The sequence below is a fragment of the Patagioenas fasciata genome, chromosome W, assembly GCF_037038585.1.
Source record: "Patagioenas fasciata isolate bPatFas1 chromosome W, bPatFas1.hap1, whole genome shotgun sequence".
In the NCBI taxonomy this organism is placed as follows: Eukaryota; Metazoa; Chordata; class Aves; order Columbiformes; family Columbidae; genus Patagioenas; species Patagioenas fasciata.
The window spans coordinates 38210697-38282785 of NC_092559.1; positions in this window are offsets into that span (position 1 = coordinate 38210697).

The window sequence follows — 72089 nt, forward strand, 5'->3', positions numbered from 1 at the left end:
ACGAGTACGTGAGATAAAAGGAAAAACTCCTAGGAAGGTGGCTGCTCCAGTTTACAAAAGGGGCAGAAGAGATTCTGATACTCTTGAAGGAACCTCTAATTCACACCCAGAGACTGTGCAAAACAGGAATTAGAGGTGCCCTGCCTCCAACCAGGTGGAGGAAAGGGATAACAGAGTTTATTGGACTGTACAAATACTATGGCCTGGTACAACACAACCCCAGGAGTACAAAGCTTTAGTGGACACTGGTGCTCAGTGCACAATAATTCCTTCTAATTTTAAAGGAACGCAATCCATCAATATTGTTGGAGTGACTGGGGGATCCCAGGAGCTGACTGTTGTAGAGGCTGAAATGAGCCTAACTGGAAAAAACTGGCAAAAGCATCCCATTGTGACTGGTCCAGATGCTCCGTGCATCCTTGGCATAGACTACCTCAGGAGAGGGTATTTTAAGGACCCAAAAGGGTATAGGTGGGCATTTGGTATAGCAGCTGTGGACACTGAGAAAATTGAACAGCTGTCTGATTTGCCTGGTCTTTCAGATGACCCTTCTGTTGTAGGACTGCTGATGGTTGACGATCAGCAGGTGCCAATTGCTACCACGACGGTGCATCGCTGGCAATACCGCACCGATCGAGACTCTTTGATTCCTATCCAGAAGCTGATCCGTCAATTGGAAAGCCAGGGTGTGATCAGTAAGACTCGCTCACCTTTTAACAGCCCAATCTGGCCAGTGCGAAAGTCTAGTGATGAGTGGAGACTAACTGAAGACTATCGTGGCCTGAATGAAGTTACACCACCACTGAGTGCTGCTGTGCCTGACATACTAGAACTGCAATTTGAACTGGTGTCAAAGGCAGCCAAGTGGTATGCTACAATTGACATTGCTAATGCATTTTTCTCTATTCCTGTAGCAGCAGAGTGCAGGGCGCAGTTTGCTTTCACCTGGAGGGGCATCCAGTATACATGGAATCGCTTGCCCCAGGGGTGGAAACACAGTCCTACCATCTGCCATGGACTGATCCAGACCACGCTGGAGCAAGGTGAAGCTCCAGAACACTTGCAATATATTGATGACATCATCGTATGGGGCGACACAGCGAAAGAAGTCTTCGAGAAAGGTGAGAGAATAATTCATATTCTTTTGGATGCTGGTTTTGCCATAAAACGAAGCAAGGTCAAGGGACCTGCACAAGAGATCCAGTTTTTAGGAATAAAATGGCAAGATGGCCGTCGTCAGATCCCAATGGATGTGATCAACAAAATTGCAGCAATGTCTCCACCTACTCATAAAAAGGAGACACAGACTTTCTTGGGCGTTGTAGGTTTTTGGAGAATGCATATTCCTGACTACAGCCACATTGTGAGCCCTCTCTATCGAGTGACTCGTAAAAAGAACCAATTTGAGTGGGGCCCTGAACAACAACAAGCCTTTGAACAAATTAAGCGTGAGATAACTCATGCGGTGGCCCTTGGACCAGTCCGAACTGGACTAGATGTTAAAAATGTGCTCTACACCGCAGCCGGAGATACTGGACTTACCTGGAGCCTCTGGCAGAAAGCACCAGGAGAAACCCGAGGTCGACCCTTAGGTTTTTGGAGTCGAGGATACAAAGGATCTGAGGCCAACTATACTCCAACTGAAAAGGAGATACTAGCCGCATATGAAGGAGTTCGAGCTGCTTCAGAAGTGATCGGCACTGAAGCACAGCTCCTCCTGGCACCTCGACTGCCGGTGCTGAGCTGGATGTTGAAGGGGACGGTTCCCTCTCCACATCATGCAACCGAAGTTACATGGAGTAAATGGATTGCACTGATCACACAACGAGCTCGAATTGGAAGTCTGAACCGTCCAGGGATATTAGAAGTGATTACAGAATGGCCAGAAAGCAAAGACTTTGGGATGTCTCCAGATGAGGAGGAAGTAAAACGTGCTGAAGAAGCACCACCATATAATACGCTTTCAGAGACTGATAAGCAGTATGCACTGTTCACAGATGGATCCTGTCGTCTTGTAGGAAAACATCGAAGGTGGAAAGTTGCTGTGTGGAATCCCACACGACAAGTTACAGAAGCCACTGAAGGACAAGGTGAATCCAGTCAGTTTGCAGAAGTGAAAGCCATCCAGCTGGCTTTGGACATTGCTGAATGAGAGAAGTGGCCAATACTTTATCTCTATACTGACTCATGGATGGCAGCAAATGCCTTATGGGGGTGGCTACAGCAATGGAAGAAAAGCAACTGGCAGCGCAGAGGTAAACCCATTTGGGCTGCCACACTGTGGCAAGACATTGCTGCTCAGCTAGAGAGCCTGCCTGTGAAAGTTCGTCATGTAGATGCTCATGTGCCTAAAAGTCGAGCCACTGCGGAACATCTAAACAACCACCAAGCAGATCAAGCTGCTAAGATTAAAGTATCTGAGGTGGACTTGGACTGGCAACATAAAGATGAACTTTTCCTAGCTCGGTGGGCCCATGATGCTTCAGGGTATCAAGGTAGAAATGCAACATACAAATGGGCTCGTGATCGAGGGGTGGATTTAACTATGGACACTATTTCACAGGTTATTCATGAATGTGAAACTTGCGCCGAAATCAAACAAGCAAAACGGTTAAAACCTGTATGGTATGGGGGGCGATGGTTAAAGTATAAGTATGGAGAAGCTTGGCAGATTGATTATATTACACTTCCACAAACACGTCAAGGTAAGCGTTATGTACTTACAATGGTGGAAGCAACCACTGGATGGTTGGAAACATATGCCGTACCTCATGCTACAGCCCAAAATACTATCTTGGGCCTTGAGAAGCAAGTCCTTTGGCGGCACGGTACGCCAGAAAGAATTGAATCAGACAATGGTACTCATTTCAAAAACAGTATTATAGACAATTGGGCCAAAGAACATGGTATTGAGTGGGTATATCATATTCCATATCATGCACCAGCCTCTGGGAAAATTGAAAGGTACAATGGTTTGTTAAAAACTGCACTAAAGGCACTTGGTGGTGGAACCTTTAAAAACTGGGATTCACATTAAGCAAAAGCCACTTGGTTGGTCAACACTAGGGGATCAACCAACCGAGCCGGGCCTGCCCAATCAGAAATTCTACGTACTGTAGAAGGAGATAAAGTCCCTGTAGTACACATGAAAAATATCTTAGGAAAGGCAGTCTGGGTTACTCCTGCCTCAGGCAAAGGCAAACCTATTCGTGGGATTGTTTTTGCCCAGGGACCTGGCAGCACCTGGTGGGTGATGCTTAAGGATGGAGAAGTTCAGTGTGTACCTCAAGGGGATATCATTTTAGGTGAAAATATGCAATGTTGAACTGTATGATGTGAATTGCCGCACTAACAATGTTTAATAAGTGTCTTTCAGATCAAGACAATGGTGATGAAACTAGAGCTAGCTTCTTCAAGTGGCGCCCGACACCTTCTTCGAAGTTGGTGTCCTTAACCCACAAACAGTGGTCATGAGATGCACTTGTACCATTTTTCCTGCCCTGGGAGACTGTTGTGACAAAATGAACTTAATGAATTTTTCAAAGGATGGTCCACTGATGTAGTGGCAGAGCCCCCCCCGCCCCAGGGGGATGGGGTTGTCGCCAGCCTGGCTGAGAGGTGAAGCCAGAGACAAAAGAGACTAAAGGAGCACCATTAGAAGGTAACAATGAGTGAGCAATCGCCGGACACATGCGTGCAGAGCGCGTGGACAGTACATGCAGCCTATCATGTTATTGTATAACACGAGTTACAACCAATCACGTTGTTGTAAGGCGCGTGGACAGGGCAGCTTTGCTATAAAGCTAGCCCGGTCCGACAATAAAGCGAACTCTGTGAACATCATATTGGTGTGTCAGGTTCCGTGGCTCGCATGGATAAAGCAACACTTTGGTGACCCCGACGTGATACTTCGTATCGAAGCAAGATCGCCGGAAGTGAAGACGCGAGGACGCCACCTGGGGGCGACACCAGCCCAGCGCTCAATCATAGCGGAAAGTAGGCCTACGAAGAAGCAGGTGGCATGGGAAACACGGCATCCGTGGAAGAAAAAATAATAGTGAGAAGTATTCTGCAGCTGGCTGCAAGAACAGGAAGAATTTTGGAAAAAGACGCGGTGGAGCGCCTTTTACTATTCGCCCAGCGTAAGGGCTGTGTTCGTTCGACGGACGAATTTTTTTCTCCCAGTACATGGGAGGACATAGGGACCGAACTATGGGAAGCGGTTACAAGGGGGAGCCGCGAGGCTTGCGATCTCGCCGGACCCTGGCGGGAGGTCAGGCAGCTAATGCAGGAAGTCTCAGAGGAGCCGGAGCTGTGTGCCGTCCCCTCGGAGCCGCCCGCCGCGAGCTGCCCACCCTCCGAGAACTCCGAAGAATCAACACCGCTGGTATGTCCCGTATCAGATCTGGAGTTCTGGGGCGGAGAGCAAATTATACCCTCTGCGCCCGTTGAGCCATTGCCTGGCTCCGACAACGAATGGCAGCAACCGGCAAGTTTCAACAAGCCAGGACAAGTTAATCCAGCCGACGTGCCTTTGCCGGAGGACCCGATGGAACACCAGGACGGAGCACCGCAGAATCGCCCTGAGTTCCAGGAGGAGAGCCACGTGCAGAGCCTGAAGGACTTACTGAGACGGCAGGAGAGCCAGATACAAGAAGTTCTAGAAGCTATGAAACGACTAGATGGCGGTAACAGTAAAACTTCGCGGTTAATAGCATATAAAAAGGCGTCAGATGCAATTAAGGACGGGCTGGAGGCAATTGGCAGGGAATGTGAAAAACGGGGAAAACAGGAAAGGGAGGGGGTGGAATTAGACCTCACTCCGGAGGAGCTCCGTATCAAAAGGGAGCGAATACAAAAATGGGCTAGACAATGTGTTGAAGATGGGATGTGGTCTGTAAGAGAAGCAGATGAATATTTGAGAGCGCGATATGGAAAAGGGCTGGAGACTGGGTTAGCAGATCGGTTTGCAAATATGCGCCGACTTACTGATCCACAGGGAAACACAAGGGAATTGTATAGCAGTGATAATAATGATAATTTGGGTGCTGCCCCTGTGCATCAGGGTAGAGATATTCCTCGAGATCATTCTTATAATGCAGGGCAACGTTGGCAAGGAGTAATCAGAGATGCAACTATTGAAGGGATCATGTTACCTGGTAGTATTACAGCAGTGCCAGTGCACATAGATAATAGAGGACAAAGGCAGTGGTCGCCTTTTGATTGGAAAACGGTTAAGCAATTGCAAAGTGCAGTTATGCAATATGGTACGGATAATAAGCATGTGATGCAGCTAATCAATTCATTTTTCAAGGAGCAAGTACTAACTCAAACAGATATTAGGGCGTTGATGGAGTTATTGCTTCCTCCAACGGGGTATTTGCTGTTCTTGGACAAGTGGCAGGGGAAAGTGGAATTGGCAGTATTAGAAAATGTTCGTTTACCAGCTGATGATCCGTTGCGGTTAGCTAGCATGGACCAGTTACTGGGTCGTGGGCAATATGCGGATGGTGCTACTCAGGCAGCACTTCATCCAAGGATTTTGCAGCAAACGCAAGGGCTTGCCTTGGCGGCAGTGAAAGAATTGCCAAATAGAGGTAACCCTGTGCCACCCTATTCTACAATAGAGTGGGATCCTGGGGAACCATATATGACATTTGTGGATCGTTTAAAAGAAGTGATAGATGCCTCTCCTAACTTGACTCCAGAGGCAAAAGCTGCTGTGGGGAAAGATTTGGCTATGATGAATGCAAACACCCAATGCCAACAGATATTAGCCGGTTTGGGAAAAACTGCTTCTTTAGCAGAGATGGTGGAAGCTCGCACACAGGTACCGATTATGCAACAGGAGGTAGAAAAAGCAAAAATACATGCTCAAGCCCACGCTGCAGCCTTGGCTGCAGCACTTAAGCCTGCAATGAAAGGCCGAAGCCCTTCTTGTGGCCTAGCATGTTTTACTTGCGGACAGACAGGACATCTTAAAAGAAACTGCCCTCAATATGCTTAGCAGCATTGCAAAAATGGCATAACTCTCCAGTTAATCTGGTAACAGATTCTCTTTATGTTGTGGGAATTGTACAAAGAATACATAGAGCACTTTTGCAGCGAGTTTCCAATTCCTTGTTGTTTGAAGCATTGTTAGATTTGTGGAACGTATTAGATTATAGGACAGCACCAGTATTTATCATGCATATAAAAAGCCATACTAACATACCAGGTGGTCTAGTAGAAGGAAACAGCACCATAGACAAACTTGTGGCAGTAGCAGATATATCCCCTTTTGAACAAGCCAGACAAGCTCACGAATTCTTTCATCAATCCTCAGCAGCACTCCGAAAGCAGTTTACAATTACAAAGGAACAAGCTCGAGCCATTATTGCAGCTTGTCCTGATTGTGCCCGCATAGTCCCTCTCCAACAAAAGGGAGTAAATCCTCGGGGCTTGCAGCCAGGTCAGTTATGGCAAACTGATATTACTGAATTTGCACCATTTGGCAGACAAAAGTACATTCATGTCTCCATAGATACCTGTTCAGGACTGCTGTGGGCTACAGCCTTGACCTCAGCAAATGCAAAGGCAGTAAAACGTCATTTACTACAAGCTTTTGCTGTCATGGGTGTCCCTACACAAATCAAAACAGATAATGGTCCTGCATACCACTCTGACAGACTTGCAGCCTTCCTCACCCAGTGGAAGGTACAGCACCTGTTTGGAATCCCTTATAATTCTACTGGCCAAGCAATTATTGAGCGTGCACACCGTGCATTAAAAAATCTTTTGTCTGTTTTGAAAAAACAAGGGGGAATTGGTGTGAGCCCAGAAGAGGTATTGATGAAGGCATTGTATGTGCTGAACTGGCTTAATCCTAAAAGTGAAACTGAAATGGAACCAATTGTTATGCACCATATCAAAAATGTCAAAGATTTTTCCGAAAATGTGCCTAAGGTTAGTGTGTTTAATCCGACAACACAACAATGGGAAGGTCCTATGTCACTAATAACCTGGGGAAGGGGATATGCTTGTGTTTCTACAGGTAACCACAAAAATTCATGGATCCCAGCAAAGTGGGTGAGACCTTGGCTAGCTAACAGAGAAGAAACCGATTGCAGTGATGACAACCCTTAACCTCAGACATGTTATCGCTTTAAGCAACGAATGTAGCCAATGTTGAGAATACCACTTTGTAAAACAGAGCAGCAATTAATGTTTTGTTATTGGACATGTTCACAGTTATGAAGAGTTTGATTGTATGTGTTGTTTGAACTTAAAAGTTAAAAAGATAGAAGATTTGCAGAACAAGAAAATAACAGAAGATATTGGGTTTTTTGGGGTGAATGCCTTGTTTGGTTAAAAGGAATATTGAAAACAGGTTTGTTCTTGTTAATTGTAATTGTATTAGCCTTAATGTTCTTACCCTGTATTTCACACTGTATTTAAAGCATGATACGGCGTATTGTTAATATAAAATAAAAGAGGGGGAGATGTAGTGGCAGAGCCCCCCCCGCCCCAGGGGGATGGGGTTGTCGCCAGCCTGGCTGAGAGGTGAAGCCAGAGACAAAAGAGACTAAAGGAGCACCATTAGAAGGTAACAATGAGTGAGCAATCGCCGGACACATGCGTGCAGAGCGCGTGGACAGTACATGCAGCCTATCATGTTATTGTATAACACGAGTTACAACCAATCACGTTGTTGTAAGGCGCGTGGACAGGGCAGCTTTGCTATAAAGCTAGCCCGGTCCGACAATAAAGCGAACTCTGTGAACATCATATTGGTGTGTCAGGTTCCGTGGCTCGCATGGATAAAGCAACACTCTGATTAATTACTCCTGTGTATATATGTACATATGTGTATATATATATATATAGTAGTAGTGATTAATTAGATTGTATTGATAGATTGTATTAATAAGGTTTAAGTATTCAGTGAATGTCATATTATAAGGGGTGGAATGTCCTGGTTTTGTTAAAAACAAGTTTCTCTTTTAGTGAATTTACCTGTCAGCTAAAGCCTTCATGTTAGCTGCATTTTCCTGGAGAACCCAACACATGTTTTGGTTAAACCTAGCAATGGAATGCAAACTTATTGATAAGCACGGATGGACATCTCGCGAGAGGGGCAACGAGAAAACTGATGACCGAGAGACTGACCAATGGTGTATAACATTCCATTCACGTGAATACTTCATATAAAAGTGGGAGATCACGAGGATCTCATCCCTTTTTCCCCCTTTTCCCTTTTTCCTCATGGCTGACATTAGGAGAGGACCTTGCTGGTCGTCCCTGCGAACTGAGACCTAGTGACAGACTGAATCCAGCTCCGGTTGGCTACAGAGTCTAATCCAGGACTTTGGGTGCTGGCTCTGCAGTTGCTGAGACTTACAAGATTGGTTTTGTATATTTTGTATTATTTTCTCTATTCTTATTAGTAGCATTAGTAAAACATCTTTAACTTTTCCAACTCTCTTCTCTCTGTCCTTCTTTCCCTCCCGATCGCCTGTCCTGAGTGGGAAGGGAGGAGAGGGAGGGGCAAAAGGGGGACGTGGGGAGGAGAGGAGGTTAACAATACACCTGCCAGGGTTTTTGTTGTCACCCCACAATCTTAACCCTTGACAGATAATTGGCGCCCAACGTGGGGCAAGAGAAAAGGGTAAATTTGGAGATTTTTAGCTTTTCTACTGCTCTGATGTACCTTTCAATTTTCTTGGCACGATGCCAACTCATAGAGTTGTGATACTCGCGCGTCTGTTTGCTTCGGATATTATTTAGTGGTATTAAGGCAAAGCGAATTACATTGATTTAAAGATGTTATGGCATAAGTTGTATCAGTTATTTTCTACATTGTGCTCACTGATTCCTTATCTGTGTTGGTGTTTCTTTCTGAATCGAAGTATTCATTATATAACAACAAGAAACTGGACAGCGGTCATGATGATATTGTGTGTTTTGGCACTGGTTTATTTCATTACACTGCAGTCGCTAATGAATTTCTACTCGCTTCTGCTGTACCTTGAAAAGCCTCTGGGAGAGATTAAACAGCAGTACGGCTATGTGTTTGCTAACTGGTCAAGCGAATCTTTAGAAAGGGTGACTAACCATACTTTTGTCTTTTCACTGAGACAGTTTGCAAATGTTTTACACAACTTTGAATATCCTTGGAGCTTTGATAGAACTGTGATGGTGCTATCTGGTTTGCTGAATGTGTGTCAGTTTGTGCTTCTGTTAAAAGAAATGAGGTTCAATAGGAGGTTTGCATCTCTTTTTAGTCCTGGGATTTGCGATGCGTCTTCGGAAGCTTTAGCAAAAAGCACTCCGAGCCACTCGAGTAAAGGCAAAACAGTGAAAGCTGCTGCTGCAGCCACTGCCCCCCCAATCGCAGCTTCACAGGCTGAAGCTACAGCTTCTACACAGAGCTCCTCTGCCAAGGTTGCTGCAGATAACATTACCTCTCCAGCCTCAAAGGCTAACAAGGCAGCCCCCCCTTCTTCACACACTGCTCACTGTTGCTGCTGTAACCACAGCAATCACTGTGACAGACATTCAGACTCTGGAAATGAATCAAATGATGGTGAACCCATATCAGCATCAGTTGCCGGTTTTAAGAAAGTCACTAGAAAGACTACTCGTGCAGCAGGTGATGGCACAGGGCCAACATCAACCCAAGGGGCACCATCAGGACAGGGAGGAGATGAAGTGACCACCACTCGGTCCTTTTCTCCAGGTGAGCTGAGAGATCTGCGAAAAGACTTTAGTCGTCGTGAAGGTGAGAATATTTTAACCTGGCTGCTGCGATGCTGGGACAATGGGGCAGAAACAATTGAATTAGAAGGTGGTGAAATCAGGCACTGGGATCTCTGTCAAAAGATTCCACCACTGATAGGGCAATTTCAAGAGACTCTAATGCCACTACTCTCTGGACCCGACTCTTGGCAGCTATGAAAGTAAGATTTCCCTACAAGGAAGATTGTATATCCAAGTTAGGGAAATGGAATACTATGGAGAGAGGTATCCAGTTCCTGAGAGAATTAGCAGTGCGAGAGATCATCTATTTTGGACCAGACAACCAAGAGGGGACAGACCCAGACAGAATCAATTGTACACGACCTCTGTGGCGCAGATTTGTACAAAGTGCACCACCTGCATATGCTAAGTCATTGGCAGGAATGGTCTGGTCAGCTAGAGGTGTACAAGATATTACTGAAGTGATTGACCAGCTCCGGAACTTTGAGGACAGCCTTGCTGGTTCTCTGTGGGCTTGTGTCTCTGCTGTGGAGAAACTGTGTGAAAAATCTGATGACCGGTTTGAAAAGTTGTTGCAAGAAATCAAAGAACTCAGAGAAGACACGTACCATTCACGACCTGCACAAACCTATGTTTCAGCTATTAGGAAAAGACGTTTCCAATCTCGAGAGAGAGGGCAGAGACAGCCCACAAAAAGAGGTTCACTGTGGTTCTTCCTACATGAGCAGGGAGAAAACACGAATAAGTGGCACGGAAGACCTACCTCAGAACTTCAAGAACGAGTACGTGAGATAAAAGGAAAAACTCCTAAGAAGGTGGCTGCTCCAGTTTACAAAAGGGGCAGAAGACATTCTGATGCTCTTGAAGGAACCTCTAATTCACACCCAGAGACTGTGCAAAACAGGAATTAGAGGTGCCCTGCCTCCAACCAGGTGGAGGAAAGGGATAACAGAGTTTATTGGACTGTACTTGCACTGAAATCAAACAAGTGAAACGGTTAAAGCCTGTATGGTATGGGGGGTGATGGTTAAAGTATAAGTATGGAGAAGCTTGGCAGATTGATTATATTACACTTCCACTGTTGGGAAGTAAAATGTGGGAAAGCAAGATGTGCAGTTCCAGCCATCTGGATGATAAAGAAAGATCAATACTAACATGACCATCCGGATGGTCGAAGACATAATACTAACATAATAATATGTAAAGGGCCTTGGACAGATTACTTTGAAGTACATTTCTCGTAACTGTAAAAAGTTATAGCCCAAACTCGTGAGAATGGTATCTCGGGCCAGATAACCGCCCCCAAGTGCATGGGATGTGTGAATGTCCTTGGGCCTGGTCTGTGAATGAGTGGAAAAACAAGTGAGACAAATATCACATGAATTTAGTGTGTTCTTAATAACAATTAGTGGAAAAACACCTTTTTGTAAACATCTTAGCATCTTAGTCCAGACCTGTACCTGTAAATCCTATGGTCAATGGTGAATAAAGAAGGTAGCCTAAGCCTAGGCCTAGGTCAGCTCTCTGCCTGGCCAGGCTCTGCACTCCTTCCTGAACAAGATCTTTGCCTCTGCATGAATTTCTGTCTGCGTCCTGGTATGCGTTGTTCCTAATCGCCGCGTTCCACAAACACGTCAAGGTAAGCACTATGTACTTACAATGGTGGAAGCAACCACTGGATGGTTGGAAACATATGCCGTACCTCATGCTACAGCCCGAAATACTATCTTGGGCCTTGAGAAGCAAGTCCTTTGGTGACACGGTACGCCAGAAAGAATTGAATCAGACAATGGTACTCATTTCAAAAACAGTATTATAGACAATTGGGCCAAAGAACATGGTATTGAGTGGGTATATCCTATTCCATATCATGCACCAACCTCTGGCAAAATTGAAAGGTACAGTGGTTTGTTAAAAACTACATTAAAGGCACTTGGTGGTGGAACCTTTAAAAACTGGGATTCACATTAAGCAAAAGCTACTTGGTTGGTCAACACTAGGGGATCAACCAATTGAGCCGGGCCTGGTCAATCAGAAATTCTTCGTACTCTAAAAGGAGATAAAGTCCCCAGAGTGGTTTGTCCCATATTGAGTGCACACCCCTGGGCTGGCATTCTAAACAATCTAAACCGTCCTCGACACCCCCAAAAAGTGATGGATGTCCTACCCTGTCGGGCAGAGGGGGGAGACCCAAGACAGCCCCTGCCCTATCACTGTTGGGTAGAGGTAGGGGACCAAAAAGATGATGAGGGTTAGAAGCAAGTTCCAGTTTGGTGCCACGGGCAACCCCCCTCCCTAACTGCTTTGCTTCTCCAGATGCTCCTCCGTAATAAGTTCGAGGCCCTGGATCTTGAAGAAGAGGTAGGTGAGGATGTGGTGCAAGGCCCACCTACGAGGTCACATAGGAAGAGGTAGTTGACTCCACGCCTCAAGACTGCCTCTGATAAGAAAGAAAGAAGGGTAATTGCAGTAGGCGATTTCCTTCTGGGAGGAACAGAGGGCCCAACATACAGAGTTGACCCTCATCATAGGGAAGTTTGTAGTCTACCAGGAGCCCGTATCAGGGATATCACCAAGACACTTCCCTACCTGGTGCACCCAATAGACTACTAGCCACTGCTGATCTTCCAGACAGGTGGGGAGGAAGCTGCATCCCGTAGTCTGAGGGGAATGAAGAAAGATTTCAAGGTCTTGGGAGGGTTGGTGAAAGAGTCTGGGGCACAAGTGATTTTCTCTTCCCTCCTTCCATTTTTGGGTGACTATGTGGGATGGAATAGAAGAATTCAGTCCATAAATTATTCGCTACAAGACTGGTGCTACAGAGAGGACTTCGGATTGTTTGATAATAGCTGGTTTTATAAGACACCAGTCCAGACAGTGATACGTGGGAAAGGTTTATCTCACAGGGGCAAAAGGATACTGGGACAGGAATTAGCAGGGCTCATTTGGAGAGCTTTAAACTAGATTTGATGGGGGATGGGGTTGTAGCTGGGCTTGCACCAGTGGGGCAGCACTGTAGTATTGAGGCCTCCCTAGGGTGAAACTGGTGTACTCAACTCACTCCGTGAAATGCCTGTACACCAATGTGTGCAGCATGGGGAAAAAGCAGGAGGAGTTAGAAACCTGTGTTAGGGCAGGAGATTATGATCTGGTGGCGATTACAGAGACATGGTGGGACAGCTCACATGACTGGAATATGGTCATGGATGGCTATGTCCTTTTCAGGAAAGACAGACCAGCCAGGCGTGGTGGTGGAGTTGCTCTTTATGTGAGAGAGCAACTACAATGTATTGAGTACTGGGGCAGATGAGAAGAGAGTTGAGAGTCTGTGGGTGAAAATTAAGGGGCAGGCTGACAGGGGTGATACTGTTGCGGGTGTCTATTATAGGCCACCAGAGCAGGGTGAGGAAGTTGCCGAGGTCTTCTACAGGCAGCTGAGAGTGGCCTCACAGTCACAGGCCCTGGTTGTCGTGGGGGATTTTAACTTCCCTGATGTTTGCTGGAAGGACTACTCAGCCAGACATCCACAGTGCAGGAAGTTCTTCCAGTGCATTGACCATAACTTCCTGATGCAAATGGTGGATGAGCCAACTAGGAGAGGAGCACTGCTGGACCTCATTCTCATTAACAAGGAGGGTGTGTTTGAAGCAGTAAAGGTTGAGGGATGCCTTGGTTGCAGCTACCATGAAATGGTGGAGTTCAGGATCTCATGTGGCAGAAAGAGAATAGCAAGCAGAATTGCAACCCTGGACTTGAGTAAGGCAAACTTAGGCCTTTACAAGCAATTGCTAGGGGAAATCCCATGGGCAAGGCTGCTTGAAGGTAAAGGGGTCCAAGATAGTTGTTTAGCATTCAAGGACTGTTTTTTCCAAGCTCAAGATCAGAGCATCCCGACACGTAGGAAGTCAAGGAAGGGAGCCAGGAGATCCGTGTGTTTAAGCAGGGAACTGCTGCGCAAGCTCAAGTGGAAGAGGAGAGTTTACAGATCGTGGTAGAAGGGGCTGGCCACTTGGGGAGAATATAAGGCTGTTGTCAGAGGATGTAGGGAGGCAACTAGGAAAGATAAGGCCTCCTTAGAATTCCACCTGACGAGAGGGGTCAAGGACAACAGAAAGAGCTTTTTCAAATACATGGCAGATAAAACTAACACCAGAGGCAATGTAGACCCACTGATGAACGAGGTGGGTGCCCTGGTGGCAGAAGATACAGAGAAGGCAGAGTTACTGAATGCCGTCTTTGTCTCTGTCTACTCTGCCAGAGGCTGTCCTGAGGAACCCTGTACCACTGAGGGCCCAAAGGAAGTCAGGACAATGGTGGAGTCTGCCTTGATTGATGAGGATTGGGTTAGGGAACAATTAAGCAATCTGGACATCCATGAATCCATGAGTCCAGATGGTATGCATCAGTGGGTACTGAGGGAACTGGCTGAAGTTATTGCTAGGCCACTCTCCATCATCTTTGCTAAGTGTTGTGAAATGGGAGAGGTTCCTGAGGACTGGAGGAAAGCAAATGTCACTCCGGTCTTCAAAAAGGGTAAGGAGGACCCGGGTAACTATAGACCAGTCAGCCTCACCTCCATCCCTGGAAAGGTGATGGAACAGCTTATCCTTGGTGCCATCTCAAAGCATATCAAGGATCAGAGGGTCTTTAGGGACAGTCACCATGGCTTCAACCAGTCATGCTTGACCAATCTCATAGCCTCTTATGAGGACATAATGAGGTGGATAGATTGCGGCGATGAGGAACGACGCACACTGGGACACAGACCAAGATGCACACACAGGCAGAGATCTTGTGCAGGAAGGAGCGCAGAGCCGGGCAGAGCAGAGAGCTGAGCCAGGCTGAGGCCCTCTTTATTAGCCTTTGATAATTTATAGGATTTACAGATACGGATCTGGACTATGATGTTTTATCAATAATTGTTATTAAAAACACACCACACTCATATTACGTCTGTTTCAGTTACGTTCCCACTCATTCACAGGTCAGGCCCAATGACATTCAGACATCACATGTACTTGGGGACATTTATCTGGCCCGAGATAACATTCTCACTAGTCTGGGCTATCACTTTTTACAGTTATGAGAAACGTACTTCAGCACAACCTGCCCTTTATATTTTGACTAGTTCCTATGATCTAATTATGTCAGTACTACTTCTTCTTTGACCATCCGGATGGTCATGTTAGTATTCCTTTATCATCCAGGTGGCTAGAACTGCACATCTTGCTTTCCCATGTCTTTGCTTTCCCATATACATGGTGGCAAAGCAGTGGATGTGGTCTACCTTGACTTCTGTAAAGCATTTGGCACAGTCTCACACAGCATCTTGCTGCTAAAATAAGGCAGTGTGGTCTGGACGATCGGGCAGTGAGGTGGACTGTGAACTAGCTGAAGGAAAGAAGCCAGAGAGTCGTGGTCAATAGGGCAGAGTCTAGTTGGAGGCCTGTGTCTAGTGGAGTGCCTCAGGGGTCAATACTGGGGCCTGTATTATTCAATATATTCATCAATGATTTGGATGAGGGAATAGAGTGCACTGTCAGCAAGTTTGCTGATGACACCAAACTGGGAGGAGTGGCTGACACGCCAGAAGGCTGTGCTGCCATCCAGCGAGACATAGACTGGAGAGTTGGGCAGGGAAAAATGTAATTAAATATAGCAAGAGCAAGTGTAGAGTCTTGCATCTGGGTAGGAACAACCCCAGGTTTGGGTATAAGTTGGGCAATGACCTATTAGAGAGCAGCATAGGGGAAAGGGACCTGGGGATCCTGGTGGACAGCAGGATGACCATGAGCCAGCACTGTGCCCTTGTGGCCAAGAAGACCAATGGCATCCTGGGGTGTATTAGAAGGGGGGTGGTTAGTAGCTCGAGAGAGGTTCTCCTCTCCCTGGTGAGACTGCAACTGGAATACTGTGCCCAGTTATGGGCCCATCAGTTAAAGAAGGACAGGGAACTGCTGGAGAGAGTCCAGCGCAGAGCAACGAAGATGATAAAGGGAGTGGAGCATCTCCCTTATGAGGAAAGACTGAGGGATCTGTGTCTCTCTAACTTCGAGAAAAGAAGAAGATGAAGAAGATGACGAAGAAGACGACAATGACGACAATGGAGGGGTGACCTCATTAACATCTGGGAAAAAGGAGATTGAGCCCCTGTTTGTCATGTTTGTTTATTATATTTCTTAATGAGCTCATGAAATACAGTTTAGCTCACAGAGTACATTGTCCTGTAAATTTGAGAGATCCGAATGGACCTTGACACCCCTATCACTGAGTATCTGGAGCACCTCCTGTCCTGTGCCCCCCAGAACTGCTGGCTCAGACCACACAAACAATAAGGAGCAGGGGGACACAGACAGTCCCAGCATCCCCGCCACTACAGAGCATCCTCAGGCTGGGCATTTGGAGGGGGACCCCCATGTCCCGGGCATCCCAAGCCCCATGGGGGTGTGCAGTGAGGGAGTGGGAATATCCTTCAGCCCATCTGTTCACTACTGCTCCAAAATGTGGGGACAGTCCCACTGCTACCCCATCTGCCCCCCAGGGCAAAGCATGGTCCCAACCCTCCTCCATGGAGGGAGAGCCCTGGCATGGCCCATCCTCTCCTGGTGCCTGCAGCAACTGACATGCAGCCCCCATCCCTGTCCCCAGGCACAGGTGGGTTCCAGCAAAAGGTGGCAGTAGTGTGGCTAGAGTATGAGCTCAGAGGAATGCACCACAGCCTTCCTGCCAAAGCAAACCCTGCTGCTATGGCTCTACCTTCCCAATACCATCCCAGGCCCTCACCAGCTGCCACTGTGCCACAGCTGCCCTGTTCTGTCTCCTCACACCCACTCATGCTGGAGTGATAAAGGACTCAGCATTCTGATTCACTGTGAATCACGCAAAGCCATTTATTACAGAAACAAGCCTCCTTATATACGCAACTATTCTCTAATCACGCGTCCACGCTCCAAGCATGGATTCGCTAAATGAGTATCACGGGCAGTCCACACGCTGGAGCCCCACCGATGATAGGTCCGACGACTCACGCTGAGGCCCTGTTAATGAAGAAACGCCCCTCTTTCTCACAGCAGATTCTGTTCTCAGCTTCTCAAAGTGGCCTTGAGATTCCTTTGGGCCTGACTAATTCAACAACATATCTCCATCTAACCAAAGCCCTCCACAATTCCCCCTTTTTGTTCTTGAATTAGTCAGGCCCATTAAACAGCATGCTGAATCGTCCTTGAAATACACTGCAACATAGAACATGTGATTAACAACATAATTACAATTACATATAATGTAATTAAGATCAAAGAACTACCCACTTATTCCAAAACTTATAAGCTATATGTCAAACCTCAACTTTACTATGGCAATCTTATTAATGTACTGTTCTAGTTTGCCTAAAGCACTTATTAATAGATTCAGAATAAACAAACAAGTTAATACAACACAACCATAATCCTAATGTTAAAAGTAGAACATTTATAACTGCTTGATTTTGTAGATTTTGTAGGCATGTCTCATAATGTTACCTCATTTTTGCATGGAGTATCTAAGTGTAATATCACCCTTTTGGCTCTCCTGCTGATTGTTCAAATTGCCATTCTCCACAGAAGGTACACCACCTGCTTGCTAATAGGCTTCTAGACCACCAGGTCTGTGAGCATCTATAACACTGAATTAGGAGCCATGGTTTACATGTGAAACAGTCCTCACAACTTATCTCCCTCCTGTCCATCTGCATCCATCGAATCTTTGTTGTCTTTATTCAGCCATGGCTTGACCCATTTCGCGGGAATCCACTTCAATCCTTGGTCTGTAATGACACAAACATAACCTTTTCCCCAGGTTATCAATTGATGTGGCTTTTTCCATTGACTAGTGATATGGCCATAACTAATGTAGGTTCTTTCTGATTTAGCATGGTTTTGGGTCATACTTGCAAAGTATTTCATCACATACAATCCTTTTGACAATTGGGTTTGTGCTGTTTCCTCCACTCCCCCCTTTTTTTTAAAACCAACAAACAAACAAACAAACAAAGTTCAGAATCAGATACACACGTTGGATCTTGACTACGTACTCAAAATCACAAATCAAATTTAGAGGTTCCTCCTTAAAAAGCTCTAAGTAATTTAAAGCTGTGCCAAGTTCTGCTAATTGGGTTGAACCTTCAATAATTGTTACAGAATGATGCCAATCGTTATCTTCACACCAAACCACTACAGCTTTATGAGACTTCCCAGAACCATCAACAAAAACTGTGCAAGTATGTAGGATCAGTCCAAATACAAGTATGGTCTATGACCTGATGTTAAAGACTTGCAGGTTCTGCAGCAATTTACATTTCGGCATGCCAAAAGCTGTGCTGTTAAGAAAATCAGCTAGTGCAATTTACAAGGACATAGATTACAAATAAAAAAAAAAACAGAATTAAATTTCACAAATGGTACATATATGACAAAAGGCTCATGGTCTTTTAAGACTTAAATTCATTCCCTCCATTTTCTTGATCAGAGTGACAATTGATATATAACAGTCGGTATATCAATCTGCTAGCAATCTCATCATACTGTCCCACAATAGCCACAGGTTGTTTCATAGACAAATCTGCAAGTCCAATCGAATGCAGTCAGCCTGTAAGGTTGTCATAAATTTATTCCTCAAAGTTTCTAACTCCATTTTGGTTGTCATATATATTGGATATTGTTTTCCCTTACCGGATCAAAGTCCTGTTTCAGATCTATCAGTGTAATATTTGCTTTATTGAAACATTGGCTGTTAATACTAGTGGAAATACAGCATTTGAAATTTCCTTGGAGATTTCTCGCTTGCAGCAAGCAGATCTGCACCATCCAAGCAGCTTCTTGTAGGACATGCAACTAAACAGAATTCTCAGAAAACGTTATTTGAGCTTACAATTTACTTAACAAATCCTGACCCAAGAGAGGTATAGGACTTTCTGGCAACTACAAGAATTCATGTATTAAAACTTTGTTCCAAATTTGGCATTCTATTGGTCTCAAAAAACAGCCTTTCTTTCGTTCTCTCCCATGACCTCAAAAACTAGCATGGTGAATTTACTAAGAAGTCTCTTACAACCAGTTACCACAGAATAAGTCTATTAAAAAAAAAATAATTGGTTTAATTTCCCAGCTTCATTAGAACTATGGACCCACTGGTAATGCCTTTAAATTTCAAACCTCAGACTCCTATATGCAGTATTACAGTTCTCTAGCAGTAATATTGCTTGGGGGGGGGGAATAAAATCTCCCTCTCACCCCCATCTGAGATGGCAGGATCTCCAGCCCAGCATGAAAACAAATCAGTTCAACTCCACATTAAACCAACCTGGCTGCACTCCACACCCAAATCAGTACCAGCCTGACCCAGAGAAGCACTGAGCACTCTGACCTCCCCAGAGCTGACCAGTGTGAAAAGACTGACTTCAGCAAGGAGGTAAAATTATGAGCTCTTTCCCCAGATGTGCCAAAACCTAGGAAACAAGACAGAAGCAAAAAGAAACATCACCAACAACCCCTGATATCAAGCCAAGAAGCAACACAGTACCACAACAAGGATGGATGACAATACTCTGGGAAAAAAAAAGATAGAGCGGGGAGAGTAAACCCCCCTTTCTCTGCTTAGCAGCGGGAAAACAGGTTTTTCCAGTTTTTTTTTTTTTCTTCTTTCTCTTCTTGCTGCAGTTCAGATGTAGCCAAGGCCACGCAGCTGGCATAATCGCTGGTACGAAGTGGGAGGCTCTGGCAAACTCCTCGGTTACAATGAGCTGAGTTTTATACACGATTCCAATTAGCTCAACAGTTGTTACATTCCTCAGCCCCATTTACCTTTCACAATTTAAAGATGTCAAAATACAGTATATTAAACATCAATCCATTATTCCATTTTCCTAGATCCAAATCAGTTCACATTCCAGCAACTTTTAAATACAACTTCATACAATAACAAATTCACATCCATCATAGCATTTAGGTGTTTGTTTGTTTCTTTTCTTTTTTTCTTTTTCCTTTTTTTTTTTTTTCAATGCAAAGCAGAGTTTAACAATTTAAATTCTTTTCTGATCTCAAAATTACTAGATGACAATATAAGCAATTACTCTAATGCACAAGGATGCACCCTAAGAGGGAGCAAGGTGGAATTTTAGCAGTGAAATTTTAGCAGTGGAACTGGTTCCCATTTTGTAACTATCTCCCTAAACAAAATTGTTTTTGTACCAAATACAAATATGCAAATTAAAATACTGAGCTCAGATATGAAAACCAAATACCAAGTTCAAATATGCAGATGGATCACAGTTACACTAATTTAAGACAATCTCTCAATTTTTGCATTGCACCTCTGAACTGCTCACTGCTCAGCCAGGCAGAGGTATCGCTGGGTCTCCCTGACAAAACAGGTCAGTGCGCGCTGGAGCCCAATTGGCACCTGCCCCCCCGCCACTGCAGCAAGCTGGACTGGGCAAGGTTTTTATCAGTGTCTCATCTGGTGCGCTACAACTGTTATCCCAAAACCAGGATTCTTTACTTGGTGTGCATACAAAAGAGCCAAATCCAGCACATCGAGATGAGACACAGCCTATCACAGAGTTGCGCAAGGCTGGATACTGAAATAAAGCTAGCGTGCTAGAAAGACAAAATAACAGCTACTACACACGAAATTTTACCATCACATTCACACAGTAAAGAACTAAATTACTCATGATCTTCTGTATTATCACAAAATGCACATTTTGAGTCAACAGATTCTCATGATTTAACAGACTTATCGTACCATATAACAAAGACCTACCAAAATTGCAACATGCTTAAACAGATACCCACAAAGAAAACAGTTTAATAAGGAAAGCATCTTGCAGACTTCAGCAAGTTTTCTGACCTGTGTGTTATCAATTAATTCTCTCTCAGCTTGTTGAAGTTCAAATCGCCCTGCCTGTAATACTGTCTGAAATGATTTAATGATTTCTTGTCCGAGTGCTTTCCTATGTTTTAAAACACCTCCCAATACTGATTTTTTAGGAACACAACTGAAAATAATCATTCCTGACCCCATCTTGCAAGTAAAAACTTTGAGAAGAGGGAGGGAGGGGGGGAAGCACAGGGCTGCTTGCAGCATGAGTGGGAAGAGCGGGGAGAAGGTTTTACGGCGCACTTAAAAACAACTAGTAAAACAATTAAATCACATTCCTGACAAGCTGCTTGATTTTCAGAGAGGCAGTACACAGGAGCACATAATATGTACTGTAAAACTCGCAGATAACATGTTGATAGCAAACATTAGCATTCTCTACTGCTATTTTCAACACCAGTGCTTCCTTAACTTCTAAGTTTTCAACCTGCTTATTGATGGCCTCTTGAAGGTGGTCAATAAATTGCATGTAATTTTCATTGGGACCCTGATTAATAGTTGCAAATGATTTGGCTGCTTTGTTGGTTTCAGGCACCTCTCTCATAGCTTGATATTGCTGACTGTTGGATTCACTAATAGCTGATCTAATCTTTCACACAGTTCTTTTGCCCAGTTCTTATCCGGCGACTCCTTCTGCTCTTTCGTGGAAGTTGGAGGGTTAAAAGGCGGTAAAAGCAGATACAAATTGGTAAAAGGACTTGTCTATGACTTTAGCATTCTCAGCTTTCACAGGTTCTTTGGGCAAGTTGTCTGATTCCAATCCTTTGGACTTGCTGTTCTCATCAAGGTTGGGTAATAGTGTAGGAGGACACCCGCTCGGCATTTTTCCTCCCCCCGCCCCGGACTGCTGAGCTATCAGGGGTGCTGAAAGCACAACAGGGGATGGAGTAGAGAAGGTATCAAAGACACAAACCGGGTGAACTTCACAGTGACTTTCAGGATACTTATCAGGCTGCAATGCTACAAAAACTCCAGCAGCAGCAGACCGTTCAGCCTTAAAATCTTTTATAAGTTTCCATGTAGTTACTAATGATTTAGCTTCTTTATCATCTCCATTGCTGACTTTATCCCATAATTTCTGCCCTATATCATCCCAAAGTTCAGTTTTAAAAACCTTCTCAGCTTCTGTCGGATAGCCATTAGTTCTACACCAAACCAACAGTCTACGTATGTTACTTTCTTCATATTTAAGTCCTCTCATAGAGAGAATATGCAGGAGGAGTTTAACTATGGCTTGTTCCTCAGAGGATATGTTTTGCCCCATAATTTCACTCTTCCCTCCTCCTGCTCCCAGCCGCTCACCTTTTCCGGTGATTTCTTCAACAAATTTATCTGCGGAACATCCGTACGCCTCCGCCCGGTTCTCAGTCCAGCTGATCCGCCTCCGGCTGGGCCGTTCCAGGCTTTTCCCCGATCGTAGTGAGACACCATTCAGAGTATCACGTCGGGGTCACCATTTGTTGGAGCGATAAAGGACTCAGCATTCCAATTCACTGTGAATCACGTAAAGCCATTATTACAGAAACAAGCCTCCTTATATACGCAACTATTCTCTAATCACACGTCCACACTCCAAGCATGGATTCGCTAAATGAGTATCACGGGCAGTCCACACGCTGGAGTCCCACCGATGATAGGTCCGACGACTCACGCCATGCTGAGGCCCTGTTAATGAAGAAACGCCCCTCTCTCTTTCTCACAGCAGATTCTGTTCTCAGCTTCTCAAAGTGGCCTTGAGATTCCTTTGGGCCTGACTAATTCAACAACATATCTCCATCTAACGAAACCCCTCCACACACTCAGACCCTTGCCCCATGCCATGTCCAGAACCCTGGGGTACAATGTTCCAGTATGTTCTGGGCAGCCGTTCCCAACCTAGGCTGAGCTTGATGCCGGGGTCTTCCCTGGCTCCCCCCAACCTGTGTGGCACTCCAGGCCAGAGTGAAGGAGAGGTCAGGGGATGGAGGGGTTTGGGGAAGGCAAAAAATAGTTTGCAGCGACTCTCATATTTACATTTGGGATTATGTATTTACATGACCCCATGGGGCTATATACAGGGATGGGGGAGATTGGGCGGGGGGGAGCCACAACATTGAAGCCTGCCCTGGTGTGGTTGAGGGGCCAGTCCCAGCAGGAGCCTCTGTTTCTCCCCTGCCCCAGGAGGGGGTGATGTGTCACAACTTCTGCCAGGAGCTAGGTACCAATAAGAGACTGCAAAGTGCCCTACGGGGCAGCTAGGTCCTGAGAGCAGCTCAGAGACAGCTGAGCCACTGGGGAGAAGGCAGGGGGGCCAAAGATCCCAGAGGATGAGGGGATATGGGGTCCCCCGGGCTGGATTGGGGCTGGTTCCCCCCTCCAGTGAAGGCTGCAGAGGCAGTTGGACTTTGCTGGTACTGATGAAGAGGGGCAGATGGTGCCATGGCCACTGGCCCACTCAAGCCCTGCTGAAGCAGAGGGGCTGCAGTGGTAGGGGGAAGCTGCAGTGGCAGGGGGCCCTGGTCCATCCCAGGGGCCAGGTGCTGGGAAGCATAGCGGCCCACTGGGGTTGGGGACTCCACCACCGGGATCAAATGACTTTGGGGTCTTTCCTCTCACCCAGCAGCCAGTACATCTACATCTTCCCCTTGCTCTGGGGGCCAGAGGTGGGCGGTGAGACCCTCCCCAGCTCCCGGTGCTGCCTCTCGGGTGCTATGCCCAGCATCGAGTGGGACCGAAGGTCCCAGCCCCCACCTGTCCACCCAGTACATGACCCTGTGGCAGGAAGACAGCCCAAGACCCTGCACCCTAACCTTTCTCTCCACATTCCTGTGCAGTTCCAGCTCAAAGCAGCCAAACTCATCCAGGACTTCCTTAGTGGTGGAAGAGATGTGGATCTTCAGAGTTGGATAGCACAGAGGGGCAAAAGGGACATGACTGCATCTGGGAGCAAGGCATGACCTGTGGCACCGGACCCCAGCTGCCAGTCCTGCGGCTTACCCTGGTTGTTGGACTCCACGCAGAATGCAGTGTTCACCATGTCCCCAAACAGGCAGTACCGCAGCATCTTCAGACCCACAACTCTGGCACACACAGAACCTACAGGCACAGAGATGCCTGAGACTGCTGCAGGGCAGGTGAGCATCCCCCAGCCACAGTGTTAGCTGGTGTAGGGGCTCACCGGTTTGTAAGCCAATATGCAAGCAGAGCTGGTCATTGGGCCAGTGATGGATCGTGAAGGTTTTGACAGCCTCAAGCAAGGCCAGAGCCATGTGAACAATCTTTCAGGCATGCAGTTTCTTCTTGTGCACCAGCAGCCCCAACACCACCATGTAGGCATCCCCAATGGTCTCCACCTGCTGGGTCAGGGGGAGTGAGTAAATCCTGGGCTCCTGCCCCATCCCAACTCAGCTGGGATGAGGTCAAAGGTTAACTTTTGGAATATTCTGTGTGGTAACACAAAGTGACAACAATTACCCAAGAGGTTCAATTAAATCATGAATTTACTAAAAACATCACTCAGAATTACAGGGAATAGTGGTTTGGCAAAAGTTAGTAACTATATCATAAAACTTAGCAATACTTTAACAACAAAAACAATATTACTCTTAAATGCCCAGAATAAAATTAGAAAGAGAGAGAGAGAGGAAAAGGAGAGAGATAGTTTAAGATATCAGAAGAAAGGTAAGATCTCACCACTCCGTTGTTCTAGCTTGTGGTGGGTACAAAACTTCATTAATGCCATGCAGCACACACACACACACTAAAACAAAAAACACACAAACAAAACAGACTAAAAAGTGTCCCAAGTGAGCAAGTTTTATAACCCAGTCCATTTAAATGCGAGTGTGGCGGATGCACTTGACCCCCACCCCCAGCCAAAACAGCAGCAGTTTAGTCAAGGCTCGAGAGGAGGTAAGGACCTGAGCTGCAGCCAGGCCAAGAATTCCTTCCAAGAGACCCACAAGGAAGCAGGACGGCACACTGAATGCCAGTAACTTGTGAGCACAGGGAGTCTCATGCATACTTTTCCTACTGTATGCAATTTGACTACTAGTCAAGCACTTCATTCTATAAATATGACAGCCTGGATGAGCCCACTTTGAGCTCTCCCTGCTAAATAAGTGAGCTGTATGGCAATGGTTTTACTACTCACAGGTCAGTGGATGAACCCAGTTCAAGTTCAATATTAATCATTTAGCTTAAGTAGATGCACACCAAATGTAATGGATTATTTAGAGATATAAGGTTGTACGATTTTTAGTGTATTCTTTTTTGAGCGGCGGAGGAACACGCAGGTCGACTCAATATGAGTGATAAAGCATAGTTTGATTTATTAGCCCAAACAGCATATACTTATACAGTTCACGATAATTATGCATACCTGTCACCTACTAATTGGCTTAAGCTCTAATAGTCACATTTGCATGGTCCTCCTACTTGCAGTTGCTAGCTATGCTTATTCTACATTCTTGTGCTGTTGAAAGCTGTTTGTGAAACTCTGCCAAGGTCGCAGTGACCTTGCTGATTTTACTGAAACAGTCAGTGGTTCCCACTGCGGCCTAGTCTTGCTACTTATGCTAAGGTCTTCAGAACAGGCTCTGCTCGTACAACTGCTCTGCAGACCCATGTCCCTTATTTTTAAGCCGTTCTCCAACATTCTTTGACTCATGTTACTTGGTAGATTAGATTTGCTAAAATTTTAAGCTGTAAGGTCCTGCTTGTATTTACCAAAATCAACTGCAGACTATACCTTAATATCTTCAAGGTCAATCTCTGTTCAAATACCCGCCGCCAGGGAATCCACAGACCTACCATAGTCCCCCACATGCAGCCAAGAGGGAGCACTTCAGCAGGACTAGGAGGGTTTGGTGAGAGGGCTAAACTCCCCACCTGCCACACTGACCTTGAAGTGGTAGGTGTTGGCAAAGATCTGATACTTGCCATGCGTGGTCATCAGGGAGCCGTAGCTGGAGCTGTGCTGCGGGGAAGGAGAGAGCTAGGGGTGGGGACCCTGGGGCGAGAGGTGACAAGCACCAATGGAGGCAGGCAGGGACACCCAGGGGCGTACAGGGGATAGTGCAGGACAAACTCCGATGGGTCAGCACAAGCTCTGCATGCTCTGTAGAGAGGGTAAAGTCTATAGGATGAGGTATGGTGCACTGCAGGGGATGGATAAGGTGTGGCTGCACAGAGGACAGAGGACTGCATAGGGGACAGATGAGGTCTGGTGCTCTATAGAGGATTCAGAGTTGTGTAGGGGATGGAGTGTCACATAGGAGATGGATGAAATGTAGCTTTATAGGGAATGTAGAGTTACGGAGGGAGGAAGGGTTGTGTAGGGGATCAACATGATGCAGCCTTGTAAGGGAGGAGTGTTGTGCAGGAAGGGAGGGTGGCACAGGGTCAGGAGGAAGGTGGTACCCCAGGACTGGCAGCTCAACCAGGGACAGGGTGAGACAGCTGCCTGCTGCCTTGTGGTACTGCTCGGGGCTCTCAAATGGCAGCTCATCCCAGCAGATCCTCCTGAGCATTCTGGCAAGCTCCTTCTCCAACATAAGCTTCCTGGGAGGCACATGGGGGTCAGGTCCCTGCAGGCCCCTGTCCTGCCCACTCCCCCACCAGGTTGAGGGGTGCTCAGGCAGAGGCACTCCCCAGCCCCAACTGACCTGAAGATGAGGAAGCTGGAAATGCTGAATATGATGAAGGTGAGGCCAGTGCCCAAACCCTGGATGACCATCATGGAGAGGGGGCTGCAGGCAGGAAGGGATGTCAGTATGGTCCAGCTGCCTGTGGGAACCGGGTGGCCATACACCCACAGGGAAGGGTGCTGGGGACCAAGGGATGTGGGGACCTGGTACACCAATTTTTCTCACAGGAGGGGTTATCCATGATGAAGACGCAGGGTGAGTTGTTCAAGGCAGGGGGCCTTTCACCCAGAGAATCACAGAATCACAGAATGGTTGGGGTTGGAAGGGACCTCTGGAGATCATCTAGTCCAATGCACCTACTGTGGCAGATGCACTCAACCCCCTCCCAGCCAAACCAGCAGCAGTTTGGTCCAGGCTCCAGAGGAGGTATGGGCCTGAGCCATAGCCAGGTCAAGAACTCCTTCTAGGAAACCCACAAGGAAGAAGAACAGTACACTGAACACTGATGAATTGTGGACACAGGGAGTCTTGTGCATACTTTTCCTACTGTATGCAATTTGGCTACAAGTCAACCACTTCATTCTATAAATATGGCAGCCTAGATGAGCCTACTTTGAGCTCTCCCTGCTAAATAAGAGAGCTGTATGGCAATGGTATTATTACTCACAGGTCAGTGGATGAGCCCAATTCAAGTTCAATATTAATCATTTAGTTTAAGTAGATGCACACCAAATATAATGAATCATTTAGCGGTATAAAGTAGTATGTTTTTTAATATACTCTTTGCTTCATGTTACTTGGTAAGCTGGATTTGCTAAAATCATAAGCTGGAAAGTTCTGCTCATATTTACCAAAAGCAACTATAAACTACACTGAACACTTGCAAGATAAGACCTAGTTTGCACTTTGCTGGGAAGAACGGAACTGACTGCAGAAAAATAATGATTCCAAGGTTAACACAGAGACATTACAGACATCTGCAAAATGAGGTCTATTTTGCACTTCACTGAAAAGAAAGTATTTATTCAGACAAAACAGTACCTGCAAGGCTATGGCCCATAAAAAATGTCTATGGCAAAACAAAATAAAGGCTCATATGAGATCAGCAAAAAAGATTCAATGAGATGTAAGAAGGCCTCAAAGTGAAATATTGCTATTGGACTGAATCATGGTATGGATGGTTTGTAAAGATATAAAAGTCTATGGTTTTCTATGCTCAGGTCGGAACCTCTGTGCAGGTACCCAGCTTGAGACAGCCCTCCTGCTATTCTACTCCATTAAATTTTTTTTCTGAGAATTTGTTTCCTGAAAGTCTGCTCTGCATATGGTTATCAGGTCTCGCCTGAAAGTTTGCCTCTGGAGTTCTAAAATATAGACTCTAGAGCGAATGGCTATCAGGGAGGGAAGACACCTGAAAGTTTGCTTCATGAACAGACACAGGTACCTGGAGAGAAGGTAAGCAGCATTTGGGTTGGTATATTTCCCCCATGCAGTAAATAATAGAGTGAACCTGCCAATGAACTCTTTAAAGTTGCACTTCTATTTGAGAGATCTAAGCATTGTTCTGCAGTAAGCAGAACCCTAAATTACTCCTCTGCGACACTGCTAAAGAAGGTTCACCTAGACCAGATTGCACAGGAATGCGTCCAGGCAGGTTTTGAATGTCTCCAGAGAAGGAGACTTCACAACCTCTCTGAGCAGCCTGTTCCAGTGCTCTGGCACCGTCAAAGTAAATGAGCTTCTCCTCGTATTCAGATGGAACCTCCTATGTTTCAGCCTGTGCCCGTTGCCCCTCATCCTGTCGTTGGGCACCACTGAAAAGAGTCTGGTCCCATCCTCTTGGCACCCACCCTTGAGATCTTTATAAGTATAAATAAGGTCCTCTCTCAGCCTTCTCTTCTCCAGGCTGAAAAGAACAAGCTTTCTCAGTCTTTCCTCATAACAAAGATACTCCAGACCCCTAATCATCTCTGTAGCTCTCTGCTGGACTTCCTCCAGTATTTCCATTTCCTTCTTAAACTGGGGAGCCCAGAACTGGACAGAGTACTCCAGATGCAGCCTCACCAGGGCAGAGTAGAGGGGAAGGATAACCTCTGTTGTGTATTGATAAGGATAATGGCTGAAAACATTGTGGCGAAACTAGTTCATCCAGCCACAACGGATGACACATTCAGTATAGGGTGAACTGCAATTTACATATCAACGACAAGCTAACGAGCCACAGACCACGCTGGCTGGCTGATACCGGAGGTAGGGGATGAGCTGTAGGGCACATAGCTCCATCTTCTGATATGCCCAGCTTGGCAAAGAAAGGGGAAAAGCTGAGACCCTTCAACATGGCCCAGGATTTGTCGAGACTTGACAATCTTTCACAATCACCCCTTCCCCCCAGACTTTCCTCTACTCTGAGAGCTATAAAAAAGCTCACCTAAAACAGCACTAACAGGGAACTCACCCTCAGGACCCTCCGTGCACCAGCCTCGCCGCGGGAACCAGACCAGACACCGGAGGGTGCTGCGCTCCTGAACTACAAACCCCAGCATCCTCCCTGCGGGACACCGGAGGCCATACAACATCGTACAAGTCCTGTCATCCATGCTGCGGAGCCGTAAGAGTGGCTAGATCCCTTACCCTTTTCTTTCTTCCTTTCTCTCTGCTCTTTCCTTCTCTCCATTTTTCTATATCCCTATTTCTGTGTCTCTCCTTCTGTGACTGGTGATATATTACTCTCTTTCTCTCTTTCTTATACCTTAGTTTTCCTTCCCTCTCTACCACTTTCTTTCTCTCTTTTCCTTTTCAACATATAAGAGTAACATCATCTTAAGCTCTGCTGTTGGATTCTTGTTAAATTTTGTGTTATAGCTACTAATGGTTGCCAATACATTGCTAGTAGAAGGACTCTTGCTGTTAACGTATTGATAAGTTCTGTGATATCACAAAATACTTTTGCCAAGCCACTATTCGCTGTTATTAATATTCCAACACGTGCTTCTAGTAAAACTCATAATTAAATAGGACCCCTGGAGTGATTGTCTGTCATTCACTTCACGTAACTGCACAGAATTAACCCAGAGTTAACTCACACCTGGTCTCATCTGTTGAGTAAGGGCGTGTGTCGCGTTCAGAGTTAACTCATCCCTCATCCCATCTGTTGGGTTGGGACAGTTTTATTTGGTGTCAGAAGTGGGATATTCTGTGAGAAGCAGTTTAGAGGGGGGATAGGAGCCAGAGGTTTCAAAGGAGGACTGATTAGTCTGTGCCGCGTTCTCCAGCAGTGGGTCATGGCATCCCAGGTTAAGCCAGACCTGGACTGCTCCCTGCTGTTGAATTTACTAAAAGATTATAAGCCTTGCCTGACCCCTGAGGGTCTTAAGTGGGCCTCTGGATGTTGGTTGTCTCCAGATATTGTAACTCAGCGAATAAGGGACTTGGCAAAAAAAAAAAACCAACACAGGTTTAAACTTGGAAAAGGTAAAGCCATGATCTGTGCTGTTTTGGGAGCAGCATTGATAGCTGCCCAGAAAGAAAAAGAAACTGGGCAGGGGGTTGTAAGGCTCAGGCTGGACCGAGTCTCTCTTGGGGGAAGGTTGCACGGGAGTTGATTAATTATGACCAGCGTATGGGTTTCATTGGAAAAGAGGTTAAGTCTCAAGTAGCGGTGTGCCGAACTGAAACAGAGGTAAAATTCCCTCGCCCCCGAGACAAGAAATTTATGGGGATAGGTTTGAGGCATCAGTGTTGGAAATTAGGACTGGATAAAGGTATTCCCCGAGAAGTGATGGATGGCTTGCCCTTCCCCAATTTACAGCTGCTTGTAAAGATGTGTAAATCAGAAGATACAGATCAACCAGGAAAGCAATACACCCCCACGGCCCCTGTAACTCAGGTGTCAGCCGTGCCAGTCATTCCCACAGCTCCTAGAGAGAAATTCAACAGCCCCTCAAAGCCGGGAAACTTCCTTCGCCGTCCCCAGTAAGTGAGCCGGGGGACGGCGAATGGATATATTTCAGATGGCTCACTGAAAATAAGGGGGATCTGCTAGTAACTGGGACTCTCACAAATATTCTGTGTTTGGATTTACTCAAGGGTAAAGCCACAGCGTGCTCAGTGCTAGGAGCAGCCCCGGGGGCAGCTCAAAGCACCAGGCACCTGGACAAACAAACAGAGCAAGAAACGGTAAAGGTCCTACAGGACCAGTTAGCTGCAGAATGCAATACCACTCAGCAGCTCCTTACAGCTCTGTTAGATGCATTAGACCGGGAGAAAATCTTACAATCTGAATTGGAAGAATATAAGCAGGCAAAATATTACCAGACAAATCTTGATTCTGTTCCAGACAGTGAGCCCGGTTTTACCAGCCCAGCACAAGCGGCTGAGGAAGAGGGTCTTAAACTCCTGTATCCACCAAAATAATTGGAAATCACCCGGGAAGTATCTTATCCCAAGAACAAGCAGGCAACAATGAGGCCCCTCATTAAAACTGAGTCTACTGATAACAGCCAAGCGGGGCGGGGGGGGGGGGGTGGCTCTGCAAGTTGCCACCCTGTGGCCAACTTATTAGAGATTCAGGAGAAATATAGTAACTTAGCCCAAGAAACGGAAACAGAATGTGTTTTAACTGGTGGCGATGAAATTTTGCTCTCAGAGAAGGAAGCACAAGGGTATTCAGAGCCTGGTGTGCTTCTGACTGCTAATGATCAAAGAGAGTTGTTAACTCAACGAGCTGCCTATTGGGAGGGGGAGCTGGACCCTTTAGAAAGGGGAGACCCAGAATGCATTGAAACCCCCGCTGTAAATCACCTAACTGAAGATTTACAGAAGTCCACCTGTCCCCAGTTAATTCACAAGAGCCCCAAGAGCCTTCCCCGGTGTTGGTAAATGTAGATCCTGTCAGGCCTCCTGACCCACTGAAACTGCGTGCAGTGCGGCTGCGGGACCTTTTGGGGGATGCGTCGTCTCCACGGGGTGGAGGGGGTGTGTTTCCCAGGGTGGTCGAGCTGTCACTTGGGTGGAGGTGGCTCAGGAACTTAATTGTGGTAGCATGGGTCTGATAGGGGGAGTCACAAAAACGAAAACTGCTGTACCAAGAGTGGAATAGCAGGTAAATCGAACTTGTCCCCTAGGTGTCCCAGAGACAAAGAGAAACCTTTTGTGGGCTGAGGGAATAGAGAAGGGAATTCCCCAAGATGTAATAGATGGAATGTCTACCCTGGCCTTGTAAAAGCTTATTAGGGCATGGAAGGCACCCCATAAAAATGAACTGCTTGCTTGGGGGGGCATGGAAGCAGAGCCCTGAGCTGGTGGGACAGTGATTATCCCTCAGATGCCCACTGTTCCTGAGGGCGGATAACAGACCTGCCACCCCCAGTCAGTGAGTCAGGGGGCAGCCAGTGCGTTCATTTAAAGAGACTCACAGAAACTGTCAAGGGGGTCTGCTGATCGCCTTTCCTCTTGATTCCTTTAAAATCAATTCTCCACTGCCGAGGTGGTCCAAGACTCAGCCAAAAATGAGTTCAATGGGTTGCCTCTGACTTACTACTTTCTGTCCCCAAGCCCCTGCTATTCTTCCAGAGAAAAGGTAAAACAAGGACCCAGCAACCCTGCTCCACAAAACCAGATGACCTGCCCTCCTGAAACTACCACCACTGGCACTGTACCCCTCGTTTTAAAGACAACAATGAACATTTATGCATGGAAAGCTACTGACACCTATGGGAAAGAGCACCAGATCAGCACTGGTGGATCATCCCTTCTTTTTTTTTTTTTTTTTAAAGAAAAAAAAAGGGGGAGGAAGTAAAAGTTGCCTTTTAGTAATATTGTTATTTTACTATGTTTGGGGATTTTTATTTTGTATGTTAGCTTTTTTTTATCTTACAAGAAAGAAATGGTGTGGGGCTGGTCACACTCTCTTTAATGCACCCAAGGCTACCATTGGCCTTCTTGGGCACATTGCTGGCTCATAGCCAATCTGTTGTCCACCAGGACTCCCAGGTCGTTCTCTGCAGTACCGCTTTCCAGCAGGTCAACCCATAACCTGTACTGGTGCCTGGGGTTATTCCTCCCCAGGTGCAGGACCCTACACTTGCCCTCATTGAATTTCATTAGGTTCTTCCCTGTCCAGTCCTCCAGTCTGTCCAGGTCTCGCTGAATGGCAGTACAACCTTCTGGTGTGTCAGGCCTTCCTTGCAGTTTTTTTCATCAGCAAACTTGCTGAGGGTGCACTCAGTCTCTTCATCCAGGTCATTTTTGAACAGGACTGGACCCAGTACTGAGCCCTGGGGAACCCCACTAACTACAGGCCTCCAGTCAGACTCTGCACCATTGACCACAACCCTATGAACTCTGTTGTTATGGCGGATGCACTCAATCCTTCCCCCCCCGCCAAACCAGCAGCAGTTTGGTCCAGGCTCCAGAGGAGATAAGGACCTGAGATGCAGCCAGGCCAAGAACTCCTTCTAGGATACTCACAAGGAAGCAGAATGGCATATTGAATGCTGGTGGCTTGTGGGTGCAGAGAGTCTCGTGCATACTTTTCCTACTGTATGCAATTTGATTATGAGTAAACCACTTCATTCTATAAATACAACAGCCTAGATGAGTCCACTTTGAGCTCTCCCTGCTAAATAAGTGAGCTGTATGGCAATGGTTTTACTACTCAGAGGTCAGTGGATGAGCCCAATTCAAGTTCAATATTAATAATTTAGTTTAAGTAGATGCACACTGAATGTAATGGATTATTTAGAAATATACGGTTGTATGATTTTTAATATACTCTTTGATTCATATTACTTGGTAGACTAGATTTGCTAAAATTTTAAGCTCGTGTTTACTAAAATCAACTGCAGACTACACTAAACGCCTCCAAGATAAAGTCTAACTTGCATTTTGCTGGGAAAATGGAACTCTCTGGGAAAACAACGATCCAAGGCTAAAGGAGAGACATTACAGACATCTGAAAAGTGGGGCCTATTTTTCACTTCGCTGAGAAGAAAGGATTTATCCAGACTAAATATCACCTTCAAGGATATGGACCAAAACCAATGTCTACAACTGAACAAAACAAAGGCCCACATGGAGTCAGAGAAAAAGGGTCCAATGGGTAGCAAAGAACCTGCTGTTGGACTGGATCTTGGTGTGAATGGTCTGTAAAGATATAAAAGTTTGTAGTTTTCTATGCTCAGGCAGATCTCTGTGCAGGTACCCAGCTTGAGCCAGCCCTTCTTCTATTCTACTCCATTAAATTTTATTTTTCTAATAATTTTGTCTCCTGAAAGTCTGCTCTGCATATGTTTATCAGGGAGGGAAGGTGCCTGAAAGTTTGCTTCGTGAATGGGTACAGGCATCTGGAGAGAAGGTAAGCCGCATTTGGCTTGGCATATTTCCCCCATGCAGTAAATAATAGAGTGAACCTGCCACCGAACTCTTTTAAGTTGCACTTCTCTTTAAAGAAACCTAAACATTGTTCTGCAGTAAGCAGAACCCTAAATTACACCCCGCGACAGTCATCCAGCCAGTTCATGATCGATGGATAGATGGATCACTGTGCACTCATCCAACCCACACTTCCCGAGCTTACCTGTAAAGATGTTGTGAGAGACAGTGTCAAAAGGCTTGCTGAAGTCAAGGTAGACAACATCCACTGCTCTTCCCTCATCTACCCAGCCAGTCATGCCATCATAGAAGGCTATCACGTTGGTCAAACATGATTTCCCCTTGGTGAATCCATGCTGACTACTCCTGATAACTTTATTTTCCTCCACATGCTTGGGGATGACATCCAGAATCAGTTGTTCCATCACCTTTCCAGGGATGGAGGCAAGGCTCACTGGCCTGTAGCTTCCTGGGTCATCCTTCTTGCCGTTTCTGAAGACTGGAGTGACATTGTCTTTCTTCCAGTCCTCAGGCACCTCTCCTTTTCTCCAAAACCTCACAAAGATGATGGAGAGTGGCTTAGCAATAACATCTTCCAGCTCTCTTAGCACTTGTGAGTGCATCCCATCAGGGCCCATGGATTTGTGGATGATCAGCTTGCCTAAATGATCTCTAACCTGATCCTCCTCAACTAAGGGAAAGTCTTCCTTTGTCCTGCCTCTAGGATCTGGGATTCCTGAAGTCTTAGCAGTAAAGATGGAAGCAAAGAAGGCATTCAGTAATTCCACCTTCTCTGTATCATCCATCACCAGGGCACCCACCTCATTCAGCAGCAGACCTACATTTTCCCTAATCTTCCTTTTGCTGCTGATACATTTGAAGAAACCCTTCTTCTTGTCCTTGACATCCCTGTTCAGTTTTAATTCCAAGTGGAGCTTAGTCTTCCTCACAACATCCCTGCATACTCTAATGTTGGAAAGTAAAATGTGGGAAAGCAAGATATGCAGTTCCAGCCATCTGGATGATAAAAGAAGATCAATACTAACATGACGATCTGGACGGTCATGTTAGTGATTGAAAAAGTGTCCAGAGAATAGAACCTTGAAGTATAACACTTTGTTGTTTCTAAAGCGAGAAGAGTAGGACAAAAATAAAACTCTACAACAGATCATTGAATCATTTCAGACAGTTTTACAGGAGGAATGGTCTGAACTTCAACAAGCTGGGAGAGAATTAACTGATAACACACAAGTCATAGAACACTTGCTGAACTCTGCAAGATACTTTTCCTTATTAACCTGTTTTCTTTGTAGGTATCTGTTTAAGCATATTACAGTTTAATAGGTCTTTGTCTGTTATATGGTACAGTAAGTTCATAGACTGTTAAATAATGAGAATCCATGGACTCAAAATGTGCGTTTTGTGATAATACAGAAGATCATGAGTAATTTAGTTCTTTACTGCATGAATGTAATGGTAAAATTTTGTTTAGGGAGATAATTACAAAATGGGAACTGGTTCCACTACTAAAATACCACCTTGCTCTCCCTTAGGATGCATCCTTATACATTAGAGTAATTGCTCTTATTGCTATTAAATAATTTTGAAACCAGAAAAGAATTTAAGTAGTTAAACTCTGATTCGCATTGAATTTATGTGTTTGTTGGAAGTATGGGAAAGAAAACTGAATGCTATGATGGATGTGAACTCGAAGGAGGTTGTACTGAAAAGTTGCTAGAATATGACCTGATTTGGATCTAGGAAAATGAAAGTAATGGATTGATAGTTAATATGCTGTTTATTGACATCTGTAAGACGTTGCAAATGGTAAACGGGGCTGAGGAATGTAACTATTGCTCAGCTAATTAGAATTGCATATGGAGTGTATTATGGCTGGAATGAAATGGGAAAATAAAAAAGTAAAATATCCCAGGCCTGTGCTGTACTGTTTCAATATAAATTTCAGGCCTGTGTCAAGCTGCAAGATAAACTTAGCTCCCTGGCAGCTCCCAGACAGCTCCCACTTAGCACCAGCAAATAACGCCACCTGCGTGGCCTTGCCTGTATCTAAATTGCAGCAAGAAGAGAAAGAAAAAGAAAAAAAAAAAAAAGAAAAACCTGGCTTCCCGCTTTTAAAGCAGTGAAAGGGGGGTTTTCTCTTCCCCCCCACTGCAGCAATGTTGTAATACTGAATGGAGGTGTCTGAGGGTGAAATTTAAATGCATCCCTAGCAGATCCGTAGTTCTAATGAAACTGGGAAATTAAACCAAAAATCTTTTAATAGACTTATCTTGTGGTAACTAGTTGTAAGAGACTTCTTAGTAAATTCACCATGCTAGTTTTTGAGATTGTGGGAAAGAAAGAAAGACCATTTTTTGAAACCAATGGAATGCTAAATTTGGAACAAAGTTTTAGCAGCTGAATTCTTGTATTTGCCAGAAAGCCCTATACCTCTCTTGGGTTAAGATTTGTTAAGTAAATTGTAATCTCAAATAACGTTTTCTGAGAATTCTGTTTAGTTTCATGTCCTACAAGAATCTGCTTGGATGGTGCAGATCTGCTTGCTGCAAGTGAGAAATCTCCAAGGAAATTTTGGATGCTGTATTTCCACTAGTATGGGCAACCAAAGTATCAGTAAAGCAAACCCTACGCTGATAGAACTGAAACAGGACTTCGATCCGGTAAGGGAAAACAATATCCAATAAATATGACAGCCAAAACGGAGTTAGAAACTTTGATGAATAAATTTATGACAACCTTACAAACTAACTGCATTCAACTGGACTTGCAGATTTGTCTATAGCTACAACATAGAAACAACCTGTGGCTATTGTGGGAGAGTATGATGAGAATACAGACTGATATACTTGGAATGGATTTTTTTGCCCAATTCTTTTCGTAAAACTATTACTGAGCCCCTGGAATTGATTGTTACTCTGATCAAAAAAGGCAGAGAATGGATTCAGGCTTTAGTAGGCTGTGATCCATCTGTCATATATGTACCTTTTGTGAAAGCAGATTTTGATTTTTTTTTTTTATTCACAATCTCTGTCCTTGCAAATTGCGCTAGCTGATTTTCTTAACAGCATAGCTTTTGGCATGCCTAAATGTAAATTGCTTCAAAATCTGCGTGTCTTTGACATCAGACCACAGACCGTACTTGTATTCGGTCCTATCCCAAATGCTCGCACAGTTTTTGTTGATGGTTCAGAGAAGTCTCATAAAGCTGTAGTGGTCTGGCGTGAAGATAACAATTGGCATAATTCTGTTAAAATTGTTGAAGGCTCAACCCAATTAGTGAAACTTGGTGCAGTTTTGTATGCCTTAGAGCTTTTTAGGGAGGAACCTCTAAATTTGGTTTGTGATTCTGAGTACGTAGTCAAGGTCCTGCAGCAGATCCCCTCCACTTTTCTTAAAGAAATCTCACAACAGCAACTTATTGATATGTTTGTATCATTGCAAACTGCATTACAGCTTCACAAACACCCACTGTTTGTTACTCATATACGCTCTCATACAGCCTTACCAGGTCCCATAACTGAAGGCAATGCAATTGAAGATTCTTAGACTGTAGCTACAGTCTGTTTCCAGTCTACCAGGGCTTCACGTGCTTTCTTCCATCAGATTGCTGCTACCTTAAAAAAGATGTTTGTTCTCACTCTCAAGCAAGCGAGAGACATAGTGTGCTCTTGCCGGGAATGTCAAGGTCTGATTACAAGCTCGCCCTCCCTTGGAGTTAACCCTCGCAGACTCTCAGCTAATGACATTTGGCAGTCTGATGTTACATGTGTTTCATCTTTTGGCCGTTTGAAATATGTCCTTGTTTCTATACATACTTTTTCAGGTATGCTTTGTGCATCTGCGCATACAAGTGAGAAAAGCAGAGATATTCAGCGTCACTGGACCCGCTGTTTTGCTACGCTGGGAGTACCACAACAGATTAAAACTGACAATGGTCCTGGATACACTGCTAGATCCATGCAATATTCTTTACAGCAATGGGGTGTTTCACATCTCACAGGTATTCCACATTCTCCCACTGGACAGGCTATCATTGAACAGGTGCACTCCATGTTAAAACGGATGTTATTAAAACAAAAAAAGGGGAATATGACACCTCAAGAACAATTAGACAATGCAACATATACTTTAATTTTTTTGAATCGTACTATGCCTCCCTCCTCTATCACAGCAGTGGAAAAACACTTCCGTGTTCCAGATTCACTGTCTCAGAGACCACAGCTTTTATACTGGGATCCCCTGCAAAACAGTCAGTGGCAAGGGCCTGTAGAGTTAATCACCTGGGGAATGAGCATACTTGTGTTCTTCTTCCAACAGGACCAAAGTGGTTTCCTGCAAAATATGTTAAACCTTTCTATGAGTTGGACAAACATGATGCAGGACCTAATGCCAGAGATACAGCATCTGTCCCTGCAGCAGAGGGCAACAAAGAAACAGAAGAGACCAAACGAAGAGGCACTAGCATATCAGAATGATACAGATTTACATTATTTGCACTGGGGACTAACTGGTGAAAAAACTTTCAATGCATTTGTTTTCCTTATTAGTATGGCTAACCAGTTTTCTCCAATATTTGTTAATAACTGTAGTAGTTGTAATTTGTATTGTTCTGTTCTATTGTAGGTTGATTTGCAACAAGAAAATGACACATAAGGTATGATGATCCACAGTGGACATTCAAACTCACCAACAGAATGCCCCCTTTTGACTTTGGAGGCAAGAGGTGACTGCACCACCACTCCAAAGTAGTTTGTCAGATGACTGTGGTCACAGGCTGGATTGTGAGGCAGTACACGTTCCCCTGAAATCGGGAGCTTTCAATTTGGAGGTTGATGGCTCTTTAGCACCTTCTGTGCCTCACTGTGCCTGTCCCCACATGTATACACCTAGAATGGTACCAAGGTGTTGTCAATAAACTTCACCTCTACCAACTGATGGGTCAGGAGGGGTGGGACCCTCGGTCAATTGACAGGGTCCTTAACAAAGGAGGTGCCCAGACTAGCTGAGAAGCTTCTGGACTATGTTGTAATGCCCACAACCACATCTGGCCAAACAATGAAACGGGCTTCCCGCCGAAGACACCCTTTGAGTGGTCTTCTCGGAGCTGCTGGTCTGTAAACTGGAGTCCTTTCCTTAGACAGGAACACCATCTAAGGAAACTTCCTGGGATTAATGATACCTCACTTCTTTATTTGAGTGAGTGACTATTTCTTGTGAGTACCCTGAAGTAAAAGACCTCTAGTTTTGTTTCTTGCGAGTGACTACATGCACATTGTGGATCCTCATTATTCTTATGATATTGTCTTTAAATAATCTCCTTAGCTGATATCTGAACCTGTATTTTCTGTTATCAGAGTGCTAAATATGTGTAATACTGTTGAAATTGAATTATAGTGTTTATGAGTGCTATGAAGTAAAATAACAGTCTTAGCTAATGTGTAAGGCCTGATTTAGGATTTAGCTAGTACCCTGAAAAATAATTACATAGTTTGTAGGAATTAGGACTGTAAGTCAAAATGGCTAACATTATCTGATAGCATAAAGCGATTAGACCCTAAAACTTCATTTTCAGCTCTCAATCTGCATATATGGGTTTTTGTAGGAATTGGATATGCTTGTGTGATGTATTTTCTTGTAGTCCTCCGAATCATCTGGAGAATGATACAGAATGCAAAGAAGAACAAAGCCAGGGTCCTTACTGCACTCATTGAGAACCTGATGTTTAAAACAAAAAAGAGGGAAATGTTGGAAAGTAAAATGTGGGAAGGCAAGATGTGCGGTTCCAGCCATCTGGATGATAAAGGAAGATCAATACTAACATGACCATGTGGACGGTCAAAGACATAATAACATAATAATATATAAAGGGCCTTGGAGAGATTACTTTGAAGTACGTTTCTCGTAATTGTAAAAAGTTATAGCCCAGACTCGTGAGAATGGTATCTCGGGCCAGATAACCGCCCCCAAGTGCATGGGATGTGTGAATGTCCTTGGGCCTGATCTGCGAACGAGTGGAAAAACAAGTGAGACAAACATCGCATGAGTTTAGTGTGTTCTTAATAACAATTAGTGGAAAAGCACCTTTTTGTAAACATCTTAGTCCAGGCCTGTACCTGTAAATCCTATAAATCATCAATGGTGAATAAAGAAGGCAGGCTAGGCCTAGATCAGCTCTCTGCTTGGCCAGGCTCTGCGCTCCTTCCTGAACAAGATCTCTGCCTCTGCGTGAATTTCTGTCTGCGTCCTGGTATGCGTCGTCTCTAATCACCCCACTCTAACAGTCACCTTATCTTCCTCTCAGGTGGTCTGTCCATTTTTCCAATTACATAAACATCCTCCTTCCACCTGAATTTTTACTGGAGTTCCTTATTCATCCATGCTGGCCATCTTCTCCCTTACTTGATTTCTTGCTCATAGAGGTGCATCAGTCTTGAGCTTGGAGGAAGTGATGTTTGAATATTAACCAACTCTCTTGGATCCCCCTACTTTCTAGAGTCCTAACCCATGGCATTCTTCCAGGTAGGACCTTGAAGAGGCTAAAGTTTGACCTGCAGAAGTCCGTGGTTGCAATCCTGCTTATTTCCCTGCTTCCTCCACGCAGGATCCTGAACTCCACCATCTCATGGTTGCTGCAGCCGAGGTTGCCCCCAATCCTCACATCTTCAACCACTTCTTCTTGGTTTGTTAGGAAAAGGTCCAGCAGCACACCTCTCTTCATTGGCTCCTCCACCACCTGTGTCAAGAAGTTGTCATCAATGATCTGTAGGAATCTCCTGGACTGTGCGTGCTTAGCTGTCTTGGCTTCCAGCAGATGTCAGGGTGATTGAATTCCCCCATGAGAACCAGGGTTTGTGATTGCGAGACTACTTTAATCTATCTGTAGAAGGCCTCATCAATTTCCTCTTCCTGATCAGGTGACCTGTAGTAAAGACCTGCAATATTGTCACCCTTGTTAAGTTGTCCCTTAATTTTTACCCATAAGGACTCTACTCATTCTTCATCCCCCCCAGGCAGTGTTTGATACATTGGAGTTGCTGTCTCACATAAAGTGCAACTCCTCCACCTCGCTTTGCTGGCCCGTTTTTCTGAAAAAGTACATAGCCTTCCATGACAACATTCCAGTCATGTGAGCTATCCCACCACCATGTCTCTGTAACTGCATAAAGATCATGGCCCTGTGACCGCATATAGATAACTAATTCTTCCTGTTTATTCCCCATGCTACATGTGTTGGTATATAGACACTTCGGAGGAGTAGTCGAGCATGCAGGTTTCCCATGAGAGGTGCAGAAGGATCATCCATAGCCATAAATACCCTTGAGGTGGTTGGCCTTCTGGTTCTCATCTTGGGATACAGCTAAGGAATATTTGTTGCTGCTCTGGTTGGCCTGGTCACCAGGTTCATCGGTCAGGGTGTACCTTAGTACACCCACAGCCACATGCATGGGGGCACCTCAGCCCTGGGACCTCCACAATGGGACTGCATATGCACCCACGGCCCTATAACCCGCCACTGGGGACATGCACGCACCCTGCAGAGATGGCACTGCCTGTGGCTGTTCCCACCAGGGATGGACCCTTTGGCATTTCCTGTGCCCCTGTCCCGCCCTCTACACCCTGGGGGAGGGTCTCCACCACCCCATCATGCAGGGTTCACAGGATGAGCTGGGTTTGGATGTGCTGGTACTTGAGTTTTTGAGGCTCATTGTTGCTTTTCCATGCAAGAGATGGAACCTGACACATCAATATGATGTTCACAGAGTTCAACTTTATTGTCCGACTGGGCTAGCTTTATACCAGAGCTGCCCCGTTCACATACCTTGCAACAATGTGATTGGTTACAGCACGTGCTATACAATAACGTGATAGGCTGCATGCACTGTCCACACGCTCTGCACGCGCGTGTCAGTGATTGTTCATTGGTTGTTACCTTCTTATAGGGTTCCTTTTGTTTCTTTTGTCTCTGGCTTCACCTCTCAGCCAGGCCAGCGACAACCCCATCCCCCCGGTGGGGGGGCTCTGCCACTACATCTCCCCCCCTTTAATTTAATACAATGTTAACAATACGCTGTATCATTCTTTGAAGACAGTGCGAAATACAGGGTAAGAACATTAAAGCTAATACAATTACAATTAACAAGAAAAGACCTGTTTTCAATATTCCTTTTAACCAAACAAAGCATCCAACCCAAAAAACCCAACATCTTCTGTTATTTTCATGTTCTGCAAATCTTTAATCTTTTTATGCATAGATTCTGAATGTTTTTTAAATTCAAACAACACATACCATCAAAGTCTTCATAACTGTGACCATGGCCAATAACAAAAAATTAAACGCTGCTCTGTTTTGCGAAGTGGTATGCTCAACACTGGCTACATCCATTGCTAAAAGCGATAACACCTCTGAGGTTAAGAGTCATCATCATTGCAAGTGGTTTCTTTGTTAGCTAACCAAGGTCTTACCCACTTTGCTGGGATCCACGAAATTTTATGGTTACCTGTAGAAACACAAGCATATCCCCTTCCCCAGGTTATTAATGACATAGGACCTTCCCATTGTTGTGTTGTCACATTAAACACACTAACCTTAGGTCCATTTTCAGAAAAATCTTTGACATTTTTGATATGGTGCATAACAACAGGTTCCATTTCAATCTCACTTTTAGGATTAAGCCAGTTCAGCACATACAATGTCTTCATCAAAACCTCTTCTGGACTCACACCAATTCCCCCTTGTTTTTTCAAAACAGACAAAAGATTTTTCAAGGCGTGGTGTGCACGCTCAATAATTGCCTGGCCAGTAGAATTATAAGGGACTCCAAACAGGTGTTGTACCTTCCACTGGACGAGGAAGGTTGCAAGTGTATCAGAACGATATGTGGGGCCATTATCTGTTTTGATCTGTGTAGGAACTCCCATGACGGCAAAAAACTTGTGATAAATGATACTTTACCGCTTTTGCATTTGCTGAGGTCAAAGCTGTAGCCCATAACAGTCCTGAACAGGTATCTATGGACAAATAAATGTACTTTTGTCGGCCAAACAGTGCAAATTCAGTAATATCAGTTTACCATAACTGGCCTGGCTGCAAGCCCCGAGGATTCACTCCCTTTTGTTGCAGAGGCACTATGCGAGCACAATCAGAACAAGCTGCAATAATGGATCAAGCTTGTTCCTTGGTAAGGGTAAACTGTTTTTGGAGTGATGCTGAGGATTGATGGAAAAACTCATGAGCTTGTCTGGCTTGTTCAAAAGGAGATACATCTCTCACTGCCACGAGTTTGTCTATAATGCTGTTTCCCTCTACTAGCCCACCTGGTAGGTTAGAATGTCTATTTATATGCATTATAAATACTGGCGCTGTCCTATAATCTAACACGTTCCACAAATCTAATAATGCCTCAAATACAAGGAGTTGGAAACTTGCTGCAAAAGTGCTCTATGTATTCTTTGTACAACTCCCACAAGATAAAGAGAATCTGCTACCAGATTAACTGGGTAGTTATGCCATTTTTGTAATGCTGCTATCACCGCTTGCAATTCTAAAATTTGAACTGATCCTTCAGCCACAACAATCTGTGAATGCCACTGACCGTTCTCAAACCATACAAAACCTCCTTTGCGTGAGCGACTACTCACATCCGTGAAATGGTTATGGCATCTAATGGACGCTCAGTAACAATTGACATAGGCTCCAAGGGGAGGTTGGTTTTAAATATGGGATACGGTGGATAATGACTGTCCACCTGCACCGGAATCCAGGTAAGAGCTAAGGCAAGATTGTCATGTTTGAGAAGGATCTGTTGAAACAGATTGCGAGAAATGGGGATCACAATTTTAGCAACATACGACCCAGACAAAGTCAGATATCAGCTTAGTCCTTTCACTACCACTTGGGCAATGGCTTCCCACCTTTGAATGATGGTTTTTTGTTTTTGACTGTGTCATGGAGACACCCCAAAGATAGTTTAGATGGACAACAGGGTCCAAAACAACTTTTATTCAGTAAAGAAAGTGCAGCAGATTAGCTGGTGGAAGACGGGGTTTTAGCTCTCCAATAGTGACATAAATACAGGTTCGAATATCAGTCGAGGTAATTATTAAAGGTGCAGCAAATATTAACAATGGAGATCCACAGTGTGCATACACATGGCTCACCAAAAACAATGCCAGAGCCGTCCCTGACTCCAGGAAAAGTATACACTTGCCTGAATCTGCAAGGAATTATTAAAGAAAATACACGTGCTTATATTTAAGCACGGAATAAGCACCTGTGATCCTGTGAGGAATTATTAAAGAAAATTTTATCACTCACCCACGTGGTTCGGTGGGGTGAATCCCGGTCCCAGGAAATTACCTTAGGCAGCCATCCTGCCTAAGGGGGAGGGCTCTTGGCTGCAGACTTTGGCCTGCGCTCCAAGAGGTCCGCACAACCGGCGGCTGGCCTCGTTGGGAGTCCTGTTTAAACAGCCTTGTCAGATCTGACTGTAGGCATTCCAGAAACTTCTCTGCACCCCTACTCTGGCTGTGGGGTTCCCTGAAGCTTCTAAGCACCCCCACTCTGGCTGTGGGCACCCAGTTGCTCCTTGACACCTCTATGCCCCCATCCCTTCTCTCTCTTAATGACCCTGATCAATGGGTTCCGGGGTTAAAACAAAAGAAGCTGTTAACCCCATTGCAGGAGAGGGGGGGGAAGATGTGTCTGCACCTTCCATATCGAAGGAAGGAAGGGAGGGGGAGGGGGGTGTGCATCTGCCACAGACTGTTTAGAAATATCCATTCTAATAGTAACAACGGATCTTTTTCTTCCGTACTCCACTGGGCCAAAAGTCCTGCCACCTCCTTATTGGTATTATAGACATAAAAAGTAACAGGCAATTCTGATCTTATCTGCTGAGCAGTATTCTGTGAAATTTTTCTTGCAATTTGCTCAAGCGCTTTTTGTGCTTCTGGTGTAAGGCACCGTGGTTCTTGGGGGTCTCGTCCCCCACGAAGGAGACTAAACGACGGTTGCAAATCTGTAATTCCAACAACATTTCTTATCCATTGCAAGTCCCCTACCAACTTCATTGCATCGTGAAGGGTTGCTACCTTTGCTTTCATAGCAAGCTTCTGAGGTCTAATCATGGCCTGAGTTAGTTCATATCCTAAATATTTCCATGGTGCGGTTCGCTGTACCTTTTCTGGTGCCACAACCAGACCCCACTGACCTAATTGCTTCATCAACTGAATTATTGTATCCTGACTAATTTCCTTTTCATTGCACAAAAGGATATCATCCATATAATGATAGATGATCATCTGAGGGCGTTGTTGCCTAAATGACTTTAAAGCCAAATCTACATACCATTGGCAAATAGTAGGAGAATTTTTCATTCCCTGAGGTAACACTACCCAATGATATCTTTTCGTGGGAGCTTGGTGATTAAGCACTGGAACAGTAAAGGCAAACTTTTCACAATCCTCTGGGTGTAACGGGATTGTGAAAAAACAATCCTTCAAATCAATGACAGTTATATCCCAATCTTTTGGAAGCATGGTTGGGGTAGGAAGACCTGGTTGCTGTGCCCCCATATCTTTCATTACTGCATTAATTGCCCTGAGGTCCTGTAACAAATGCCACTTCCCCGATTTCTTCTGGATAGTAAAAACAGGTGTATTCCACGGGCTGGTGGAAGGGACCAAATGTCCGAGACGGAGTTGCTCTTCAACCAACTCCTCTAAATGTGCGAGCTTTTCTTTTGGTAATGGCCATTGATCCACCCAGACAGGATCATTTGTTTCCCAACTCAGCTTCATACTCGGCCGGGTGTCGCTCGCCGCAATGGCCATTATCAAAAAGGTGACTGCATGACTATTCCCCACTGAGACATCACATCTCTTCCTAATAATGCAATTGTCGTGTTTAGAACATAAGGCCATACCCATGCCTCTAAGCCCTCGACCTCTTATCTTAACCATATGTGTGCTGATGTGGGTAGGAGTGGCCCCCCCTATTCCCACTACCATGGTATTTACTGCTTCTAAAGGCCAACACGGAGGCCAATCAGTGCGAGGGATAATTGTCACATCTGCGCCTGAATCTAAAAGCATTCTTTTTCTTTTAATCTCACTTCCAGGCCCATATATGGAAACTACCCTAGATGGTTTGTCCAAAGTCAGTTTTTCTGTGAAAGCAACCACAGGGGCTCCGGTAGAGCCAAAACCTTTCTGATCTCTTTCCGCATCTAAAGCCTTTGGGACACATACTCTGAAGGGTACCAATTGCGCTATACGGGTCCCCTGTTTAATAGTCACAGTGGGCATTAAGACTTGCAACATAATGCCTAATGGTCCAGCATAATCAGAGCCTATTAATTCAGGCAAAACAAACAATCCCTGTCTTGAAGCAGAAGAGTGGCCTATTAAAAGCGCACTCAATCCATACCCTAGGGGCCCCATTACTGTAGATGGAACTACATGTACAGACTGGTCTGTTATTGTGACGTCTGTTCCCATGGCCAGATCAACACCTGCGCTTCCTGAGGTTGCTGCCCTGAGCTCGGACAAGCAACCATGGCTGTTCCCCCTCTCGGCTGGTATTGTGGTGTCATCGCACCCCAGCCCCTGGCGCTGGCCCTCCCGTTTCCTGACAGCGGTGTCCCATCTTTTTAAAATTTTGATCGACACTGCACTGCTAGGTGTCCATACTTATCACACCGACTGCACATGCCATTGAAGCACGAATAATCGAGGGCAGCTGGCGACTGGCTAGTGCCATTACTAGGTCCCCCTCTCCGAGCGTACTGAGGGCAATTTCTTTTAATATGTCCTGTCTGTCCGCAAGTAAAACATGCTAGGCCGTGAGAAGAAGGGCTTCGGCCTTTCATTGCAGGCTTAAGTGCTGCAGCCAAGGCTGCAGCATGAGCCTGAGCATGTATTTTTGCCTTTTCTACCTCCTGTTGCAAAATCGGTACCCGTGTACAAGTTTCCACCATCTCTGCCAGAGAAGCAGTTTTCCCCAAGCCGGCTAATATCTGTTGGCATTGGGTGTTTGCATTCATCATGGCCAAATCTTTCCCCATAGCAGCTTTTGCCTCTGGAGTCAGGTTAGGAGAAGCATCTATAGCTTCTTTTAAATGGTCCACAAACTTCATATAGGGTTCCCCAGTGTCACGGAGGCACCCCGAGGTTAGTTTAAGGGACAACAGGGTCCAAAACAACTTTTATTAAACCGGTCAGAAACAGGGTTTTAGCACTCCAAAAGTGACTTAAATATAGATGCGGATATCAGTTGAGGAAAATTATTAAGGGGCAGCAACTAATACAACAGGCGGTCCATAGAGTGCATGCACATGGCTTCACCCAAAACAATGCCGGAGCCGTCTCTGAGTCCGGGAGAAGTACACACTTGCCTGTACACGGTGTGGGATTATTTTAAAGAGATACACGTACTCATAGTGAGTACGGAAAGTCTACACTCGCGATTCTGAGAGGGTAAATTTATAATATGCTCGCAATCCTGCGAGGGTTAATACTCGTGCAAATGTGCATGGAATATTACATGTGCTTATGTGGAAGCACGGGAGGAAAATACACTCGCGATTGTGCGAGGAAATAATTTATACACGTGCTTGTATTGAGCACGGAAAGTTACACGTGCAAATGTGCACAGAAAGTACACATGCTTGTATTAAACATGGAAAGTATGCATGCAAATGTGCACAGAAAGTTACATGTGCTTATGTGGAAGCACGGGAGGAAAATACACTCGCGATTGTGCGAGGATTAATTTTACACGTGCTCATATTGAGCACGGAAAGTTACACGTGCATATGTGCACGGAAAGTATAAATACACTTGCAATCCCGCAAGGAGAAGTTTTACTCACACCCGTGGCGGCAAGGCAAACGGAGTCTCCATCCCGGGGAGGGTGGGCTCTCGGTGGCAGCATCTCGCTCATGCTCCAAGAGACTCACGACAATGGGCGGAGTCTCAACGAGAGTCCTGTTTTTTTTATTGGCTGATCAGATCTGACTGTAGGCATTCCAGAAGCTTCTCTGCACCCCCACCCTGGCTGTGGGGGTGCCCCTGAATCCTCCAAACATCTCCCACACTGGCCGCGGGCGCCCAGCAGCTCCCTGGTGCCTCGGCACTCCCTTCTCCTAACGGCCCTGGCCAGGGTGCTCTGGGACCAAACAAAAGAAGCTGTAGCAGAGAGAGAGGGAGATGTGTCTACTCCTTCCATGATGAAGGAGGGAGGGGGAGAGAGGGGGGTTTGCATCCTGCCACACCCAGGATCCTGCTTTATTGTAGAATAGGGTGGCACAGGGTTACCTATATTTGGTAATTCTTTCACTGCCGCCAGGGCAAGCCCTTGCGTTTGCTGCAAAATCCTTGGATGAAGTGCTGCCTGAGTAGCACCATCCGCATATTGTCCACGACCCAATAATTGGTCCATGCTAGCTAATCGTAATGGATCATCAGCTGGTAAATGAACATTTTCTAATGCTGCCAATTCCACCTTCCCCTGCCACTTGTCCAAGAACAGCAGATACCCCGCTGGAGGAAGCAATAACTCCATCAATGCCCTAATATCTGTTTGAGTTAGTACTTGCCCCTTGAAAAATGAATTGATTAGCTGCATCACATGCTTATTATCCATACCATATTGCATAACTGCACTTTGCAATTGCTTAACCATTTTCCGATCGAAGGGTGACCACTGCCTTTGTCCTCTGTTATCTATGTGCACTGGCATTGCTGTAATACTGCCAGGTAACATAATCCCTTCAATGGTTGCATCCCTGATTACCCCTTGCCACTGTTGCCCTGCATTATGAGAGTGATGTCGAGGAATATCTCTACCCTGATGCACAGGGGTAGCACCCAAATTATCATTACTGTCACTGCTATACAATTCCCTTGTGTTTCCCTGTGGATCAGTGAGTCGAAGCATATTCGCGAACCGATCTGCTGACCCAGTCTCTAGCCCTTTTCCATATCACGCTCTCAAATATTCATCTGCTTCCCTTATTGACCACATCCCATCTTCTACACATTTCTTTGCCCATGTTTGTATTCGCTCCATTTTTATTTGGAGCTCCTTGAGAGTGAGGTCCAGTTCCACCCCCTCCTGTTCCTGTTTTCCCCATTTTTCATATTCCCTGCCAATTGCCTCCAACCCATCCTTAATTGCATCTGACACCTTTTTATATGCTGTTAACTGTGAAGTTTTACCAGCACTGCCATCTAATCTTTTCATAGCTTTTTAAAACTTCTTGCATCTGGGTCTCCTGCCATCTAAGCAAGTCCTTCAAGCTCTGCACGTGGCTCTCCTCCTGGAAGTCAGGGTGATTTTTTTGATATAAAATATACAAAACCAAACTTGAATGTCCCGGGGTAGAGCAGTGGGCGGAGCTGGCATGGCTTCAGCAGTTGCAGGGCAGGCACCCAGAAGTCATGGATGGGACTTCACAGCAAACCGGAACTGGATTCAGGGATGCAGGGTCTCGGGCCTAAGGTCGCAGGCAGACAGGCAGGGTCCTCTTTAGATGCTGTCCATGGTCAAAGAGACCGAGATCCTCATGATCTCCCTCTTATATAGGATGTATGATGTATATGGGAAGGAATACTCGGTCAGTTTTAGTCACCTGTCCTGTCCACCTCTCCTGTAAACACGCCTCTCTCAATTATGGGATGTGTGGCATCTTATCAGTCTTCTTGGCTGTCATAGCAATAAATCTAAACATGAGCTTCTTCACCATTCCATTGGTCATCTTATCAGCTCCGAGCACAGTGTCTGAGAAAAAATGTGCAGCTAACTTCAGGAAAGTGCAGTTACTTAGAAGAACTTAGCTGAAAGGAAAATTCACTAAAAGAGAACTGGTCTTGTTTTTAACAAAATCAGGACAGATGGCCAACAAGTGCCAAGGCCTGTTTTTCTAAACAACCCATGCCCTCTCATCACATTTACCTTGAGGGGAGCCTGGGCAGAGCCACAGGCAGCAGTACACTTAGGATGCTGGGGTACCTGGGGTGTTGGGGTACCAGGGTGTGTAGAAGCACTCTGCCAGCACTGAGGGCAGCGGAGATGCATGGTTAACCCACTGGCACAAAAACATGGCCTGACACGGAGCAGCCACAGCTGGGATAAATGGCCCAGGAGAGTGCCAAAGGATGATGGAGAGGGATAGAGCATGGGGGCAAGCATGGGAGGATGAGACTGTGCAAAGGAGGGCAAGGGAGGGCAAAAGGGCAAGGGAGCCATGGCATGGGGTTGCCCAGGCTGTGGAGCCCTGCCTGCCACCAGCAGTGGGAAGAAGGCACTCAGCGTGGGGTGGAAAGAGCATGTCCAACAGCTGGGGACCCACAGACACCATCCAACCCAGGCTTGTAGAGCCCCTGCAAAAAACGTTGTGTCCAATCCATGGGGTGGAAATGGCTCTCCCCTGTGAGGAGGATTGGGGTGTGGGTGCCAAGTTCAGGGACACTCGTGGGAGACACAAGGCATGCCAGCACTCCTCCCAGCCCATGCTCCTCTGGTGGCACTAAACTTTATCCAGTGGGCAGCCAGCCTGCAGAATAAGGTGACATCAGGGTTTTGATCATGTCCCCTCTTTGTTGTCCCCTCTTTAGACCAACAACCTCATTGCTTAGTCAAGGTGGGGTTGGCTCTGATCCCACCTGTACTTCCAGCCTCCAGAAGCTATCCCATCTGACTTACCAGCTGTGGGAAGCAGGATGGTGTCACTCCCTGAGTAGCACTTTGTCCCATCCTGTCCCCCTTCCTGGCTCCTGGTTGCACAGCTCTCTCTGAGTTCCCTGCTCAGCTCTCCCCAGGGTCCAGTTGTTCTGGTGAGTGGTGAGTACAGGTGAGCGGACATGGCTCAGAGCTGTCATCTGCCTGCATGCTGCTTGCATGCTACCTGTACACTGCCCGCACTCTGACCCAGTGTCCTGGGGGCTCTGGGGCTGAAGTATCTTCAAGGTGCTGGGCAAGGATACGTGCCCACATCCCATAGCCTCCCTGGGGCCTGAGGCAGCACCAGGGAAGTCAGCCTAGCTATATGTTGGGGTTGGGGTTTTTTTTTCTGTTTAGAGAGAAGTCTGGAGCACAAGTCTTATGAGGAGCAGCTGAGGGAACTGAGGTTGTTTAGCCTGGAGAAAAGAAGGCCGAGGGGAGATCTTATCACTCTCTACAACTACCTGAAAGGAGGTTGTAGCATGGAGTGTGTTGGTCTCTTCCCCTAAGTAGCAAACGACAGGATGAGAGGAAATGGCCTCAAGTTGTGCCAGGGGAGGTTCAGATTGGATATGAGAAAAAATTTCTTTACGGAAAGGGTTGTCAGACATTCAAACAGGCTGCCCAGGGACGTGGTTGAATCATCATCCCTGGAGGTGTTTAAAAGATGTGTAGATGAGGTTCTTAGGGACATGGTTGAGTGACAGTGTTAGGTTAACAGTTGGACTCGATGATCTTGAGGTTGTCTTCCAACCAAAATGATTCTATGATTCCATGAAAATAAAGCACTTGTGAGGAGCTGGAGCCAAGCTGCCCAGTGCCTAAAACAGCAATCACAGCACTTCCTTGGATTTATGGTGTTTGCTTTCACAATGCCAGCCGTGATCCTGGGGCTGAAGGGGGTCCCTGGCACTGCAAAATAGCCCTGGGCAGCACTGCAATGGAGCCAGCCCGGGGCAGGCAGCAGAGTGCCAGGCGAGCAGGGGGAACCACTAGAATGTGTCCCCAGGAGGAGCTCAGCCTCATCCATGCCAGCTGCCCTATCTCAGCTGCAGGAGAGTGGGGTGGGGAGCCAGGTGCCCTGCTAGGGTTCAGGGAGCTGAAGCAATCTGCATGCACCAGAGTGGAGCCAGCCATGCTGGCAGCCTGTGTGGGAGCGGCAGAACATACAGCTCCAGCCACCTGGATGATAAAAGATCAATACTAACATGATTAACAACTCCAGACATCTGGATGATCAAGGAAGACTAATACTAACATGATTAAATCACAGCAATCAGTCAAAATACAAAGCGGTCTTGGACAGGTTATACAGGATGACTGTGTGCTTATGAGAGTGAGAGGCCGGGCTGGAAGACCACTCAAAGAATGCATGAGAGTGAGAGGCCGAGCTGGAAAACTGCCCAAGGAATGTGTGTGAAAGAATGTGACTGAAAACAGTCACAAGACGAGTGTGGTGTGTCTGGAATAACATTTTTTGAAAAAAACATCCTGTTTGACCTCTTGGTCCAGATCTGTAGCTGTAAAATATAAATTGAGAAAGAATTAATTAAAGGGAGCTCTACTCAACTCTGCTCTCGCTGCTAACAAGAACTCTGTGTGCGTGTGTGTGTCTGCGTGTGTCATTCTCAATCGCTGCAGCCTGCCCCAGCCGGTTCCAGGACTGTGTTGTGCAGAGCTTTGTGTAGATGTTTCTGTTCTTGCAATAAAGTTTTTAAACAAATAGGAGGTCTCCAGCCTGCGACTGTCGTGCAGGGCAGGCTGCGTCCAGCACCAGGAACGGTGTAGGAATACAGATCTTTGTAAGGCTGAGTTTTGCACATTCAGATGTTTATTAGATTTCCATGCAAAGGGGAAAACTCTTTGAAAGGTTTGGTAGAAATGGGGAGCTAACTGTTGAGTGGGGAGATCTCCATTCTAGCTCCTGAATGCACAGCATGCATTCACTCCAGCTCCCCAAGGATCCCAAGACCAGCAGGATGCCTTCATACCCAGGAGCACAGACAGAGAACAGCCCGGGGAACTCAGTGCTCCTCAGTTTTGGATCATCACTATCGTGCTGCCGCAGCATGTGGCTGCATCCATAACACCAGCATGTGCCAGCAATGCAAGGCTGGCCTGCCAGGAGCCTCCTCTGGGCAAGGGTAACAGGAGTACTGGGCTGTGCACATGAGACATCTTTCCCACGAGGCAGGACAGACTCACCTGGTGCCCACCTGGGCATTGCAGATGAACCCAGGGGGACGCTGAGGTGAACACCCCACAGCATGCCAACGACAGTCCTGCCTGACATTCCCACTAGATGCTTGAAGCACCACAGGCCCTTACCAGCTCTCCTCACTTCAGATGGCGATGGAGTTGGTGCAGAACTGAGATACATAGGAAGCCAGGATGGGATTGGTGGGAAGGACTATGATGGGTAAGTCCCAGCTGAAAGTGTCCACTTTAACTTGTTCCCCCCAGTCCAGAGGATGGCCTCCAACTGGCTCCCAGAGGTCACAAACTCAAAGTACAGCTGCCACTTCAGGGACACTGTGGGCTAAAGGAGGGTCAGCAGCCAACACCACAAGGGACAGGGACAGAAGCTGTCTTGTGCTGGCTGTCCTGGTAAAGGGACAAGAAAATAAGCCTACTCACACAGGCCAGCTCCCTCCCACACAACCCAGCCCTGCAGGGCAGTGAAGGCAGGACTGGGGAAATTGCCATCCTCCTACAGAAACCAGCAGGGTCAGGTCCCTTCCCTGTTGGTGAATCCATGGGTAGAGCTGAGCAGAATGGGCAAGCTGAAGCTGCTCTGGGACATGTGCAGGCAGACCTCCTGATGGCGGGCGGGCATGCTGAAGGAGATGGGTTGACCCTGCTGGTGCTGGAACTCCTCCTGGATGCTCTCCTCTGTCTGCAGGCTAATGGAGAACTGCAGGGCAATCAGCAGGATGCTCACTCTCACACACTCACACAGCCCTGGCCAAAGCCTTGGGGCCTCCATTTCCCAAATGAGCTCAGAACTGAGGTTATTCCCCACCTCATCCCCCAAGGGGACCTTGACCTGTCCCAACAGATGGGATGAGGGATGAGTTAACTCTAGATGTGACACACGCCCTGACTCAAGAGATGAGACCAGGTGTGAGTTAACTCTGGGTTAATTCTGCGCAGTTATGTGAAGTGAATGACCTCTGGGGTCCAATTCAATTGTGAGTTTTACTAAAAGTACTTGTTGGAATATTGGTTACAGCGAATGGTGACTTGGCAAAAGTATAACAGAACTTATCAACACATTAACAGCAAAAATCCTACTATGAGCGGTGTATTGGCAACCATCAGTAGCTATAATATGAAATTTAACCAGAAATCAAGAGCAGAGCTTAAAGATGGTGTTATCCTTATATGTTCAAAAGGGAAAGAGAGTGGTAGAGAAGGAAGGAAAACTAAGGTATAAGGGAGAGAGAAAGAGAGTAATATATATATATATGGAAGGAGAGACAAAGAAATGGGGGTATAGAAAAAAGGAGGAGAGAAGGAAAGAGCAGAGAGAAAGGAAGAAAGAAAAGAGTGAGGGATCCAGTCTCTTACGGCCCCACAGTGTGGATGACAGGACTTGTACAATGATGTGTAGCTTCGGTGTTCCATGGCAAGGATGCTGGGGTCAGGAGCGCAGCATCCTCCAATATCTGGTTCAGAGTGAGGGTCCTCAGGGTGCTGGTATTCTCCCGATGAGGCCGAGCTAGTATTTCCTTTGGTGAGACTGGTAGGCTGGTCTTCCCTCGATGAGACTGACAGGCCCTTAGATGAGACTGGTATTCCCTCAACTGTGCTGTTTTAGGTGAGCTTTTTATAGCTCCCAGAGTAGAGGAAAGTCTGGGTGGGGGGAAAAGTGGTGATTGCGAAAGAGGGACAAGTCTGGACAAGTCCTGGGCCACGTTAAAAGGGTCTCAACTTTTCCCCTTTGTTTGCCGAGCCGAGCATATCAGGAGATGGGGCTATGTGCCCTCCAGTACATCCTCCATCTCTGGTCAGTCAGCCAGCCTGATCTGTGGCTCGTTAGCTCATTGTTGATGTGTAGATCGCAGTTCCCGGTGCTCTGAATGTGTCTTCTGGCTGAACTAGTTTTGTCACAATGTTTTCAGCCATGATCCTTATCAATACTCAACAGACCTCAGCTGGGTCCCACTAGAAACCCTACAGCAGCCCAGTGCCACCTCAATTCCTTCTCTCACTCCCCCACCCAAAACCCCTGCCTCTCTCCACAATGACTCCAAAACCAGCACTGACCTGCAGACATGGGATGTCTCCTTCTGAGAAGTTAAAAGGTCCCAATAATATCCTCTTTGATCTTATACACAGTTTTAAAGATGCAGAACCCCACCTTCCCACAAGTGTTACTGATGTTATACAGGTCTGAGGAGCAAGAAGGGGGGGTAAAGGGTTGCAGCAGGATGAGGCTCTGCTCCATACAGCACTTTGGGTTAATAAAAGATCCCAGCAGAAATGACCCCACACCTGTTTCTTGTGTGTGAAGGACAGGTTCTGGAGGCAGCATTCCCTTTGGGAAACACATGCAATGAGCAAGAGCCAATCACATGCTGGATATACTGGGGAGAAGGTCTCTCTGGCTGAATTAGGAAGAGCCTGAGACTGGCAGGGAGAGTCTATGGGAAACTTCGATCCAAGCAGGCCCTGATGGAGCTGTTCCACAGCCCCAGTCAGAACTTTGCTTTGCCAGAAAGAGATTTTTGCAGTGAGCACTGAGCTGTGCTTCGTGCCCAGGTTAGGACAGAAGGTTCAAGCAGGGGAAATGACCTACAAAGGCTGCGTTGGGAGGTGACCACCATGAGCAGTTGTCACCTGGTCTGCCAGGTGAGAATCTTTCTTCAAGTCCTCCTCCTCCTCCAGGAAGGGGTTTGAGGGCACCACAGACTCATCCTGTGGGAACTGGTAATCCTTGAGCCCTGGGGAGAAGGCAAGAGTGTCATTGGGGCAGGGTGCAGCCAGGCCTGTGTCTACAGGTTGTTGTTTGGATTTAGTTTGAGAATAATAAGATAACGAACACTTTGGGACAGAATTAATGTTTTTCTTCAAGTAACTTTCCAGTGGTTTTGAGTTGGAACAAAGAGAATTTAAGAACTTACTGTTAGCCGTTTTCTGAGAGACCAAGGTCTTTCTGGGATTTCTGTCTGCAGGTATGAGGCAGCTAAGAAGGGAGGCATAGATGGGACAGACTTTGACTGACATCCAGGCTGATCAATGAGAATATTCCATGCCATTAGCGTCATGGTATGTATTTAATGAGAGTCAGGTTTTCCAGCTGGGGAGACCTCTTCCAGTTCTGTTCCATTTTGGTTGAGTTCCATTCAGGAGTTCCTTTAGTTTGTCCTTTTGCCATTCTGCTTTTTTTACAGTCAGCCTCTAGACCTTTCTGCCTCTTTGGTCTTTTCTCTCTCTCCCTGGGATCAGCTGTTTGGGACCAGGGTGCTCTCTTCCTGGGACTGACTGCTTGGCACAAACAGAGTTTGTGAGGAATTGCATAGAGCATGACCATGCTAGCTAAGAAAAAGAAAAATTTCTAACTGCATGAAGAAAATTAACTTGATTTCAGTCAAACCAGCACACCAATATATTATGGGAACCTAAAAGCAAGGTTGGGCAGACTGTCTGTCCATTAGACAGTATTAGTTTATCCCTGACCAGTGGGTGAGTAGTGATTTTCCCCGTTGACGTCTACAATAGAAACTAACTGCTAGCTAAACGGAGGCTATCCTTTGTAAGTGTCCTTATCTACCATCAATATTTGGGCTCCTGTGTCAATGAGGAATGTTGTTAGGTAGCAGTTATTAACTGCAACCATCATCTAGGGACTGGGATCCTTAGCAGGGGGAGTAGCAGCTGCCATTACCTCCACTGAATCGAGCTCCACCCTAGTTTCCTGCATATGCATGGTCTAGATTTACTGCTGATAGATTTGGGTATAGCCTGAGCTCACTTCCCTTGCTTCTTCTGGCTCATTATCTCTTAAAATCTTACAGCGTCACCCCCATCTCCTGACACAGACCCCATAGCTATCAAGAGAAGTTAATGAGGAAAACCCAGCCAGTTTCCCTAGAACAGGAGTTGGCAGCCCATTTAACTGACTCAGAGCAAGCCCCTTATCTAAGCACATTTTCCATAATCTCTTACACTCAGCAGTAACTGAGAGCATTTCCCAATTTCCCCCTTTTGTTTTTGTCTTTTGCATGGAGACAGGCTGTCTCTTTTCTATTACATTTACTTTAGTTGAGGTTCTCCCCTGGTTTTTATCCTATGGGGAGTATAGTGGTAAATCTGCTAGCATACTCTTGGAAAGTAGTACTGTTTAAGTTTGTCTTAATGGCCAAAGCTAAAGATTTCAGCACCCCCTCAGCTCCCTTTACGATAGGTCGGAAGTGTACAGGCTCAGGAATCACCTCCAGGGATTCTGTTCTGCAGGAGGGGGCAATGGGTGCTGGTCCTTCTAACAGAGCTAAAATAGTTTTCAACAGGGTGGTTTGCAGGGTTGCTGCTGATTTCCAGGGGCATGCACTTTTTCCTCCACAGTCAGTGGGATGCATAGCATGTCCCCAGCAGAAACCCATAAAAACCACACATGTGAAGACAAAAAGAAGGGTAGTTGTCATAGGGGACTCCCTTCTGAAGAGAACAGAGGGCCCAATATGCCTATCTGACCCAACCCACAGGGAAGTCTGCTGCCTCCCTGGGGCCAGGATAAGAGATGTTACTATTGGTCCTTAATTTTGGCAGAGAAGAGGTAGGAAAAAGAAATCTTAAGGCGATCAAAAGGGATTTCAGAGTTTTAGGGCAGTTGGTCGATGGCTCAGGTGTTTTTTTCTTCCATTCTTTCAGTAGCAGTCAGGAATACAAAATAGAACAGGCAGGCCCAACTAATCAACACATGGTTCCGTGACTGGTGTCATCGGTGGAACTTTGGGTTCTTCAATCATGGGATGGTCTCTTCTTCGTCAGGTCTTTTGACATCTGATGGGATGCACCTCTCGCAGAAGGGGAAAAAGATGTAGGTTCAGGGGCTAGCAAGGATGATCGATAGGGCTTTAAACCAGATTGGAAGGGGGAAGTGGGCAGTACCAGGCCAGTCAGTGATGAGGAATGGGACGGCACACCAAAGCTCGAGGAGGTGCGTGACAGTGAGATTCCTCAGACTGCGCCACGAGGTGAAGGGCACAATCAACCACACTTGAAATGCTTCTACAATAATGCTTGCAGCATGAGGAAAAAGTAAGATGAACTAGAAGCCTTGGCCTGGTCCCAGGGATATGATATAATTGGCATCAGTGAAACCTGGTGGGATGAGTCCTGTGACTGGTGTGCCATGATGGATGGTTACAGGTTATTCAGAAGGGATAGGCAGGGTAGGAGAGGCGGGGGGGTGGCATTGTGTGTAGCGGAGGGGCTGGAATGCATAGAGCTAGCAGTTGTCAGTGGTAAAGTTGAGAGCCTCTGGGTAAGGATTAAGGGACAGACAAATAAAGCAGATGTTGTTGTGGGAGCCTACTATAGGCCTCCCAGCTGGGATGACAACACTGATGAGTTATTCTTTAAGGAACTAAGTGAAGCCCCCAAGACATCTTCCCTTGTCCTTATGGGGGACTTCAACTTACCAGATGTCAACTGGGAATATCATACAGCTGGCACCAACAGGTCCAGAAGATTCCTAAAGCATCTGGTTGATAACTTGTTGGTGCAGGTACTAAGGGAATAGACCAGGAAAGATGCCTTCCTAGATTTGCTACTTGATAACAGAGAGGGTCTTGTGGGAGAAGTGGCAATTGGTGGCTGCCTTGGCAACAGGAGGAAAACTGACACCAAGACTAAACTTTAGATATGAGGAGAATTCTGGTTGCTCAGAAAACTACTTATTAAGGTCCCCTGGTCTCCTGGTTTTGTTAAAAAACAAGTTTCTCTTTTAGTGAATTTGCCTGTCAGCTAAAGCCTTCATATTAGCTGCATTTTCCTGGAGAACCAGATACATGTTTTGGTAAACATGGCAATGGAATGCAAACTTATTGATAAGTACGGATGGACATCTCGCGAGAGGGACAATGAGAAACCGGTGACCAAGAAACTGACCAACTGAGTATAACATTCCATTCACGTGAATACTTCATATAAAAGTGGGAGATCACGAGGATCTCGTCCCTTTTCCCTTTTTTCCTTTTCCCTTCTGCTTATAGCCGACATTAGGAGAGGACCTTGCTAGTTGTCCCTGCAAACTGAGGCCTAGTGAGAGGCTGAATCCAGCTCCAGGTTGGCTACAGAGTCTAATCCAGGACTTTGGGTGCTGGTTCTGCAGTTGCTGAGACTTTCAAGATTGGTTTTGTATATTTTGTATTATTTTCTCTATTCTTATTAGTAGCATTAGTAAAACATCTTTAATTTTTCCAACTCTCTTCTCTCTGTCCTTCTTTCCCTCCCGATCGCCTGTCCTTAGTGGGAAGGGGGGAGAGGGAGGGGCAAAAAGGGGAAGTGGGGGGGAGAGGAGGTTAACAATACATCTGCAAGGGTTTTATTGTCACCCCACAATCTTAACCCTCGACAGCTGGGAAGAAGCTTTTGAATTTGCTGAGGTCCGTCAGTGTTGGTCGCTTTTTAAATACCACCTACTAAAAGCACAGGATCAGGCAAAATGCCAAAAATCTAGAAGGGGAGGCAAAAAGCCAGCTTGGTTGAGCAGGGCTCTTCTTCTTGAACTGCGGCAAAAGAAGAAAGTATATGGTCAGTGGAAGCAAGGTCATGTGTCATGGGAGTACTACAGAGATGCTGCTCACACTGTAGGGAAGAAATTCATGTGGCCAAAGCTCATTTAGAATTGAAGCTGGCCAGTACTGTGAAGGACAATAAAAAGACCTTTTTCAAATATATTAATGGCAAAAGGCAAACTGGAAATAACATTGGTCCATTACTTGGTGAGTATGGTCACCTTATTAACAGGGTGTCACGGAGGCACCCCGAGGCTAATTTAAGGGACAACAGGGTCCAAAACAACTTTTATTAAACCGGTGAGAAACAGGGTTTTAGCACTCCAAAAGTGACTTAAATAGAGGTTCGGGTATCAGTTGAGGAAAATTATTAAGGGGCAGCAACTAGTACAACAGGCGGTCCACAGAGTGCATGCACGTGGCTTCACCCAAAACAATGCCGGAACCACCCCGAGTCCCAGAGGAGTACACACTTGCCTGAACACGGTGCGGTCTTATTCTTAAAGAGATACAGGTAAAGCGTACGCTCGCGATTCCGCGAGGGTAAATTTATAATACACTCGCAATTCTGCGAGGGTTAATTTACTTACACGTGCGAATGTGCACGGAATACTACACGTGCTTATGTGGAAGCACGGGAGGAAAATACACTCGCGATTGTGCGAGGATAAATTTATAATACACTCACAATTGTGCGAGGAAATAATTTAAAGTACGCGTGCAAATGTGCACGGAATATAAATACACTTGCGATTGTGCGAGGAAATAAAGTTATACGTGCTTGTATTAAGCACAGGAAGTTACACGTGCATATGTGCATGGAATAAAGTTATATACTCGCAATCCTGCGAGGGGTTTTACTCACACACGTGGCGACAAGGCAAGCGGGGTCTCCATCCCGGGGAGGGGGGGTTCTCGGCGGTAGCATCTTCAGCTTGCACTCCAAGAGACCGGTGACAATGGGCCCAGTCTCGATGAGAGAGTCCCGTTTTATACTGGCTGATCAGACCTGACTGTAGGCATTCTAGAAGCTTCTCTGCACCGCCACACCATGTGTGGGGTGCCCCTGAAGCCTCCAAACATCCCCCACACTGGTCACAGGTGCCCAGCGGCTCACTGGTGCCTCGGCAATCCCTTCTCCTAATGGCCCTGGCCAGGGTGCTCTGGGCCAAACAAAAGAAACTGTTAGCCTCAAGTAGCAGAGAGAGGGAGATGTGCCTACTCCCTCCATACTGAAGGAGGAGGGGGGGAGAGAGGGGGATTTGCATTCTGCCACACAGGGACACAGACAAAGCAGAGACATTTAATGCTTTCTTTGCTTCAGTCTTCAACACTGATGATGGACTTGGGGGGGCCCAATAGGCCTGGGCTAGAGAACCATGGCTGTAAGAACAATAAACTCCCAGTCAATCCGGAACTTGTGCAGGATTTGCTAATCCAGCTAGATCCCTACAAGTCGATGGGGCCTCATGGAATTCATCCAAGAGTACTTAAAGAGCTGGTTGATATATTGAGACCTCTCTCCGTGGTTTTTCAGTGCTCCTGGGAATCCGGATAGGTCCCAGGTGACTGGAAGCTGGTGAACGTTGTCCCAATCTACAAGAATGGCAACAGGGATGACCCTGGCAACTATAGGCCTGCCAGACTCACTTCTGTGCCTGGCAAAATCATGGAGAAGACTATTCTGGGAGTTATTGAAAAACATCTGAATGACAATACAGTCATTGGTCCCAGACAGCATGGGTTCATGAGGGGAAAGTCCTGCTTGACCAACTTAATTACTTTCCACAACAAGGTTACCCACCTAGTTGACCAAGGGAAGCCTGTCAATGTGATCTTTTTGGATTTCACTAAAGCCTTTGATACTGTCTCTCACAGTATCCTCCTGGACAAAATGGCCAGCATACTGCTGAATAAACACATGATGCAGTGGGTGGGAAATTGGCTGACAGGCTGGGCTCAAAGGGTTCTAGTAAATAGGGTTATGTCAGGCCGGCAACCAGTCACTAGCGGGCTTCTGCAGGGATCCATCTTAGGGCCAGTACTCTTCAATGTCTTCATAAATGACTTGGACACAGGACTTGAAGGAATACTAAGTAAGTTTGCCAATGACACAAAATTGGGAGGAGCTGTCGACACTCTTGAGGGCGAGAAGCCCTGCGGAAGGATCTGGACAAACTGGACAACTGGGTAATCACCAACCATATGAAGCTCAACAAGAACAAGTGCCCAATTTTGCACCTGGGTGTCCCTGGCAACCCTGGCTGTACATACAGACTGGGGGATGAGATGCTGGAAAGCAGCTCCGTGCAGAGAGAGATCTGGGGGTTCTGGTTGACGGCAAGTTGAACGTGAGCCAACAGTCTGCCCTTGCAGCCAAGAAGGCCAACCGTGTCCTGGGGTGCATCAAGCACTGTATTGCCAGCTGGTTGAGGGAGGTGATTGTCCCACTCAGCTCTGCACTAATGCAGCCTCACCTGGAGTACTGTGTGCAGTTCTGGGCGTCACAGTATAAAAAGAATATAAAGCTACTGGAGTGTCCAGAAGAGGGCTACAAAGTTGGTGAAGGGTTTGGAGGGGAAGCCCTATGAGGACCAGCTAAAGTCACTTGATTTGTTCAGCCTGGAGAAGAGGAGACTGAGGCGAGACCTCATTGTGGCCTACAGCTTCCTCACAAGGGGAGGAGGAAGGGAAGACTGATCTCTTCTCTCTGGCGATCAACAACAGAACTCGAGGGAATGGCAGTAAGATGTATCAGGGGAGGTTTAGGTTAGACATTAGGAAAAGGTTCTTCACCCAGAGGGTGGTGGAGAACTGGAACAGGCTCCCCAGGGAGGTAGTCACAGCTCCAAGCCTGAAAGTATTCAAGAAGAGACTGGACAATGCCCTCAGACACATGGTGTGAACTGTGGGGTTGTCATATGTAGGGACAGGAGTTGGACTCAACGATCCTTGTGGGTCCCTTCCAACTCAGGACATTCTATGACTTTATGATTCTAATTTTACATTTAATTCACACAATGTCACATCCTAGTAAAGGTGAGGAACATTATGGCATATAGAGAAATTCACAAGTTACTTATTTCCAATTGTATATTCCATCAATTGTAAGAATGGCCTTAAAGTCTTTTTCCCAGTTGCACCAATAACATGGGCCTTTATTTTACTTGATTGTCCTTTACAATTTGCTACTACAGAGTGGGTTGCCCTACTATCTATTAAAAAAATCTATCATATCATTTCCCAGCTTTACTGGAACCAGAGGATCAGCTGGGGAGACTTAATAGATTCCTCCCGTCCCCTTCAATCTAATCCTATTTCTGCCATCACGATGGGCTCTTTAGTGTTCCCCTGAGTTTTCTTAAGATGAGGGCACTCATTTTTCCAGTGCCCTTCCTGTTTGCAATATGCACACTGATTTGGTCCAAGGGGGGTTTGTCCAAAGGATGTTTTATACCAATTCCTTCCCCCTACGCTCCCCCTTTCTCTCCCTCGCAAACTTTCTCTCCCTCTTCTCCTGCTTTCCTGGTTTTCTGACAAGGCAGCAGCAAACAGGCAAGCTTGCAACTTCATTTGGACCTGCTTCTCTTTTATTTCTATCTCATCACACTAATTATATACTTTATAGGTAATCACTATTAGTTGTGACACAGACATACCACTTGTGTCATCTACCTTCTGCAACTTCTTTCTAATGTCTGGCACTGGCTGTCCAATAACTAACTTGTTAAACATTTTCTGATTGCTTTCCTCTTCTGGATTAAAATCAGTCCATTTCTTTGCCACTTCACCCAATCTTTCATAAAATGCCAATGGACTCATATTAAAATCTTGCCTCACTTCCTATAATTTAGACAAATTCTTTGGCTATTGCACTCCATGCTGTATCCCATATAAAATCAAGTGTTGATATGTTCTCAGTCTTTCCAATCCCCTAGATGTAATGGGGAACTATCGTGGTTCTTCCCTACATAGATATTGATCAGGGTCTGTCCCATGACACTGGTTACTCTCTTCCTTTGCTTTTTCTCACATCATCTGTCTTCCTTCACTAGTAAACAGATATTCTACTAGGGCCTGGATATCCCCTCCAGTTAGGGTTATGGGTTAATATAACAGTTTTAATCATCCCCTACAGTCCTTCTGGATTAATTCGATACAGTCAAACTGATTATTTCTAATTTAACAAATCTGAGGTAGTAAAGGGGATATGTACAAGCACTGGCCCTCCTTCAGGCCCAACAGTTTGTCTGAGAGGGGCCTGAAATATTGGATGTTGTCCTCTAGTTCTCCCAAAACAGGGCTAACATTAGGTTGGTGCAAAATAATTGCAGTTTTGAACCATGAATTTTAAATCATTATAACTAGGTTCAAACACATCTTTACTAATCAAAATAGGAAACATTACAATCAACATAGTTTCGTCAATGAGAAATAAGTTTGTTTATTCCTGTAGCATAAAAATCTGTGTGTTGGGTTTCGATGAACTCTTGGAAAGCATTTTCTGCATCCTGCTGTTTGTGGAAGTGTTTTCCCTGCAAAAAGTTGTCAAGATGCCTGAAGAAGTGGTAGTCAGTTGGTGAGAGGTCAGATGAAGATGGCGGATGAGGCAAAACTTCGTAGCCACAGCCCAATTCATTCAGCTTTTGAAGTGTTGGTTGTATGACATGCAGTCGGGCATTGTTGTAGGCCCTTTCTGTTGACCAATGCTGGCTGCAAGCATTACAGTTTTCAGTGCATCTCATTGATTTGCTGAGCATACTTCTCAGATGGAATGGTTTTACTGGGATTCAGAAACCTGTAGTGGATCAGACTGGCAGTAGATCACCAAACAGTGACCATGACCTTTTTTTGGTGCAAGTTTGGCTTTGGGAAGTGCTTTGGAGGTTCTTCTCAGTCCAACCACTGAGCTGGTCATCACCGGTTGTCATAGAAAATCCACTTTTCGCCGCGTGTCACAATACAATCGAGAAATGGTTTGTTGTTGTTGCATAGGAGAAGACGACACTTCAAAATGATGATTTTTTTTATTATCGGTCAGTTCATGAGGCACCTACTTCTAGAGCTTTTTCACCTTTCCAATTTGCTTCAAATGCTGAATGACCATAGAATGGTCGACGTTGAATTCTTCAGCAACTTCTCATGTAGTTGTAAGAGGATCAGCTTCAATGACTGCTCTCAATTGGTCATTGTCAATTTCCGATGGCCAGCCACTATGTTCCTCATGTTCAAGGCTCTTGTCTCCTTTGCAAAACTTCTTGAACCACTACTGCACTGTACATTTGTTAGCAGTTCCTGGGCCAAATGTGTTGCTGATTTTGCAGGTTGTCTCTGCTTCTTTACAACCCATTTTGAACTCGAATAAGAAAATTATTTGAACTTGCCTTTTAGTCTAACATAATTTCCATAATCTAAAATAGATATAAAATAAACAGCAAGGAATAAGTCAGTAGTAAAAAAACCTTAAAGCAAGAAAAGTGCATTAAAATTATGTACAACATAACTACATTTCTTTAAGAATGTATTCCAATACCAAGCAGCAAATTTCAACACTGCAAAAACTGCAATTACTTTTGCCTCAACCTAGTAACTTCATTTTCTTCTTCACTAGAAGAACTTGTGTCCACTTGTCAAGGAGTTACTACAAACCAATTGCTCATCCTCCTCAGTTTCTTTTTGACAACCTTTTCCAATTTCACAACCACTACAACAGGAATTTGTCTTTTTCTTTTTCTCATTTATCAAATATATTCCATTTCGATGCTTCGAACCAACTAACCCACATTTCCTTCTAGTGTCACAATCATTTCTAAGAGAGAAAAACAACTCCACATAAGGTACTTCATCCCACTTTTCTAACTTTCTACAAAACAACATTAATTATAATATTGTGTTATATTGCAAAGACCTATTTTCTGGCCATTTTTCTTCATCTTCCAATTTATAAGCAGCCCACCATTGATTACAATATCTTTTCAATTTATCCTTGCTTAGGGGGTCCCCTCCAAATTTTCTCAAATATTTTAAAATACATCCCAAGTGAGAACAAGGGGGTATTTCCTGTGAAGTAGCTGAACCCATATCAGTACTGAAAAGAAATTCTTAACCCCTCTGCTCCAACCCTCAGTTGGTGTCCTGGTTTTGTTAAAAACAAGTTTCTCTTTTAGTGAATTTGCCTGCCAACTAAAGCCTTCATATTAGCTGCATTTTTCTGAAAAGCCAGATACATGTTTTGGTAGACAATGCAATGGTATGCTAGGTCATTGATAAGAATGGATGAGAATGGATGCACATCTCGTGAGAGGGGCAACGAGAAACAGGTGACCAAAAAACTGACCAACTGAACTATTCCATCCAATTCACATCATACTTCATATAAAAGTGGGAGATCACGAGGATCTTGCCCTTTTTCCTTATGGTCGACATTAGGAGAGGACCTTGCTAGTCGTCCCTGTGAACTGAAGCCTAGTGACAGAGTGAATCCAGTTCCAGTTGGCTGCAGAGTCCAATCCAGGACTTCGGGTGCTGGCCCTGCAGTTGCTGAGACTTTCAAGATTGGTTTTGTATATTTTGTATTATTTTCCCTATTCTTATTAGTAGCATTAGTAAAACATCTTTAACTTTTCCAACTCTCTTCTCTCTGTTCTTTTTTTCCCTCCCAGTCACCTGTCCTTAGTGGGAAGGGGGGAGAGGGAGGGGCTGAAGAGGGAAGTGGGAGGAGAGAGGGGTTAACAATATATCTGCCACGGTTTTATTGTCACCCCGCAATCAAAACCTTGACAATTGGCAAAGGGCCTCTCCCTTTGTCATGCATCTACATCTAGATGCATCTTGTGTCAAATGTCGGCTGCTTCCCAATGTAACTTACTAACCCTCCCCTTCTCTTACCTCTTTAAAAATACCTCTATAATGTATTGCACCATTGTGTCGCTTACCGCCCGATGGTTGGAGAGGAGCCAGTGGAGGTCCTGATCAATAGGTCAATGCATGTTGGAGTCCTGCTCGGTCCATGTCTCCTTCTGTCAGAAGCAGTAAGACAGTCCAGGCAAAACCATTACGACTGTCCCACCTGGGTTACCAGAAAATGTTGTCCCAAAAGGTGGGATGTATTAGATGTATTCCTGGGGTGTATTAGAAGGGGGGTGGTTAGTAGGTCCAGAGAGGTTCTCCTTCCCCTCTACTCTGCCCTGGTGAGTCCACATCTGGAATATTGTGTCCAGTTCTGGGCCCCTCAGTTCAAGAATGACAGGGAACTGCTGGAGAGAGTCCAGTGGAGGGCAACAAAGATGATTAAGGGAGTGGAGCATCTCCCTTATGAGGAAAGGCTGAGGGAGCTGGGTCTCTTTAGCTTGGAGGAGACTGAGGGGTGATCTCATTAATGTTTATAAATATGTAAAGGGTGAGTGTCACGAGGATGGAGCCAGGTTCTTCTCTGCAACATCCAGTGCTAGGACAAGGGGTAATGGGTTCAAACTGGAACACAAGAGGTTCCACTTAAATTTGAGAAGAAACTTCTTCTCAGTAAGGGTAACAGAACACTGGAACAGGCTGCCCAGGAGAGTTGTGGAGTCTCCTACTCTGGAGACATTCAAAACCTACCTGGACACCTTCCTGTGTAACCTCAAATAGGTGTTCCTGCTCTGGCAGGGAGATTGGACCAGATGATCTTTCGAGTTCCCTTCCAATCCCTAACATTCTGTGATTCTGTGATTCTGTGATTGTTACCTGGTGTGCAGATACCAATTTATACATGGGGTCAAGGTATTTCCTTTATTTACAGTTCTGCACAGAAAAAGGTGCTAGGCAATCTTTCTCAAAGCTAGCACACTAGAAGTAGGCTGAGCTATGTATTTATACATTTCAACTTTTAACTTTTAACTATTCCTAACATCTTCTGCATATTTATGCCTACTCAGAGTTCATTGGTCTAAACTTTGCTCTCTTTGGTTTAAAGGTACAGTCCACTTTTATTCTTCTATGCATGCTCAGTGAATAGTGGGCTTTTCTGAGTTGGGGGCGTTTTTTGAGTCAGAGGTCAAGATCTTCCCCTGCTACCTTTACTTTTCCCCTAGTTCCTATAGCCTTTGTTTTGATCTTGGTAATTTCCCATCCTTTGGCCACCAAAACTTTGAATTCCTCATTTATCTTCCTTTTTATTCTTCACGGGAGAGTTAAATTTCAACCAAAAGGTTCAACCAAGTGAGCATCTCCACATAATACTAATCCCAAGGTCTAGGCAATCATAGAGCAGCAAAACTGATTCAAATTACTTATTCAACTATACCAAAATTCAAGATCTAAGACATCACACCCATGAGCAAAAAAAGAAATAGCTACCTAGCCGAGAGTGAGAGTGCCCATTCTTCCTCCTCCATCACCATGTGGGCATCCCCTGTATCATACCAGGAAGCATGAAAGCATCAGCAGTCCAGCTGCTGCTGGATCTGCTTCAAATGCTTTTTGGGTAAGCTAATGTTTTATATGCTTCAGCTTGGAGGTTTGGTCTATACCATTTAAATAAGCTAGTGGATCTGACAAAACTGCCAGAAAAAAAGATGATGGCTGCAAGAGACAGCAATTTGCAGATGATAATGGCTGCCTAATGGTCCTTCAGCTCTTCCTGGCCACCTGTCCTGCCTAAGTGGTGCTCTCACCCAGCATATATCAGGCCTTAGCATGAACTGCGTTAGCCAAAATCTAAGCAGGAGTTGAGTGAGCAGTCGCACTCCACCAAATACGTTTGGCATAGACCAAACATCTAGCAAACTCATTGCTTTGGTGAGTGGAAGAGGTACTGTTCCTCCTCTTGCCTCACTGAGGGTGAGGGTAGGGGAAAGTTTTGAGCGCTTAAACTGAAGTCTGGCTTCACAGTTTGTAATTGAGTAACAACTGATGGTACACACTTTCAACACGGCGAGATAAGTGCTAAATATGGATATACAAGCATACTAATAACAAAATAAAATAGAATACAATCCTACAATTATCATAGTATGTAACATAAGATGCAATATGCCAGTTGCAGATGGTGCATTAAAATGTCATGCCAGTGATGACTAGCAGATTGTTCAATTTCTGTTGCAATTCTGATAATTCATTCTTAGGCAGGAGCAATCATTTTGTTCCTGTTGTTCCACAGAACATCACAAAGTGACACCATACATGTACAACTCTGCGATTGTCATACACTGAGTCTAAAACAAGTATCTGAGGATATATTACTGGAACATGGGTCTTATATTACTAAATGCTCAAGGCAGCACCATTCATGGTTTCTCCATTGTTCACATCCAGAAGTATCAATTAGATTGCCTTGGTTATCTATCAGTTTGCTTCCTTGAACTGGTGCCCATATTCTGTTAGCTACAACTATGGGAAACAGGCTATACTGGTAAATCACAAAATCACAGAATGGTTAAGGTTGAAAGGGACCTCTGGAGATCATCTAGTCCAACCCACCTACTAAAGCAGGTACACCAAGAGAAGATGGCACAGGAATGCATCTCTCGTTATTTTATTAAACTGCGTTTATCTCAATCCAAGTTTCTCCCTTCCCTTTTGACTCCCTGGTTGGGGGGGGGGGGTGGGGGGGGTGGGGGTGAGCGAGCAGCTATCATGGTTGTATTGCTAGCTCGAGTTAAAACATGACAGGCTTTTGTGGTGCCCAACATGAGGCTCAAAAACTGCTAAAATTTGGCACTAAAAAGAGGTAAAATTTAGAGATGTTGGTGTTCTTACTGCTGTGATGCAGATTCAATTTTTTTGGCATGGTGCCAACTCATAGGGTTGAGATACAGGTCTGTGTACTTTGGACATCATCTAGTAGTATTAAAGCAGTTTGAATTATATTGGTTTAAAGATGCTGTGACATAAGTTGTATCAGCTGCTCTCTACAATGTGTTCTGCAGAACCTTATTTGTGCTGAGCATATTTCACTATTAGGTTCGTGCATTCTATTACATCTGGAAACTGGATGATGATGATGATGTTTCTGTGTGTTTTGGCACTGTTGTATTTAGAGAAACCACTATTATATCTAGAGAAACCTCCAGTAGAGATTAAAGAGAAATACATCTATGTGTTTTCCAATTGGATGAGCCAATCTATAGAAAAGCTAACTAACTATACCTTTCCTTTTACATTAGGACAGATTACAGATGTTTTTGAGAGTTTTGAATATCCTTGGAGCTTTGACCATACTTTATTGGTATTGTCAGGTCTGCTGAATGTGTGTCAGTTGATGCCAGTGATAAGAGAGATGATGTTTAATAGGAGGATTGCATCTATTCTAACTCCTGAGACTTATGTTCCATCTTCTCAAGCCTCAGCAACAGGCATGGTTATGGTTGCTGTCTGCCCCAAATGGGGGAAGGCAACTAAAACAGCTCCAACTCCTACACAGAGCAAGGCAGTGAAGGCTATAATAGCTACATTACCCACTACCCCACCCCAACTACTGCTTCTCCAGCCTCAAAGATTGACAAGGCAGCTCCAGCTCCTACACAGAGCGAAGCCGCCAAGGCCGTTACCTCCCTGACCGCAGACACTGTTGCTTCTCCAGCCTCATAGACCGACAACGCAGCTATTGCACCCCCCAACACTGTGCACTGCTACTGCTACTGCTGTAACCACAACAGCCACTGTAATTATGCCAATGTTGGTGACAGTCATTTAGACTCTGGAAATACATCAAGAGATTGTGAGCCCATATCGGCATCAGTTGCCAGTTGTAAGAAAGTCACAAGAAAGACTACTCATGCTACAGATGATGGCAAAGGGCCAACACCAACCCAAGGGTCAGTGTCATCAGCACAAGGAGGAGAGGAAATGACTCAATCCTTTTCTCCAAGTGAGCTGAGAGATATGTGAAAAGATTTTAGTCATCATGAAGGAGAGAATGTTGTAACCTGGTTGCTCTGATGCTGGGATAACGGAGCTGAGAGTATGGAACTAGAAGGTGGGGAATCCAGGCAGTTGGGATCTCTGTCAAGGGATTCCACCCTTGATAGGGCAATTTCAAGAGAGAACATCTCCACCACCCTCTGGATCCGACTCCTGACAGCTATGAAAGATTGTATATGTAAACCAGGGAAATGGAATACTATGGAGAGAAGTATCCAGTTCCTGAGAGAAATAGCTGTGCGGGAGATCATCTATTTTGAGCCAAACAGCCAAGAGGGGACAGACCCAGACAGAATCAATCGTACACGACCTTTGTGGCGCAGGTTTGTATGAAGCGCACCACCTGCATATGCTAAAGTCATTCACAGCAATGATCTGGTCAGCTGGAGGCAGACAAAGCATTTCTGATGTGATTAAGCAGCTTTGGGACTTTGAGGACAGCCTTGCTGGCTCTCTACAGGCTTGTGTCTCGACCATGGAGAATCTGTGTGAAAAATCTGATGACCAGTTTGAAAAGCTGTTGCAGGAAATCAAAGAACTCAGAGAAGACAGGTTCCATTCACCACTTGCACATTTCAGCTATTAGGAGAAGGCATTTCCAATCTCAAGAGAGAGGACAGAGGCAGCCCAAAAAAGAGGTTCACTGAGGTTCTTCCTCTGTGAGCAGGGAGAAAACATGAGAAGGTGGCATAGAAGGCCTACCTCAGAACTTCAGGAATGAGTACATCAGTTAAAAGGAAAAATGCAAGGGCGAAAAATCATGGACTCCACACAATCCAATATGAATTCAAGAGAAGCCATTTATTACAGAGACAAACCTCCTTATATATGCCGTTATTTCCTGATCACGCGTCCACACTCCAAGCATGCATTAGCTGATTGGATATTGTCCATGTTCACGGGCTGTCCACGCGCCCGAGTCTCACTGCTAATAGGTCTGTTGATTTACACCACGTTGGGGCCTTGTTATTTCAGAGTTGCTTCTCTCCCATGGCAGGTCCTGTTCACAGCCTTGAAATTCCTGGCTGGTTCAGTAACAAATCTCCATCTAACAGCAACCCCTCCACAACTCAGCCTCAAGAAAATCCCTCAAATCTCCCACAGAAAAACTCCTAGGAATATGGCTGATCCAATTTACAAAAGGAGCAGAAGAGATTCTGATCCTCTTGAAGGAACCTCTAATTTGTACACAGAGACTGTGCATAACACACATTAGAGGGGTCCTGCGTCCAGCCAGGCCGAGGAAAGGAACAACAGAGTTTATTGGACTGTGCAGATACAATGGCCTGGTACAACACGCCTCAAGGAGTACAAACCTTTGGTGGACACTGGTGCTCAGTGCACGATAATCCCCTCAAACTATAAAGGAACACAATCCATCAGTATTTCTGGAGTGACTGGGGGATCCCAGGAACTGACTGTTGTAGAGGCTGAAATGAGCCTAACTGGAAAAAACTGGCAAAAGCATCCCATTGTGACTGTCTCACATGCTCCATGCATCCTTGGAATAGACTGCCTCAGGAGAGGGTATTTTAAGGACCCAAAAGGGTATCAGTATGCATTTGGCATAGCAGCCATAGACACTGAGAATATGAAACAGCTGTCGACTTTGCCTGGTCTCTCAGAGGACCTTTCTGTTGTAGGACTGCTGATGGTTGACGACCAACAGGTGCCAATTGCTACCATGACGGTGCATCACCGGCAATATCGCACAAATAGAGACTCTTTGATTCCTATCCAGAAGCTGATCCGTCAACTGGAAAGCCAGGGTGTGATCAGTAAGACTCGCTCACCTTTTAATAGCCCAATTTGGCCAGTGCGTAAGTCTAGTGACAAGTGGAGACTAACTGTAGACTATCGTGGCCTGAATGAAGTTATGCTCAAGTGGAAGAGAAGAGTATATAGATCATGGAAGGAGGGGCTGACCACTTGGGGAGAATATAAGGCTGTTGTCAGAGGGTGTAGGGAGGCAACTAGGAAAACTAAGGCCTCCTTAGAATTAAACCTTGTGAGAGGGGTCAAGGACAACGGGAAGAGCTTTTTCAAATA